The sequence below is a fragment of the Eulemur rufifrons genome, chromosome 7 (assembly GCF_041146395.1).
Source record: "Eulemur rufifrons isolate Redbay chromosome 7, OSU_ERuf_1, whole genome shotgun sequence".
Lineage (NCBI taxonomy): Eukaryota > Metazoa > Chordata > Mammalia > Primates > Lemuridae > Eulemur > Eulemur rufifrons.
In genome coordinates, this window is record NC_090989.1 from 105,452,786 (window position 1) to 105,524,874 (window position 72,089).

At 37.2% G+C, this 72,089-nt stretch overlaps 1 protein-coding gene, 1 non-coding gene and 2 pseudogenes across 2 annotated transcripts; 3 read left to right on the forward strand and 1 right to left on the reverse strand.

Moving 5' to 3' along the window:
• Positions 1 to 7,006: 7,006 nt before the first annotated feature.
• On the forward strand, positions 7,007 to 7,866 carry LOC138386568 (large ribosomal subunit protein eL6 pseudogene; annotated as a pseudogene).
• A 12,656-nt stretch (positions 7,867 to 20,522) lies between these two features.
• RAP2B (RAP2B, member of RAS oncogene family) lies at positions 20,523 to 21,892 on the reverse strand. Its single transcript, XM_069473069.1, has one exon. The coding sequence runs from the start codon at positions 21,477 to 21,479 to the stop codon at positions 20,928 to 20,930; it is 552 nt and encodes a 183-aa protein (XP_069329170.1). The 5' UTR covers positions 21,480 to 21,892; the 3' UTR covers positions 20,523 to 20,927.
• Positions 21,893 to 52,588: 30,696 nt separating this feature from the next.
• Positions 52,589 to 53,197, forward strand: LOC138386571 (homologous-pairing protein 2 homolog pseudogene; annotated as a pseudogene).
• A 13,971-nt stretch (positions 53,198 to 67,168) lies between these two features.
• LOC138388755 (U6 spliceosomal RNA) lies at positions 67,169 to 67,275 on the forward strand. Its single transcript, XR_011234245.1, has one exon. It is a non-coding gene; the product is annotated as a U6 spliceosomal RNA (small nuclear RNA).
• The last annotated feature ends 4,814 nt before the right edge of the window (positions 67,276 to 72,089 follow it).

The window sequence follows — 72,089 nt, forward strand, 5'->3', positions numbered from 1 at the left end:
AGTGGTATGCTGTACCCTTGGGCACTTACTGCATCTCTCTGAGTATTTGAGAAACAATAGAAGAAAGAGAAGCTAATAAAGACTTTAGTAAAACAGCTCAAGATAATTCTCTCAACTTCCTAAATTAGCCTGGAATTACATTTCTTTTCTCACAAAAGAAGGCAACAGGTAATGTCACTATTCTGTTATAACCTCCTCCCACAACATTTCACTTTCCAGAAATGTAATTCAGAAGCTGTACATTGCAAAAGTACTTGTGGGTGTATGGACACATACCTTCATAGGCACACAATTAAAAGGCCCGTTTGTTTTTTGTTCCAAATAATTGTTTTCTATTTCTGTAAATATAATTCTCCCCAAGTTTTAAAATATTAATATATTTGAAAGGAAGGAATTCAAAACTAAGGATAACATTGTCTTTTATCTTTTAGCAGCATGCTTAAAGTACTTTTTAAAATAAGCTTCATCCTCCTGGGATTTTGTTGATTTTCACCTAAGAAATATATATAAATTTAAGGTTTTTCTTTTATTCAAGTTTCATTCTTTATTCATCTGAAGCTTAAATGGGGACGATTCAAGTCTATTTCTGATAACTAAAATAAATCAAAAGGAAAAGGTAAGCACTTATTTTCTTTATATAAAACTTATCCCACTTCCCATTGTTTTCTGCACAATAGGACATTTTGATTTAAAAAGCAACTTTCTCTGTGTCCATATGTCCTATAAGAGAAGCAATCAACTTTTTTTTTTTTTTTTGCAGAACCCCTCAGGAGTGATGACACACTCACAAGCACACTCCCTAGAATGTTCACTCTAACTCCCTTCCATTTCTTTGCCTTTGCATTGGAATGCAAGTAAATGAGAATAATAATTCTCATCATAAAATGGCTAACCTTGAATGTACTCTGCTTTGTAAAGGAAATAAAGCAATGATTCTTCAAACTTCCATAATGTAATTACTATTGGTAAATAATTACTGATGACATATTACAACCCTTCAGTAGAAAATCATATTTTCAATTTTTTAAAAATAAGATTTACTTGTGTATATTCAATTTCAAAAACTAAATCACATTATTCCTATTAAATGTACCTATTTTTTCAGGCATGTAATTTGGAGCTATTAAAAACAATTTTCCCAGGGGGAGGAGGGGAAGAGCAAAAGTCTATCTAATGGGTACAATGAACACTATTTGGATGATGGGCACACTTATAGCCATGACTCAAGCATTACCAAAGCTATCCAAGTAGCCAAAAACACGTGTACCGCCTTAATATATTGAAATCTTTAAAAACTGAAAAAAGTTTTCCCATGTAAAAACTAAGAAAATACATTCAGCTGTACTTCCCAGAATTCAAGGCTGCAACATTTATCTCGTCTTTTTTCAGGTTATGTCTACCATTTGCACAGCAATCTTTTAGTATCTGACTTTGACACCAATTATTTAAAATTCTGAAATGTTTGAATGGGTTGAGTTAAGATTAATATTTTATAAGCTACTTCCTGTTACTCTTTCAAACCTAAAGCATAACTGACTGATCCTATGCTGTAAATAAAACACTACACATTATAGTTTGATTCAACAGAAGAATAAATGAAAAGTTCCCTTCAATAAAAGTCTCAGTCACATTTAGAAACATCTACCCAAAATATTTAATAAAAAATAAGACTTTTATCTTTTGACTCTAGCTAAGGAAGCACATTTACTAATGATGGTTAAGCACCCAAAATTTCATTTTTAGAAAAAGTTTGCAGCATTTACAAAAGGACACCTTGATTATACTGAAATGATTCTTGTAAACTAACAGTGACTTCATTGATTAAATGGTGGGAAAAGTTACTAAAAAAATAAAAATCCAGCTGGGTGCAGTGGTGCACACCTATAGTCCCAGATACCTGGGAGGCTGAGACAGCAGGATCTTTCAAGCCCTGGGGCTCCAGGTCAGCCTGGGCAACATAGTGAGACCCTGTCTGGGGGAAAAAAAAAAACTTTAAAAAATAAGTAAAAATTCCTGCTAATAAATGCAAAAGATGTCCTCACAGTGAAGCAACTTAAACATATGGGGCCAGAATATGGGGCGTCTTGCCTAAACAAACATGTGTCAAACGTTATTATCATTCAGTGAGGATGGTGACATCAATTGACAGTCTAACAAACAAATGGGGGAATAAAACTATACCAGATTAATGTGTCTGATGGTGAGTAAACAAATGTAGCTTGCTGAACAATGCTTACAGCATTCCATTCCACCTGCCCTCATGCACAACTACATGAAGGTATGTGATCATTTCATATTTGCAAAGCAGACATAACTTTTGGAGAAATATTCTAGGCACACCTTGAACCACAATTATTTGAATAAGAGTTTTATGAGTGTGTGGAAAATTTCCTGGAAAAAATTAGAGAAATACCTTTCTAAAAAAGTGGTTTGTCTGCTTCACAATCTGTGAGAGTTAAAATTATATAATTTATTTATAAAGTAAGTTATAAGACAATAAACCAATTCATCATTTTTCAGCTATTACAAAAATGGTAGCAGGGTTTTTACAAAAAGTTTTGCTCATTGAGATGGTGTGTGACATGTTAGGGCTAGATTTTAAATGGATATAAACAGAATATAGGAATTAACAGGAAAATATAAATAGCTTCACCAAACATAATCTGTATTTCCTTTTTCCCCATGTCACTTGTGCTCACACCTGGTTTTATAAATGAACAAGACAAAGCACTTTATCCTTAGGAAGTACTGAAGAGGCAACTGCAGAAACAAATCATTATGAAAAGGTTAGTTTTAACATAATAGTTTAATTTGAAAAATTAGACTTTAAACCTGTTTACTTATAAATTAATGTGTGAATTAATTTTACACTAAACATTTATTACTCCTATAATAAAAAACTAGGCAATAAAGTGATGAAGAAATGCCAGTAACTATAGCTAGGTCAAAGACTCAGAGACAGCTGTCATGGTTGCCTTTAATGAACTACAAACTTGGATTAGCATTTTTAAAACAATTATTATGATGGCTAACTAATTTTTTAAAAAAGAAGTTTAATTAACAAAGTAAAACAATAGAATGGTAAAATCAAAAGTATAATCTATTTGGTATCAGGATGTAACATAACCTATTTTTTTCTGCAATTTTAACAACATGAATCAGTTAAAACCATTGTAGACAAGTATCTAGTATTACTTGACATTTCAGGATAAGCAGTATAGAAGGCATATGAGAGTAAGAACGTGATGTTTGAAGACAGAGAGTGGACACATTAGAAAACCAGCTCAGTGTTCTTTTATCTAGATAATCTCAAAAATTACTTAAATTCTTTGGGCTTGAAAAAGAAAAAATGTTATCTACATCTAGGCTTATGTCAAGGATTATATGAGATTATATACATAAAGTACCTGGCACATAGGTACTAAATAAACCATTGCAACTGATCATTACAGTTGATAGATAAAGGTTTCTGTGAATCAGCCCAGAAATACAACAGAAGGCTGCCTGGATATTAGGAAGGGCAGCAAAGAGGGCCACCTAGGATTCAAATGATATACAAAAGAACTTTTCCATCAATAAAAACTGAGAATTGTACATGACAGGAGGGAACACAGAATTTACATATCTCATTTTTTTTTAAATTTATATACACTGTTTAGAGTGATTTGATTCAATTATAAACATTCAAGTAAATAGACTCTAAATATTATAACAATCAAAATCTTTATAAATTTACCTTCAAATGGAATGCAAAACTTCAGTTATACACTAATGAGGTTTTTTGTAGTACTCTATCAAAAGCAAATATTTTTATGTGGAAATATAAAAATTGTATTGCTCAGGCCACACAAGCCTAAGCTCTTATGGAAAATAGTAAACTTTCCTAATTACAAAAATATTTAAAATTTATAGGCTAAATTGTAGGGTTCTGTAAGTTATTATTGAAAACCACCATAGCTCTATTGGCTTAATTTTTTTTATGTTGGTAATCATCAAAATACTATCGTCAACTTTAAAAGAACTATAAAATTTTATTGATACTGATTACCCTATATAAATCACCATATGGATATGAATGGTATAATTTAAATGACTTAATCCTATCTGTAAGGCTTTTTGGTCTACAATTTAATTATAAATTGGATGCAGATTCAACAAAGATGGCATATTCATCCTTTCACTGGCACTCCAAATTTCCTGGGCTTCTAATAATATTTCCCCAGATGTATACTTCATTAAGAGAGAGAGAGAAAAAAATATATTAAACAATTCAACTGGCATTGAACCATAGCATATTTAGTTGATATCCAGACTCTTAACATATAATAGTCTAAAATTAAATTTAGTCTGAAAATCTCTCACGGTATTCATAAAATAGAACCTGGTTTTCGGTGACACTAAATTTCTAAGCACTGACATTCATTTTGAAATGAAAACTGAAAAATTCAAGATAGTCAAAATGAATCTTTAGGAATTAGGCACATTTTCGAACTTCATTTAAAGGAAATTCTGAATTTTCAACTTTAGTATTTTCTTTCAATTATTGAAAAAAATCTCCTTTTAAACCCAAATTCTCTATAATTTTTTAAAGCTTTTTTTATAATCACTTTTTTTCTACAATAAAATTCTTTAATTCCAGGAAAATTATTTAATCTTAACAAGTTGTCTGCATGTGGATCAAAAAAGACTGTGACAAGAACAAGATATCTAGTTATAAACTGAATTATGGACTATACTGTACACTGTACACACCTCAGGGATTCAAAGGGAGGACCATGGCCAGTGAGGCCCAGCAGCAGCGGCAGTATGGAGCAAGTTAGAATTGCAGAATCTCAAACCCATTCAAGCAGGACCTGCATTTGAGTGAGATTCCTAGGTGATTTACATGCAGATTAAAGTTGAGCTGCAATGATAAAACAATCTGATACACTAATATTAGAAACATCTGATTCTTGTATCTTAATAATGAAATTAAGTTGATTAAGTGATAGTTACTCTATATTTAAAAGCTAAGAAATTTGGGCTGACAGGCTCTTCAAAACTATAATTTCCCCTAAACTTTCACCCACAGGAGTAGATAGAAGGGAAAAATCTATTAGAGATCCATTTCATCCTTAAACTCTCTCTTCCCTCTCACTCAACTATCACTTTTTTCTTTTGAGAGCCCATGAAGCCAATTTCAGGAAACTGATTTCAATTGCATTAGACAACAGCTTTCTACCGAAGTGGGATTACTGAAGGTATAAAAACTCTGCTTTTAAAAAGAGATCACACAATTATCTGGCTTCATTTCACAGGGGGCAAAATCTTTGTGCTATTTCTAGCAACACAATATAAGTACACAAAATAAACTTTCTCATGTAAGAATGTTATATTTGGGGACAAAATAAACCAGTTGTTCTCAGAATGAAAGCAATAAATGGTCATCCAAATTACTCAAGAAAGTAATATTGAGTCTTCTGTCTTCTTTTAAAAAGTAGATGATTGCTTGAGGTTCTAGAGTATCAGAAATAGTTCAAACTGAGCTGCACAGGAAGTAGGAAATAAGGCTCATCATGTCCTACCCAAGAGAATCTGAACAGCTGCTCTTTAATTTGGGAGACTGGATGATGACTGTGACAAGTGAAAGTGCCTAAGATTTTACTGCGTTGGAGTCTGAATATTTTTTATACCCTATTTGACAAAATGGGAGAAAGGAGATATTAACTGCAAGGAAGAAGAGAGACCTGGAGACAGAGATATTTCCCCTATCCTTTATGTAATAACATGGATTTAGTGGTAGGAAATTAGCATATATATGTAGGAAATAAGTGTCCAAAACATGCTCTCAGTTCTTGATAGGCCATTAATCATTATAGGATTAAGCAAATCAACCTTCCAATATCCACCAGAATTCACCCACTGAGGCTAAGATACCATCTGGTTGCTACTCCTCTTGCTAATTTCTAGTCTTTCTTCAGCGCTAACCTTCAAGTAATAAAAGTACTTAAAAGACTTGATTTAAAATAAAGGCATTTAAAAATATTTTTTGAAATTGTCAAAGGAAGTCATCAGACAATTCAGAATATACTATTTTCATCTGGGCCCAATTTTTCCACATTACCATTTAAAATGCAATTACATGATTTATACTAAGGGGTCTGAGTTTTTCATGTAATCATTCAAGAATGCAAAGTAGATTAATTAAATTTGGGGGAAGTCTATCTTTATCGCCATTCAAAAAAGATTAATATATTTTCTCTAATTTATAGAATTAGAGAACTTAATCATGGATTTATGGATAAAGCACACATACTTTTGAAATAGAAGTTAATTATCAGCAAAGAACTCACAGCATATTATCTACATTGATATATCCCAAGTATATATTTTAATTTTTTGCTTTCAACAAACATAGTAAGTTTTTTGTTAGCTTCACAGTCATCTAATAGAATGGTACTACAGAGAAGTGTTTTGTAATAAAGGATCTTCATCTGCAGACCCCCCTATTATCAAGAAGAAAATATTAGGAAGTTTTAGAATTGCCTTTTAAAAGTGATACTGTGACTTAAAAGTTACTTTTTTATATAGATCACATCTCCAGACACAGAATGGAATGGCTGATGGTTCACAGTTGGATCGTAGATATCAGGAACATGGCTGATTTTGGAGTAAGGAATTAAAATACAATATAAACAAGAGACAGAAGAAGTACTATCAAGTCATCAATTTTTACTCTTGCAGGTGTTAGAATCGCTGTGCGATCAGGCAGGCATCCTCTTTTCAGGGCGTCACAAAGGCAGGCTACGGTGGCGGTTATGTTGAACTGGGAAACCTGTTTCATTTCCAGCTTGGTCATTACCTAACGTTGTTGGGCAAGTCCTATTTCTGGGCACTAGTACTACCACCTTTAACTTGAAGTTATTCACTACATCAGTGATTTTTACACTGTGAATTCTGGACAAGCAGCACCTAAGAATTCATTAGAAATGCTGCTTTCGAGTCAGTTCTCTTTCCCATCTTGCAGATGGCGGGTGAAAAAGTTGAGAAGCCGGATACTAAAGAGAAGAAGCCTGAAGCCAGGAAGGCTGATGCCGGTGCAAAGCGAAAAAGGCCAACCTCCAGACTAAAAAGGTTCCGAAGGGGAAGCCCCACTGCAGCCGAAATCCTGTTCTCGTCAGAGGAATCGGCAGACACTCCGATCCGCCACGTACTCTAGCAAGGCCGTGTACAAGGGGAGATGCTCAGAGGCTAAATCCAAGGCTGAAAAGGAAAAGAAGGAGAAGGTCCTCGCCACTGTCACAAAACCAGTTGGTGGTGACAAGAATGGTGGCACTCGGGTGGTTAAACTTCGCAAAATGCCTAGATAGTATCCAACCGAAGATGTGCCTCGAAAGCTGTTGAGCCAGGGCAAAAACCCTTCAGCCAACACGTGCGGAGCCTGCGAGCCAGCATCGCTCCCGGGACCATCCTCATCATCCTCACCGGACGCCACAGAGGCAAGAGGGTGGTTTTCCTGAAGCCACTGCGCAGTGGCTTGTTACTTGTGACTGGACCTCTGTCCCTCAATCGAGTTCCTCTGCGAAGGACACACCAGAAGGTTGTCATCGCCACCTCCACAAAAATTGGCATCAGCAATGTGAAAATCCCTAAGCATCTCACTGATGCTTGCTTCAGGAAGAAGCTGCGAAGCCCAGACACCAGGAGGGGGAGATCTTCGACACAGAAAAAGAGAAAAATGAGCTTACAGAACAGCGCAAAGGGGATCGGAAAGTTGTGGACTCCTAAATTTTACCAAAACTCAAGGCTATTCCTCAGCTCCAGGGCTATCTACGATCTCTGTTTGCTCCGACAAATGGAATTTATCCTCACAGATCGGTATTCTAAATTTTTACAAAGACCCTAATTAAATAACTGAAAGATTAAAAAAAAACAAAAAGAAAGAAATGCTACTTTCTAGGCCTCACCTACTTACTGAATCAGAAACGCTGTGGGTGGGGTTCAGCAATTTGTGTTTTGATAAGCCAGCCAAGTGATTCTGATGCACTCTCCAGTTTGGAGACCATCGGATTGTGTGATCGTCTATGAGGTAATCAGCAAGTAGAACCACCTATTTATGAGCTTGTTAAGTCAAGGGCTGTGTCTTAGCACCTAGAATGCCTCTGTGAATGAATAAATGATTGGGGATATCATCTTCATAGTGAAGTCACCTCGGCTCCCTTTGGAATTCCAATTACACTTAATCTATGACTATTTTATGGCAAATGTCACTCTTTTATTATTATCTCCTGTTGTTATTGTCATTTGTACATATGCTTTTATCTCTTCTTCAAAACAGGCACCATTCATATAACAAGTTTTCCTTTCCATATCCCATAAAGGAGTGGTTCTCAAACTTTACCATGAAAAAAAAAGAGAGGGCAAAAATTACTCAGCCCCACCCTCAGTGTTTCTGATTGAGTAGGTCTGAGGTAGGACCTGAGAAAACACATATTTAACCAGGTGCTGCTGACACTGCTGGTCCCAGAATCTCACTTTGAGAACCACTGCCACAGAGCATACCCCACTGGACACATAGAAAATTCCAGTGTGTTAAAACACAAATACGAATGGTTAGCTTGTAATTATTTGCATTATAAAATAACATATGCTTTCAAATGATTCAAAGTTGGGTCCTTTAAATAGTAAGTTTCTTAAGTTTATCTTTAATATCATTCATTTTTAATATACAGCCTTTTCAGAATCATTCACTGTATAAACCAAGGTATACCTTCATTTGGAAAGCCACTGCGGAGGAGGGCACAGGTTAATAAGACAATGTAGTATACTCATGTCTCCAAAATTCTAAAACCATTTCAACTTTGCTATTGACAACTTTGTAGAAATTTAAAGTCCCATCAACACTATAATAGCATTGCCATTCCAAGCTGTAAGTTTTCAGAATTGATGAATATGAGAACAGCCCAGAACTTTTCATTCTGTAATAATATTTGCCTAAAGATAATGCAGAACTTGGAAATACAGGTATTCCAATTTTTCTGGTAATTGTGATCTATTTTTAGTGTTGCAGTCAAAATTAACTCCTTTCCCATTACGACTAATTGTCCATTCATTCATTCAACCAATACTGAATGCTGACTCACACCAAGCTCTAGGCATTGGAGATAAAAGGTGAGTTAAACTCCTGGCCCTCATAGGCATACCTTCCAGTAGGAGAAATGAATAACAAAAATCATTCAACGTCTATAATGTCTAATGAGCTAAGAAACCTCATTCATACATACTATATATCATGAATTTAAATGTGCATTTTAACACAATTTTTCCTGAGTCAAAACAAAGTAAAATATTATGGTTGAAATCCCAAGTAAATACTTCTTCAATTACTTAGCAATCCTTCTGTTTTCAATGTGCAGATTCTACAAACAACCCAATGCTCCCCACCTTCTATTCCTGGAAACTACACATTTAATCTAAGGAAAGATATGTTAATTAGGGTTATATTGCATATATTCACCATGGCATGAAGCAGGGAGTTACATAAGAGAAAGAATTATGGTTGCTATGAGAACCATAATTTAGTATTTTTGACAAAAGTTTTAACTCTATTCAGGTGAACTATATTTAAAGAAAAATGCCAAAAGAAAAATATTCTGAAAGATCAATTTTCTTATAATGAATTTCTTACAGATTTCATCTTTGCTCCAAAATGCACATAAAGAATAGCAATAAAATACCTATTTCACAAACTTAAATACGGGAATGAAATTTCAATGGCACTGATATGGGCAGTGATCATAAAATTCATTCATTTTGTTTACCATATCTTATTTGATTATTCTCGATAAAATGTTCTGCTTAATGCCAGATTCTATAAAAAGTTTAAATTCTGATATTAAAATGTAAAAATCAGGTTCCTGTAATCCATGTAAGCTCTGATATATAATACTTTAAATTTTATTTGGAATTCATTGCAGACAACAAAATGTGTTTATATTCTCTGGCAAAAAAAAAAAAAAAAATACCATGCTTTTAATAGTCAAAGTGGGCCAGCCTTGGGAAATAAGAAAAAGGATAATTTAAGTGGTCTTTTTTTTTAGTATGTAAATACTGGGAATTTCTCATTTTATGGCACTATTTTACCATAACTGATAATTTTTACCACATAGTTTTTTAAACTTCATGTTAAAATGACTAAGCAAAAATACTTTCCAGAGGCCAATTTTTTGTTTATTTACTTCTGCTGTATTATCAACTATATTCATTACCCAAAATTGTTAACACCAAAATGGCACTACAGTCTCACACTGCATGCATTTTTGATGCTTCCCTGTAGGCTAGTACAAATCAATCCTATTACCTGTAATTAAGAGAGTAAATATTTTGCCAAAATCACCACCACCTTGATAAATCCAAACTACTCTATGACTCTTAGGTAATTCACATACATGCTTTTTTCCTATTCATAAAATACTACTATTCTGAGTTTAAAAGTTTAAAAAGAAAAATTGTTAGTAAATTTGCTATAAAATGTAAACTAGACAGTTCATAGTAGTACTTTAAAATTATTACATTTTAAAAATAATAATCAAATGGGAATTAATCAAAGGGTAAATTTCATTTGCACTGAAAATGTTGCATTGAAAATCATTTCCAAGCTATAAAAGGTAAATGCAAATAATGACATTGTAAAACATCCTACACAATTAATTTATTTGCTTCAATTTGTGAATACATATATTTTCGTGGCTACTGGCTACAGTGATTCATAACTGAATATTTTCCCTTGTTATACTTTTTAATTAGAAAGATTAAAAAGAAAATACAACACTCTACAAAGCCAATAAAACCTAGAGATAGCTAAAAAAATGCTACAAAACAACAGATGATTATAAAAGAGGAAAACTGAGTATAAGAAAAACAGGAGATTTATATATAACAAATCTGTTTTCTCTGTCTTAATTGTGATCACATTACCAAGTAAATCTTGGTTCTATTTTCAATTTATACAAAGATACTACAAATAAAATATTTCTACCAACACCATCCATTTCAATACAAGATTATTCCTAGATTTGAGAAGCAAGTTTCAGCTACCCAAATCACTCACTTACACAAGGTTTTTGTTTATTGTAAAGGATTATTTCATTTACTGCCTACTTTGCTTATAGACTCTTCTAGCTGATTAGAGCCTTTTAGTGGGCTTGGAGATTGTTCTTGCTCATTTACAAAATTGTGACATCCCCTACATAATAGGAATGTTTGATTTCCAAATGTGCCGCCTGTGGAAACATAGACTCATAATTGTCCCAACAGGTAGGGTGCCTAAAGCTTTTAGGGGTATACTGGATAGACTTTTAAATGGCTATTTCACTTAAAAGTTAAGGACAAAAACAACCATGTCCGATTCAGAGTAAATTAAAGATCCGTGGTCACTGCATTAATTCCGCATTAATGAACTTGCTGACAGTATACTTAATGCTATATGCCAGGGGTTGGCAGCCACAGCAGAAGTGCTAAGTAGAGGCTGCCAAAGGCTCTTCATTCCAGTGCGATTGCCACCGCCTGTGCTCCTGCTCGACAGCCTGGCTGAGGGGCCTGGGCACGGGTAGGTGTGTGTAGTTAAGCAGCAGTTAAATGACTGGACACAGTCATTTGTTCTGAAGGTAGCTAAGAAAAAAGGAAACAAGGAATGAAAGGAAGTGGGGGAGAAAGGGAGGAAGGAGCTAATAGTAAAACTGGAAATAAAGAGGGACAGGATGCATAAAGCAGATCCTTTCTGTCCCAAAATGAGGAAGTCGAGTATTGATTGAATAGGGCCTGGATTGGGCTGGAAAGAGACCGTGAGGTGCACTGGAGGAAGGTGACTAAAGGATGAAACTTTCCGGCTGTCTCCCAATGAGGACCTAAAGGAGTTGGAAACAAAACTGCAACACAGTAACCCTCAACTTCCCTTTCAGGATTCTTTCCATACTTACAGGTCTTTCTACTTAATCATGAGGCTTCTCTGAGATAATGAACTGACCAAAATGATACTGTCAGAAGCACAATATTGGTATTTTAAAAGAGAGGCATCAATTGCAATACTTTGGAATAAGGAAGGTCTTAACTGCTACTAGTTTACTCTAGATTCAACTCTCCTCTCTCCTCTCTGGTTTATGCCTCCTCCACCCCCACAAAGTCTAATTTAGAGCAGTGGTTCTAGACCAGGGGCTATTTTGCCCCCAAAGGACAATGCAGACATTTTTGTTTGTTGCAACTAGGGTGGGGAGGTTGCTACTAGCATCCAGCAGGTAGAGGCCAGGGCTGCCGCTGAACATTCTAAAATGCATAGGACAGTTCCCCACGGCAAAGAATTATTTGGCTCAAATGTTAATAGGACTGAGTTCCAATTTATTACAGCAGCATTATCACTCCATCCCTGTAGGCTTCTTCACCTTTGGCCAGGAGAAGCCCTAAGCTTCAGTCAATCCTGAGTCACAATGAATCATAACTTTGAACACAAGAAAATCATCTGGTATTAGAGGAACATAGGAGTGGAGTTGTGGGCTGAAGAACATTCCGCTGCAGCCTGCAGTTCATTCTCCTTCTCAGCTCCATCACATTCTTAAGCCTTAGCAACAAGAAAAGAGTACCAAGACCTCCTGCAGAGTGCTACCAAAATGATTAAGAAAAATATTTCATTACCCTGACCACTATTTATGCTTCCTCAATAACAAAATAAAAGCTGGCTTGTACAAAAAATCAGAAAAACAGATTTGCTTTTTAGATTAGGTTTTCCAGTTGTTACTGGCTCTGCCTTCCATGATGCAATATTCTCTTAAAGAAAGAAAACAAATTTAGGTTATTTTTCATTTTTTGAGCTCAGCACAAGATTAGTGAGGAAGAAGACATGGTCTAGAAATATTTTTTGGCGGCCCTAAGTATATTAAAATGAGTATTCCTACAATCTAATTCATGTTTTTAAAATTTCATTTATCAGTTTTAAAAATAAAGAGGTTATACCCAAACTGAAGGTAATGTCGGTTTAGTGGGCAATCTTTTCTGGTTGGATCTTTTCACTCTACACCTCAAATATAGTGAGAAAATACTTCTCTTTACACTATAACACGAAAACCACATTTATATAGCCATTAGTTAAGCAGTTCTTAGATTTTTTTTGTCAATAAATGTGGTTTATATTAATGACAGAGAAAACCATTTACCTGAATCTGATATGGATGAATGAAATGATATAAAAAGGAAAAATTACAGGTAATATGACTAAGATAACTAAACTCAGGAATCAAACTTAGAAATACACTTGTAATTTTATTACCTGCTTAAAACGTAAAATTCAAAAATTTTTAAAATATATTTTATTAAAATATATTCTTATAGAATTATACTAGTACAGATCTCTATAGAGACTCTTTTCTTGAATGAGATATAATTCAATGTTAGTCTCTAGAGAGAATATTTAGAATATTATATTAATATGTATATTAAATAACATTAAAATATTTTGAGTTTATGACTAAAAAACTTTATAAATGGCCAGATAACATATAAAATATTAAGACCTTTACTCAAGCTATAAAACTGTAAGTAATAAAGTTGCATTTCATAAATGGTTCTATAACAATCAGTTTAGAAAAAAAAATGAAATACCTTCACATCAACTATTCTGTTACCTCTATAATTCTGTAACTTTACACACTTAAAAGTATGTTGTTAAATTCATGAGACAGTCTACACAAAATGGTCATGAGAATTACAAACCGCAGGTTAATAACTCCACCCTTCAATTCATATGTTTTTACAATAATTGCTATTATTGTTACCTCAAACAGCTTTTTACCCAACATTTCTTTCTCTGAGTTGGTTTCCTTCTTCTAGTAAGCACTAAAGGCATGAGAACAAAAACTTTTGTATAAAATAACTATTAGCTTAGCTAAAAACGTCAGCTTGATTCTTTGGCACACTCATTTTTACAAGATTATCTTTTTCAAAAGAAATATCCTGCCCTGAATCTTCTTTACATGAAGAACCCCAAAAGACTGTACACCAACAATTCTTTGACAATATAACCTAAATTGTCTTTTCCTTTTTGGTTTCTTCATTAAAAAAAAATGACAGTGAATACATTTCATAAATCTTTTTTCTCCATTTTCCTTCTTCAGTTGGACATGAAAATATAAAAGCAAAATTATTTTCTATTTCTAAGTGTTCAATTTTAGCCAATCTCAAAAAGGAAGTTGGAAATGATGTGCCAACTGAAATAAAAGAAATGACAACGTCATTGCACAGTTCCACAAGCAACAAAACAATTATTAATTACTTAAAATTTATGGAATCCATTTTTATTTACAATATCCACATACCTTTCAATGGGCAAACCTACAGTATTATAACCGATGACAAACGTAGATGTACTTTTCCATATACCATTATTACTTAATATATGCTATTCTCACAGATTATGGTGAAAAAAAGCATAAAGTTGTTGCTCTTTCACTTGACTTCCTTCCATGTGTTTGTCCTTACATCACAGCTAATAGTAGTATGTGCTCAATAAATATTTGTTGAATAAGCAATGAATCAACTTTAGCTATGTTTACCAACGTCTACTACAATGAACTGAGGTCAATCTCAGGCCTTTTTGGGGCACCCGCATCAATAATCTTTCTCTTTTCTATGTTCAAAATAATTTTTTCTGCCTTTGCAATTTTTCACAATTACCACAAATAAACCAACCGCACATTTTCAAACCTCTAACAAACTTAGCCTCAGGTAGTTTTGCAAGATAATTCATTTTAAAAAGAGTAAGTATAGTCAACTGGACAATGAAGAATACAAATAGCTGTCCCCTCCAATTCATAAAACAGATCAACACTCACAGTTCCAAAAAACATTAGGCCAATTTGTTTTTCCTGTCTGTCTATAGCACTTAGCCATTTCTGCTTCTCAAGACTAACCATTCCACTAAGGCTATAAAAATTGTCATCCTGTTATTCTTTCATTCTTTTAATGTAAACTAGTTCTGTTCTAATGATTATTAACCAGTTATCAGAATGAAATATCACATAATTCTGATTGTCTTAGACATGGTAAATAACTTCACAATATAGGACGTTTTTAAAAATATATTATTCCAAAATAAATAGAAGCCTAAAGTTCAACAGCTTAACAGAACCACGTAGTAGTAATTTAAATTAACAGTAGTAGAAGTAACCATAAAATGAAAGCCAAGGTAAAAATATTACCAAAGTCACAGTTTCATTATACTATCACAAGCCCTCTAAAACTGTCATAGAGCTCAAACTCTTAGCCATAAATGTTTGTAACTTTTGCAAGTGAACCTTAGTCTCAGAACAGCATATAGGAATGTTCCTTTACCAGAACGGCAAACTAAACTTAAAAAGAAAAACCTTTTGTTTCCTTTTATGTGTAGCTGGAATGGAAGACATAGTTCCAAAGACTATCTTAATAAACCTATCATGGGTAGGAGAGAAAAAAAAAAACCTACATTATTCAGCTTCTGTTAGAATCATTTTAGCCTTATTTAATACTCCATATTCCATTCATTCAGCAAATAGTTATTAAACTACTACAGTGAGCCAGACTGTTGTGCTATGAAAATGACAATAACAGCAATAATAGGGTTGAGCAAAACAATATTTTCACCAAAATATTTATTATTATTATTGGGGTAAAAGCAAGCAAATATTTAAGTCCAGAAAACAGTAAGAATGAAAAAGGAAATTTGAGTAAGGTCCCTTCTCCCCTACCTAAACATGATCATGTTATTCTTAACATCTTAATAGTAGCTATTAATCCCTCAGCCTACAAACTGGTACTAAACTCTGAATTGTAAGAGAAATTTGAAATGAGTAACTCTACTATTTGTAATTAGATCTCTACTACTGTTCTTCAGAAGCCCCCCAAACTACCTTTAAAACCCAGATCTTTAACATAGAATTCTGGGAACTTCCATGGGAACTAAGATGTATAACAAAACAAAATGCATGGCACAGGTGTGTGATATGTACTTTCCCAGAATGGGTAACAGTATAACTGTATACATGAGACTGAATTAACTAACACATGGAAGTCTGGCTAAGAAACTGAGTGTTATGTCTATAGATATACATGTGTGCTGACCATGACCTGAAGATTTAAATTCTCTGATACATTTTTTTCTAGAATCCTTTCTAGAAAGCATGAAAGTTAAAATCTGTGCCTTTTAATCTTGAAGAGAAGACAAATTCTTTGAAGCATCCCTTTTGAAGATATTTCTTTCAAAGTTTTTTCTTTTTGCAGGGGAAGGGAATGTAGATTCTGATTACTTATTAAGCTCTGCCCCTATTCTAATCATTTTCTCATTTAAAGTCAATTTCTGGGTTAACGTGGAAAAGCACAGCCAAACTCTTCATGTAAAAATGATTTAAAAAAGCTCTACCTGTATTGAATGAGTCTACCCTCCCACTCCACATGCAAAACAGTATAAATGGTGTATGCTCTCTTCAGCTGTAGACGTCAATAAAGATTAATTCTGTGACTGTGGTAGACAGCACTCTTAAAATGTGTGACATGGATCTTAAGTCTGTGTCTCTGAGTACCTAGGTGACTCTCGGTATAGTACTCATTTGGAGTTTGGACTAGATCCTTAGTTCTCAAAGTGTGGTCCCTAGAACAGCAACATGGTAATCACCTGGAAATATGTTAGAAATGAAAATTGAGACTCTACCCAGACCCACTGAATAAGAAAGTGAAGGAGGAGTCCACCAACGTGTTTTAATACCCAGGTGATTTTGATACGTAGTCAAGTTTGAGAACCTCTGGACCAAATTCTCAAAACTTCAAAATTCTACTGTTACTAGATCAACTATCTTATTTAGAACTAGCAATACGATTAATTAATTGCATTCAATCATTCCTAGTGGTCTGAATAAAATACTATAATTGAGATACCACATTAGTAGTATTTTAAAATTTACATTTTACATAGACAAAAATGTGTATTAGCTAGCTTTTCCCTATTAAGCAGACACTGTGACAAATGTTTGATATTATTTTCACAGTGGTGATCTCCAAATTAAATCTTGATTCTCTTCATATTTATAATGTAGGAATGTATTCTGGCTGTTGTGACAAATAAATTCATGTTTTTATGACAGTTAAGGTGCAGGCATTTTGCCATCTATTTCTCAAGACTGGCCGCTACATACAGCTTTCTCTCCCATTCCCCCTGAGAGAAAGGGGGGTGCCCATTCAAAAAGGGGTGCAATAACAGAACTACCTGACTAATTCAATTAGATGAGGCATTTTAGGATTCCTAAGTCTTGTACATTTAAATAATTCTTACCTCAAATAGATCTGGTCCCAAAATGTGATTCAATGAAGTGTATTTCAACAGTTAACAACATGCAAATTGTTTTACCTTAGAACTGTAACTCCCAAAGACAAAAGTGTTAGACTTAAGATGATACCTTTAACTTTCCTGAGGCTACTACAAAAGGAGAACAAAAATAATCCTTTGACACTACATAAAACCCAAACCGGGATGCCTGTCAAGAGACCAAAAGGCAAAGCCATTAGAAAACAGCAGGGGTCAAGTTTAAAAGTCTGTTTTTGCTCCCCCAAAGAAAGACTCCTTTCCCACCCAATTACTGTGTTGCCAGGTGATTGACTTACAACAAACTCCTCCCTCCCTGACTCACTTCCTTTAACGCTTAAGTCAGCCCAACATTTTCATTGAAACAAATGCTCTTATCTCTTTTCACATCATAATATTAGAAAGCGTTCTTACTAGCCAAATAAACTGACATACTCCTAGAAACACTTTTTTCTTAAGAAAAAAAAAGGAATGTACCTAATTTCTATTAATTTTGTCAAAAAAATAGTAGATAAAGCCAAAAACCTCAGAACTATTTTCTTGCTTCCAGGCACACACAAGATTGCTTTCACTGAGAATCCAAAAAGCATTTATTTTACAGTACTCACTAAAAGCATATAAAATCTTCTGCTCTGCCATCCTAGACCCATAAAGAATTTAATCCTGTGCAAAGGTGATTAATACATCCAGCAACCTATTTCATATCCAATTTTCCACTTCCAAATATTTCCCGTCATTATATATATACATTTCTTAAATTAGTTAGATACTTGGCAGCATTTTGTCAAAAGGCTTCCAAAATTTTTTTTAAAAGACAGTCAAATGCGAAATGCCTTTTTAAAAAATCCTCCAGATAGTACTTGACACATCTTCAGAATTTTCAGCACTTTAGATCTACTAAGCAACTAAATATACTCAAATGTAAGAAAGAATTTTTACAAAGGCATAAATTTGAGCAGTTTCTCTTAATTTTTACATATAGAATATTTATACTATTGCCTCCCAATTGTGTTTGATAACATAAGTGAGAGCAGAGTGAAAAAAGTGGCAATAAGACTATCTCAGGCAAAATTCTCTACTCCCCCCCCTCCCCCCACTGGAATACTGAGATGCCTCCTGGGCAAAAAAAAAAAAAAAACAACCACCACATTTTAAGGCAAGATATGTTAATACAGCTTTAAAGAAACCTGCATCTGTAAATTTTTTTGGTTTTGTCAAGTGAATAAATCATTTTGTCAAAAGACGCTTCAGATTTCAGCTACACTTCACAGACCTAAGGTATATCAAGCACTCTTCATATATATGGACATATACTTTCTTTTATTCTGTAGAGGTTGTATTATTGACTAAAGACCTCCTTAAGAAAAAAAGCTCACACTGCCTCCTACTGTTAGAAAAAAAAACTTATAAGGTCAAATATGGTCCACAAAATAATGCAGCATGCCATGAGAGCAGGGAAATTGTCTTAGCCTGTTTTCTTTTTAAATCTATTTCCAAATCAAAACTTCAAAAGGGTTGAGATATTATCTACCACCCGTACAAATGTACTATAAAAATTATCACTAGGTGACTTCAGAATTGGAAACCATCTTCCCCAAACATATTTTTATTTTGTTGTGTGACATAAACAGGAAAAAAAAAAAGAAAGAAAATTAAAAAGTGCTACCCTACCTTGCCAGATGAATGGTTACTTGGTTACTTTTCCAGATCTAACATAAGTGGTTGGTTTCTCCCTTTCCCTACCTACAGTGAGGTAAATCTTTCCATGTCAGCAGAACAGATTCAGTATCCCTGGCTCACCTTCTAATCAGAGGGTATGGCCATACCCCGGGCTTCCTAGACCTAGATGATTTTCTACATATTTAAGAAGTTGGTTGTAATGTCACTCAACTTGTGAATGATATACCTTCTGTCTTCAAAAATTTGACAAAAAACTCTTGAGGGCATCATATACCTGCCCCTGTCCACCTCAGCCGTAATACTATCATGATACTGTATTAAATTACTAAATATGAAACACAGAAACACAAACAATAGTTTTGGGTTTGTTTCTTTAAAAATGACATTTGTATTAAAAGTCTTAAAATGAAGAGACAATGATTAAACGCATGGAATTAAAAATTACAATTAGTTAAATTTTCTTGGTACATATCACAACAGCAAAATTTTGCTCTTTGCTTCTGGAGGAACACCCTATAACAAATAATCAAAAAACATTTAAAAATAATATAAAAGGGGAGCTAAATACCTGAAAATTTGAACAAAATGAAGCAAAAAAAAAAAAAAAAAAATGAAACATTCATTGCAAGACATGGAAATTACATTTTAAAGGCTGAAAATGATAAAGAAATTCACCAAACAACAGGCCCTATTGTCCTGGCTCCTTCAGGAAGATTACTGAAAGGAAACTGGGAAGTGGTTTGGGGAATAGCAGATTCTGGGATATGGTGGGAAGTTCACAGGTTGGCACCGGCTGGAACAGCTGAGTTTTGAAGGCACTCTGCAGACACAGGGGTGCTGGGAGCCCTGAATCACATTTACAAAGTCTTTGTACTGTATTTTAAAAAGCTAGTCATTAAAATCTGTTACTGCCCAAAAAAACAAAAACAAAAAAACCCAAAAAGCTAAACTTAAAAAAAATAACCACACACACTCACACGCACAATAGTACACACAAAAATGTGCAGATCTGTAACATTTTTTTCACAGCTGATAAAAAAAAATACTACCGTTCTCCCCCAGACTCCCCTTTGATACAGTAGGTAAACAAAATAGATTTTTTTTTCCACAAATATCAGCAGACACTTTCTGGCACCCCACACTGTATTGGCATCAGTGTTAACAGTCCCAGTTCAGATGTGCAATACTTCAGATTGGATACACTGTAACAAGAATCCAACTTTGCATAGACATCCTCAGAATCGCAATCAGTCACGGGGTTGCCCTTCCAAGCTGGCAGAAAAGGAACCCGATCTTAATTTCCAGCTACTCCTGGAAAACAAGTAAAAAACAAAAGTTTCTTCCTCTCCTCCTGCTCCTTCATATGGTTCTCCTGGACTTCCTTCCATGTATTTAAAACTTGGAAGTAGAAAACGGCTGTTGACCAAAAACAAAAAAACAAAAAACCCAAAAAACCAAAAAAAAAAAAAAAAAAAAAAAACCACACACACAAAAAAACCTTTCCACTTTCTTTCTCTCCTTTTCTTCCACCCCTCCCCCCCCATTTTTTTTTTCCAGGCTGAAACTTTTGCTTGCCGGGTGTCAAGGTGCCGATACTGCGCCCTAATGGCTACTTAAACGGGAAATATGCGTCAACCAAAATCAATGAGAAACGTACATGCTGCAAAGAGCCACATTTCCACCAGGGTCTCGGATGGTCAGGACGGGACACCCCCTCGGACATGGGATGGAGGCAGGGGACGCAGGCCGCAGAGGCCAGCCGGGCTCCGGGACATCCTGGCCAATGCAAAGTCGTCTCCAATCTCAAAGTAAGAGAAATCACATTTAGAGAGTCGGGTGCGTTTGGCTTTTGTGCGAAAAACGCGGCCGGCGCGCGGCGACCGCGGGCGCCTCAGAGGATCACGCAGGCGGAGCAGCAGCCCTCGTCGCCGTTGGGCTGCGCCGCATAGTTCATCTGCCGCACGATCTCGGCAAACAGCTCGTCCACCGAGGCTTTGTTTTTGGCCGACGTCTCCATGAAGGGGCAGCTCCACTCCTCGGCCAGGGCCTTGCCCTCGCCGTATGAGACCTCGCGCTCGCCCTCCAGGTCCACCTTGTTGCCTACCAGGATCATGGGCACGCGCTCGTACCGCTTCACCCGGATGATCTGGTCCCGCATGGGCTTGATGTCCTGGAAGCTCTGCTGGTTGACGAGGCTGTAGACGAGGATGAAGCCCTGGCCATTCTTGATGTACAGGTCCCGCATGGACGCGAACTGCTCTGTTCCCGCTGTGTCCAGTATCTCCAGCACCGACGGCGACGAGTCCACTTCAATCTCCTTGCGGTAGAAGTCCTCGATGGTTGGGTCGTACTTCTCGATGAAAGAGCCGGTCACGAACTGCACGGTGAGCGCGGACTTGCCCACGCCGCCCGAGCCCAGCACCACCACTTTGTACTCTCTCATGGCTCCGTCAGCGCTCTCGCCGCGCCAGCCGCGGCCCCGTCGGGGCTGCGCGCCGGGGAAGGCTGTGTTTGGCGGCTGGACTTCTCTCCTTCCTCAGCTCCGCAGGAAAAACCCAGGAGAGGACGACGGGGAGCACAGGGCGCAGAAATCACCAAGCAGGGGCCGGACGCCGGGCCAGCCGGCGGCGGCAGCTAGTCCCTGGGGCGCGGGTCCCGGGCCCGCAGCAGTCCGCGGCGGCAACGGCAGCCCTGGCGGCGCACCGGGAGGACAATGACGGCCGCTTGTGCGAGGCGACGGCTGGAGCTTCTCACCGCGGCTGCCCGAGACGGTGGGGAGGCGGTGGTGGAGGGCTGTGGAGGAGGCTGCTAATTGCGCGTTGGGTCGGGACGCGCGTGGCATGAGTCCCCGCGGAACGTGCGCCCACCGCCGCGGCCCATCGCGCTCTCTCCTGCAGCCTCTGCTGGGCGAGGGCTTCCTACTCGCCGCGCGCAGCCCGGCCCTCCCCGCCCCGGCGAGCATGCCCAGTGTGCGGCCGGCTGCGCCCCGCCCGAGCTGCCGCTCCTGGTTTTCTGAGGGGCCGGGCGGAGGCGGGGCCGGGGGCGGGGCTCTTCGATTCGAGTCCGGGCTCGGGAGTGGCGCGAGTCCGGGAACTGAATGGGGGAGAGGAGGTGAGAGGTGTGTGTTGTGTGTACGGGGCTGGGAAAGCTCAGATGGGAGGACGGAGGCCGCTTTCTTTCACGGCTCTGGAGTCCGTGCGCAAGGGCGATGGCTCTGCGAGGAGCGCGTGGGCGCGGCGAGCCGGCTCAGGGGTGGAGTCGGCTGTGGGCTTGCCAGCTCCGGTTACCAGAGGCTGGGGGATGCCATTCAACACGCCCCGGGCGGGTGTTCCTCGGGCCGGAAACCCAGAGGGCATTTTGGTGCAGCCAAGTGAGTGAGCGATGGGCGGAGCATCCACGCCCCACAGCTCTTTCTAAACCGTTCGCAACAGAAACGCCACTCCGCCGTCGCTGGCCGGCTCTTCGCACTGCTTCCCGCGGACAAAGAAAACGGGAGGGACGGTGGGCCTGAGACACTGCCCAGATTAGGGAAGGGGTAGCCTCGTGTGTCCGAGCTCAGTCCGGGTAGGGTCCCTCCGGGTCCTACCTACCCCACCCCCCCCATTCGGCTGTGGTCAAAACCCGGAGATCGGATCACTTCCCAATCCAGAAGGCTCAGCGGCGCCCACTGTCAGTCAGGGCATGCTCAGTCGCAGAGCAGGTTTTCGGGCTTGGAAGTAGGAAGCTTTTGCACCACACACCCACACTCCTGCTCAAATTACCTCTCCCAGACTCCGCACTCATTGGTCCCGGGGTGCGAGTCTCACACCCCCAAGTGTCCTCCCATTGGCTGCCGCCAAGCTTTTATCAGTTTGGGCTGCTTCATTGGCTAAAAAGTAGTCTTCGCTCGCGATTGGTTATTTATAGAGATTGAGCTGAGAGGCGGAGGCACAGCTGTTCTTTCTCCGCTGCTCCCCCGCCCTCTTCCTCCCACTTTCCCAACCCAGTCGTTTTGAAGCTAAAGTGAAAAAACAAGAGGAATTTAGGCGGAGAGCTTAGACCTAAATATAGTTCTTTGTTAGTGTTTTCGAGAGATTCTGACTTCTCGTGCCCAGTCACGACTGTCCCTTAAAGGGAGCAGAAAGGGCTAATCACAGTTTTTGGTCCGCAAGAAACCACAGTTTCCAAGTTTTTTGCACGGAGGGGGCTGGGGCTAGGATGAGAAATGGGCCGCTTGGAATTCGTTTCACCGGGAGGGGTGGGGGAATGTCCAGGCTTGCTTCGTAGGAAACGTCTTCGCTGTCGGGCGAGCAATCGCTAGACTTGGCTCGTCTCCTACTCACGGGAGGTGAGAGGGAGATGCCTCGACTTGTTCTGAGTCTCTCTCGTTCCTCGCCGAGGAGAGATGTCAAGACCTGTCTGCAGACTTAGCTCTGGCAGCGGGAGCTCCAGGGCGAAGGGGGCGGGGGGACCACCGAGCTGCGTCAACCCTGGCTCGGTGTCCTGCCTTTCTTCGCCAATGCCACTGCCCACTGGTTTGACCGACGGCATCAGAGGGATAAGCCAGGCAGTGTGCTGACACTTGGTTTCAGTTCCTAGCCCTGCCGTGACTCACTGCCTTCTCCAAACTCCTGGTTAAGGCTCCTAAAGTGCGAGTCCGCAGCTTGACGTCCTTGGGCACCGGGCCAGACGAGACGTGGGCCGCAGCAGGTTCTTTGGGTGAGGTGGGTGGTGCTTGCCCCTGCACCGAGTCCCTCCGGTTAGTGGAGAGAGGGCTTGGATATAATTATGCTTATACAATTCTCCAAAAAAAACGTCTCTGAGGCAAATTCACCTAATACAGCTGTAGAGAACCTTGTCAACATTCATCCAATGTTTAATGTCTGCCAAATGTTTTACATGTACTATCTGTTATTCTGCGTAATAATTACACCCATTTTAAAGATGAGGCAACTGAAGCCCTGAGAGGATCAGTAACTTGCCTGAGATGTCACAGCTAGGACGTGGACAAGACTCCAACCCAGATATTTGTCTGCAGAGCCTGGTCTCATAACCACTAGGCTATACTTCCTTGTTACAAGACAGTTCTCATATTTTATTCTTTCTTAGCTTAAACCTGGAGGCAATGTGGTCAGACTGCCTCTTAAACTCAAGCAAGAGGGACCTCTACCCACAGCTACCCTTTGGCTCTCCTCTGGCAGTGCCCCTCTCCGGGTCAACATGATGGCCCATCTGGAGCCTAAATCGTCTTCTGGACTACACTCCAGATAGAACTCTGAATGCCCTGCTCGAATGGTATCAAACCTGCTTCCGGGATCTGCTTGGGCCTCTGAACTCACCCCTGTGTCCAAGAAATGGCTTTTTGTTAGGGTATGGACTGTATTTGGACGTGTGGGCTGAGGTGTGCATTCCCAGGTGCTTTGGGGCTCTCCAAGTGCAGGAAGAGGGGTCAGTGAGGGTCAGCTTTATCTTCCCTGACACTTTCCAGCCTGGCCCTTGGAGGCGTTCAAGAATTCATAATTCACACTTGGCTATCCATTTCCTTGTGAGGAGGTATTTCTCAAGGCGGGAGGACAGATCATATTTTGTTTAACAGTTTGTTATCTTGATTTATAACTTGAATACTTAGGTTAATGCTATGTGGGCCTCTATTTGTACTGTTGTCCACAAATGTTAGGTGTGGTTCTGAGGATGATATAGAAGAAAATGCTTTGTCCTTATAGGCCTGGTATCTAATCTCAAGTATTGGATATCAGTTATTATCTGGGGCCTTGGGCAGGTCCCTTAAGCTCTCCTAACCTTAGTTTCCCTATCTATAAAATGATGATAATAAAAATTGCCCTACCCAGCTAGCTACACAGGGAACCTTGGGGAGAATCTAGTCACCAAATGCCTCATTTTACAGCAGAGAGAGCTGAGCAGAATTAGAACCCTGTGTCCCAACTGCACTTACCATGGTGCCAGGCTGTCTGTGGGGATAATAATTAACAGATAATAGATGGCAACATGCTTTTAAAGCTGTAGCATCCCATACATGTGTCAAATTACTACCCAGACCCAGGCACTTAGACAGCCCCATCTGGAAGTGTACATCCTCAGGACTCCAGGTAACCTAACCATGTGGACAGGTGTTACTGAACCTCGATGGCCTCTTCAGTACCAGAAAGATGCCACAGTATGAATACTTTTTATTAGGGCTTCTTCAATAGCAATTTTTTGATGCATTCAGTCTTCCACAGAAAGATTTAGATGGGGGTTTTGGGATTCAAAATGAGGCAATGAAAATTGTTGTTGTACAATTTTTTAAGGTTGGTTACTTCCTCCTGTGAAATCTGTTGGGAGTCTTTTTCTGCTCCCACTTACAGCATGAGTCATTATCTATCCCGTACCATCATGCTTTACATGTCTAGGTCTGGTCACCCTAAGCACCATGTGATACTCCAGGGCAGGGTCCAGGGTGTATCTTTGGAGCAACCTCTGTTCCTCATAGCACCTGGTAAAGTAGAAGGTTCTCAATAAGTATATATTGATGAATATGTAAATAGTATTTTATTTCTTTTCCAAACTCTGTGGTAAATCATTTCCTAGATCCATAGAAAAATGGATACCAATGTTTTAATCTCTTTTGTGAAGTTACAAATACGCTAGAATGGTCAAAGTCTACTCTTACTTTGGGTGGAAACGCTAAATCAATGCTATCTTGAGGAAAGATACCAAAGCAGCCAGTGGATAAATCCTTTCTCTGAAGAAGACTTAACATTTCCAGATAACGTGAAAAAGGATTTCTGGAAAACAATCTAAAGTAAAAGCTACCTGGTAAAGACAGTTTAACCTTTGATACCGAAATGTTAAATAAACAGGGTATGATCTTTGCTCACACAGTGGTACTGCTCAGCTCCTTCTAAGACACTGGGGTTGGGCCTTCAAAGAATTGGAAGATTTGTTAGAAAATGAATCTTTTAAGTCCTCAAGAAAATAAGTACCTACTTGTCCTCTTCATTTGTACAACGTTTAGTAGAGGTTTATTTCATAATGTTCATAGTTTTAGCTGGTGCTACCTATATGTAAACAATTCTAAACAAATATTTCTCATTTTGAAAACACCAAAGGTAAGTTGATGGTGACCATGGATCATTATTTTAAAGAAGTGTGATATTAATTGTGCTTTACAGAATTCTCAATAAATATTCATTAAATGACTAAAAATGTTATAGTATAACCATGTATCCCCTAGTAGACTTAGGATATTTTATTTTATCAGTGGTCCTTTTTAAATAATCTCCACTAATGTTCCTAAAAATATTTTTTAAGTCAGCCAAATCATCATTATTGTTTCATGCTATTCATACTATTCAGATTACACTTGGGTAACCAACATATTACATACTAATATTATTAAATAATATTACATTTCACACTACTACATACTATTCATATTATACTTTGGGCAACCATCTTGTAAGAAAAATTATTTGTAATGAGATTTTGTATCTTTATGTCTTAATATCTTAAAATCCTAGTATGATAACTAAACAAAGATTTACCTAGTTTTATAATTTCATTGTCTTGTCTATATAACTTGTACTCTAGTTCCTTATTCCTATTTTGATTACTCTTCAATGAAGATATGTAGGAGAGTCTTAAATTTTAAATTAAATAACCTCTTAAAATCATTCAAGCTTTCTGCGAACTTTTTGATAGACTAGAAGAAAGAAATAGAATCAAAATAGTTATTGTCTCAAGAGCGTTTGTTGGTTTAATATTTAATAATGACCTCAACATATAAATTAATATAGGATGTTAATTTTTATAATGGAAACCATTCATGTCTCTGTGGAGAAATCACGCTGGGCTAAAGTGTCACCCAGGTTTACCACAAACAGTAGGTTTGAGTTCTGTCATAAACTCTCCCTAATGGTTTGGCTTATTTTCAGTCTTATACCTGATTTTAAAAAAAAAAAAAAGAAAAAGTTCCTCCTTTCTATGATAAATGATCTGACCTTTTCTTTCAGGTCTTAGATTTGCCTGACACCCTGATCTGTAGAGAAAAGAGCACAACTCGCTTATGCACAACTTTTATATGATGAATGTGCTCTCGCTCAAGGGAAATTTTAGAGAGATTTCATTGATCCTGTTTTTCTTAGTTGAAAGCTCAATTTCAAATCCCAGTCTGCCTAAGATTTGTCTCCTCAGAACCTTCTGTTCCAGAGAACCAAATATAGCAAGTATGAGAGAAATTGCTTGGCTCCATTAAAAAGAATTTTCCTCTCACTTTCTTTTTTCTCACCAAGCACCAGATTAAAGCAGCCCCCTCTTCTCCTGGAGAAACAAGGGTCCACCACTTCCCCTGATGCACAATCGAAGCCTATCGCCCCTTCTGCAGCGGTGGCTCCGGCCAGTCTTTCAGACTTTGTGGTTTTGATGGAGACAATGAGACTCTCTCTTGGGGGAAAGGAAGTTTCTTTTGTAAGTTTTTCTTTGTAAACCAGCAATAGGGTCTGGTTTAAGGAATCTGCCTAAAGGGGGTTCTGTTTTATTGGCCTCTGTTAGATAATGTAGCAATGAGAAGATAGAGGAAAGGATCTATGTGTGGTGGCTTAGGAAGATAGCACACAAAACTGTAATATTCAGTCTATTTAATAATTCAGTGATTGTTATATTCAGTTCTATCATGGATGTTTGTAACTCTTTTGAAGTTTTTTAAAAATCTGTTTTAAAACTTATGTATAAAAGGGAGATAATTGTTCTATTATTCAACTATTATAGTATGGACATATTATCACAAAATCCTTTTCATTAAGGAATTTATGTCCTTAAAAGAAAACCTTATTGCCTTTCTTGTAGACTATAATTTTTTTTTTCTTTTTTAAGTTTTTCAACATGGTTTGATAGACTATAATTTTATGGAATTAAAAAGATGTGATCTTGGAAAACTGAACAAACGTTTCTGTGTTCCACATAAGCTAGATTTTCTAAATATGTGGTCCAAACTTTTCTGTAAGAGCCAAGTAGTAAATACTGAAGGTTTTGCAGGCCATACCATCTCTGTTGCAACTATTCTGCCTTTGTACCATGAGAGCAGCCATAGACATTATGTAAATAAATGGGCATGGCTGGGTTCCAATAATACTTTTCTATGGAAACAGCTGGTAGGCTGCATTTGGCCCATAGGCCCATAGTTTGCCAATTTTTAAACCATATATTGAGAAAAAAAAATTTGTTGCTGGAGGTTCTTTTAATCAAAATGAACTACTAACCTGTCATTAGATGTAGTCATAACTCTTAGCCATAAGCTATAGTAAAATGCCCTCAAATAGGGACTATACACCAACCAATATGACTGTAATTCTGTATAATTTGTGAAATGTTCATATTGCTATTTTTATACAAAAAATGAAAAATTTCTTCCTAATAGTTAAGGTATAAGCCATTTTGTATTGGCCTTCTCATCTCTTTGTTATTGATTTGTAATTGATTGTTGATTATGGATTACAGTTATGTAATATGTAAGGGGATACTAGTCTTAAATCAGTCATATGCCTTGCAAATAATTTTATCAGTTTGCTATTAGTCTTTGATTCCTTTATGCTTTTTTATTGAGTTGTTTTTTTTTTATTCCTATTTTTAAAATATCTCTTCCTTCGTGGGTTATCTTCATGGATTTCATGGTAAAAATAGGAAGATATTTTATACAGTGTTTCTTCTAGCATTTTTATGGTTTCTTTTTTTATGGTTACATTTTGCTTTGCTTTTCAACTGAAAGGAGAACATCAGTAAAGATATGGTGAGACTGAAATCCAAGCAGTAAGATGTCTTCTGAATAGAGGTTTCTGAGGAAAGGGCAGAGGAGTTTGATAATACTGGTGGCAAGTCTGAGGGAAGCATCCTCCCTCTCAAACAAGAAAGAAGAGCCAAGAGACCTGAAAACTGAGCCAAGAGGGTGAAAAGTTGAAAGAGTTCACACTGCGAATAACCTCCTCTCTGTAAATAAAAATGGCAAGGCACCTGTTGAAAGAGGGGAGGCCAGATGTGAGTTTGGGAACCTGAGTAGAAATCAAATTGTTTCTAACAGTGACTGTCCAGCGCACCCTGTGAAGTTGTTAGGTTGCTAAATTTGGGTTACATGAGTTTGTGAAGATGCCAATTCAGGGGTTTTTATTATTATTAAGAAGGATGTTGAGCTGAGCGTGGTGACTTATGCGTATAATCCTAGTACTTTGGGAGGCAGAGGCAGGAGGATCACTTGAGGCCAGGAGTTTGAGGCCAGGAGTTTGAGACCAGCTTGGGCAACAGCAAGACCCCATCTCTACCAAAAATAGAAAAGTTAGCCAAGCTTGGTGGCAAGCACCTGTAGTCCCAGTTACTCCTATAGGCTGAAGCAAGAAGAAGATCACTTGAGCCCAGAGTTTGAGGTTGTAGTGAGCTATGATTATGCCATTGCACCCTAGCCTGGGCAACAGGGCAGGACCCTGTCTCAAAAAAAAAAAAAAAAAAAAAAGGATGTTAATAATTCCTATTAAGTTTCTCAGATCAGATTCTGTTAAAATTTCTGAAGGCTTTTTCTCAGCACATGGAAATAAATAATTGTAAAATGAACTGTGTCTCTTTCATATGCCCACACCCTTAGTAAAAATATGCACATCAACCTGTGATGTATGTAATTAAAAATTCCATTACTAATGGTAAATTAAATAGACTCAATAAAACTACCTTACCTATGTAGTCTCTTGAGTTTCTCTTTCTACTGCATGCTAAATTACAATAAAACCTTGACTATCAAAACTCATAAGAGTCATTTTGAGTAGCTAAGTATTTGTCTAGAAAATGTTGCTATTGTCTGAGATATTCTGTCACAAGAAAAACATTGATTATCTTTTAATTAGATAAGTAGTATATGTTTACTATAATAAATTTGGAATGTATAGAAAAGCTGAAAGAATAAAATAAAAATAACAAATTACTCCCAAACAAAAACTTGACATTCTGGTTAACAGTCTTCTTGTCTTTTTATGGTAGAATTAATTTACATATTCCACTAGATCTAGTTTTCTTGTGCCTATTTTAACTTATAATTCAATTTAAGCCTCAGATATTCTATAAACTACTGCTCAGGAAATAAAAGTCAAATAAGAGAGATATTTTAAATACCTATATAGCAAAGAATTTTTCCCTCCTTAGTTAATGGTTTTTGATGGGAATATTTATATCTCTTATGCTTATGCTGTTGCAATGCTATTGAGGTCAAAAGTTGCCCAAGAAGTTACTTTCTTGGCAAAGCCCCTGATGGCTGCCTAGTTTGGGGTGGTTTGTCTGTTTGTCCTGTAGGAGGGATAAAGCATGTTCAGGTTCATGACCTCTGGGGCTGCAGAACGTGGCTGCTCGTCTTCACAATTAACTATTGAATCAAGGGCTTCAGCTGCATTCTCCCAAATGGTTTTGTCACTCTTCAGAAACTATCTTCCTCTTTGTTGCACACAGTGCCCTTATGTGTCAGCACCATTCAAAGCACCAGCAGTGACTTCTGCATCACTAACATTTCTGCTTTCTTTGTCAGTTTATACCCAGGCTTCTATCTCTTTTGCTTGAAGTTTTTCCTGAGGCTTAAAAGAGACTCTTTCTAAAGTGTGTCCTAACATGTTTGGGAAATGACTTAGTCTCTCAAAGCTACAAAGTCTTTATCAGACAAAAAAAAAAAAAAAAGAAAAAATGACTTTTGCTGACATGGTTTCAGTCCAAACCTTTCTCTAAACTCTTTTTAAGTGTTTGATTTGAATAGAATACCAAGCATAAGCACTATTTAAAATTGTATATTCATTATAATAATGGAATGGGAATCCTGAATATTACATGCCTGATAAAATCTACTTTTTCATTAAACTTCATATGTAGAAAAATTTTCTATCTTGAATAATACTTTCTATAGGCTGACCCAGAGAGGGAACTATTCGGTGGGCTGGGAGATAACAATAGTGTCACAGATACCACTATATTTCCTCTGAAGGGAGCTGAATAATTGTGTAAAAACAGGATAGTTTTGTTATCCTCACATAAGCCTGTGGTTCTGAGAAGATCCTTCATTAAATGTAAATAAAAGGAGGAGGAGGTTGGATATGACAAGAGAGACTCTCTTTGACTTTCCAAGCATTATTTGTACTCTGCAAGCAACAGGTAACACTCTAGGACCATGCATTTTCCCAAATATTAAACTGTCAGCTTATTCTTTTTATGTTTAATTCAGATAAACTTTCATTGATATATAAAGCTACCAGTTAAATTAGACCAACCTTATGACTTTTATGTATCCAACTTGAGCCTAAACTTGTTTTATTCTAAGATGCAGGCAAGCCAGGGAAGGAAGGTCTAGGACCAGTACATCAAGCCAGGAAATGCACTATTCTGTAAGGGTCCAAGTTACTATTGGGAAGGTAAAGAGAAGAGATAGTTGAGGCTCATAAGTGTGATTCGAGGACAACAGAAGTTATCAAAGAGAAAAGGAGATGTCTGTCTAAAGTAGAGTTTACATCTTAGATTATCCCGTGGGATTGCCCCAATGAGTCTACCTAGGGAAAGAGCCTGCAATAGATATCTTGGCCATTGAGATCGCAAGATACGGGCAGCATTGGGACCTACAGCTCATGCAATGTTCAATGTCAGAGTCTGCAGCTTTGGTGGCTGCAGCAGCCACAGAGGGTCTGGGATAGACCTCCACAGCAGTAAGCAGTCACTTATCCTATCAGTGTAATAGTCACTTTGGGCACTGGCAGCTGCAGCAAAGAATTGAATATAATGAGCAAAGACAATGGTGTAATCCACAGAGCAGCCAAGGAGGTTGGTCAGAAAGGGCAAGCGAGGCAACTCTAAGGGGTCCAGGTGCTATTTGTGAGGAATCAAGGTGGTCTGGACTTCCAATACTGTTGTTAAAAACTAAGGCAAAATAATAATAATAAGATACATGATTGTGGTTGTCTTACCTCTCAGCTGGCATAATGTAGGAAATTAGCTTACATGAGAATTTGTTTAGAAGTAAGTTTTCTCAACAAGCCATAAAAGTTTTCTAACACTCCCTTCATCTTCACAGAACTTGCTGGTTTTGTTTTTTTTTTTTTTTTTTTTTTTCATATCTTCTAAAGTTATCTCACATTGAAAGAATTAGAAACACTCATGGCTTTACTTAGGAAACCCAACTAAGAGATGATGGAACTAAACAAATAAATGTTTATTTATCACATAACAAGAAATCTGAAATTGGCCTTCATCCAATAGCTCAGTTAAGAGAAATGCTTCCCAGAAATTAAGTCTGCTTTTGTGGCAGGAAGAAGGTGTCCTAGGAAGGTAGAACAAAGGATGCACAAGGAGAGCCTTCTGTTTTATCAAGAAAATAAAAACTCCAGGAGACTCCCAGTTATATTTATTTGGCCAGCACTGCATTGAATGCCCTTTAGCCGTAAGGGAGGCTGGGAAAGTTGGTATTTAACTAATTTTTCTGCCTTTCATAGTAGAGGGAGACAAAGGAGAAATAAATGGAGAATAGTGTTGGGTAAGGCAGCCCATAGCATCTACCCCAAGCACCAAACCATTCTTTAGAAACTCAGTATTGTTCTGTTAACTAAATTTGTACATAATATTTTCATGCCTGTTCAATAAATATTGGATGAGAGATAGATACGATCTTTTATCTTTTCATTAAAAATTACATTTAAAATGCTTTATTTGTCTTCAAGTTTGTGTACATGATAGAAAGTTGCAGTCAACCCAACTTTGGTTCACACAAAAACCTGAAAAAAATTACGTTTTTGACTATTTTTTACGTTTTTGACTCCTCATGTACAACTCATATGAAGTAGAGAGAGTACTAGATATTTACTCTGACAGAATTAATTTTAAAATTTGACTTTCTAGGTAAAATTTTGGGCAACTTAGTTTCTGTGGTAGCCAGCCTCCAAGATGGCTCTCGCCAATCTCTGCTGGCATTCACATCCTTGGAGAGCCTTCGCCCACAGTGCATCAGGGTTGGTCTGCATGACCAATAGAACATGACAGAAGGGATGATGTGTCACTTCTAAGATTACATTATAAAAGACTGCAGCTTCTGTCTTGAACTCTGTCTCTCTTAAATTTCTCTCTCAGGGGGAAGCCAGCTGCCATTTCTTTCAGACATCATGCAACCCTGTGGAGAGGACCAAGTGAGGGGGAAATGAGGTCCTTGTTCCAACTGGTGAGAGAAACTGAGGCCTGCCAACAATCAAGAAAATGAACTTGGAAGCTAATCCTGCGGCATTTAAATGACTACTGGCCCAGCTGACAGCTTGACTTCAATCTCATGAGAGACCCTGAGCCAGAACCACCCAGCTAAGCTGCCATCAGAGTCCTGGCCCTCAGAAACTATGTGAGATAAATGTTTTTTATTTTAAGCTGCTAAATTTTGGAGTAACCTGTTATACAGCAATAGATAACTAATACAGCTTTAAATTTCACTGTCCTATATCTCTAAATTGGGTATATAAATGACTGTGGTGAGGTTGATAAAACAATGTATGTGAAATTGCCTAATGCTGTTCCTGAAACATAATAAAGGCACAAAATATGTCAATTTGACAAATATTATTTGTTCATGATCATTTTTACATTTACCTTTTTCAGAACTCCTTTATTTGTTTAAGATTGGCACAATTTTAAAAAATATCTTTGCCATTCATTTTTCACTGGAACTAGTGTAGAATACGTGTCATTGTACACAGCTGGCTCTGTGACATGGCCTTGGCACTCTACTGCAGTGAAGATGGTTTTGTTATTTAAGGTCACTTGTGTTTAATAATGAATGTCTTGCCCAGAATGCTGAATGCTAATGTCTGATGTGTCTTTAGTGGGCTAAAAACTAAATAAAATATTTCTCTGTTGATGCAGATAGGTCCTGTCTTCCACTAGAAGGTCTCGGGTCATTTTAATACGCCCCACTGGGGGAATGCACATCCGTTACTGAATCACTGATATAGCGAGTACGTGGCGGAGATTACTGTCTGCCGCACACTCTGCAGAGTTGTCTGGTCTTACTTTGCTCTAGCCCTTTTCTCCTTTTCATTGCCCCATAAATTTCTTTTTTTTTTTTTTTTTTTTTTTTTTTTTTTTGAGACAGAGTCTCACTCTGTTGCCCAGGCTAGAGTGAGTGCCGTGGCGTCAGCCTAGCTCACAGCAACCTCAAACTCCTGAGCTCAAGTGATCCTCCTGTCTCAGCCTCCCGAGTAGCTGGGACTACAGGCATGCGCCACCATGCCCGGCTAATTTTTTCTCTATATATTTTTAGCTGTCCATATGATTTCTTTCTATTTTTAGTAGAGACGGGGTCTCGCTCTTGCTCAGGCTGGTCTCGAACTCCTGAGCTCAAACGATCCGCCCACCTCGGCCTCCCAGAGTGCTAGGATTACAGGCGTGAGCCACCGCGCCCGGCCTGCCCCATAAATTTCTAATCACAACTGCTGCCAGATTTACTATACAGCCTCAGATCATCTCTGTTCTTTTTGCTTTTTAAAAATTGCTTCCTTATTTCTTATCTTATGCTACTTCTACACCTCAATGCTTTCATGCCAAAAAAAGAATGTGTATATATAAATGTATACATATGCCCATGTATATAAATGTATATATACACATGTAATATACATATGTACACATACACACATATTCTATCCAATTGGAACACTTCCTTTTTTCTTGGTCAACACAGCATGCTGGGAATACTTTTGGTTCATTGAACTGTGTTCACTACCATTTGTTGCTGGGATACTCAGGACTTGCTTCTTTGCCCCAGGGCAGGCCTTTTTTGTTGTTGTTGCTATTGATTTAGATTTTTAAGTTTGTCCTACATCTGCAGTAGTTCCAAAAGTCTAAGGTTCTGAAATACTGGTTTCTAGAGAGCAGAGATTTTCCTACAGTGTTATGTATAGGTCCCAGGCTCTCACGTTGTGATTGTCAATTAGCCCAGCCTCCTCACTGGTCCCTTTGCCCCCAGTCTTGCTCTCTTCCATGTGCCAGTCAATCCTCTGTAAGGCTAATGGCTAGAGCTCATTAAAAACATAACTGAGAAAATGAATGAATCACAATATGGATGACTCTTAAAAACATAATGTTGAGTGAAGAAAGCCAGACAACAAAATACGTACTGAATGATTCTATTTCTGTAACATTGTAAAAGGCAAAATTAAATTATTTTGTTCAGATATGTGTAATTAGAGAGTAAACTATAAAGAAAATCAAAGAATTATGATTAGCTCTAGGAGGGAGAACTGCACATTTGGGTATGTTGTAGAATGAAAGGGGCAGGAAAACCTATATGATTTGTGGAGCCCAGTGCCAACTGAAAATGCAGGATTCCTCTTTCAAAAAGTATTATGAATTTCAAGATGGCAACAGCAAAGCATTATGCCAAACAGAGGACCCTTCTCAGTGCCAGGCTCTGTGCAAATGCTCAAGTTGTTCTCTTCCATGAAGCCAGCCTGATTTAAGGACTTCCAGAGTTCTGCTAATGCTTTAATTTTTTACTTGGGAGAAGGAGAATCATACTGATGTTTTTTTCAGGAACATACTGAAATCAAATATTTATGATGTATGTAACTTTCTGTAAGTTTGTTGTAATTTACACTTTTTTTGTAAATGTGAAAAACAAAAGCAAATCAGAACTGCTCAGAACACTTCCTGCTCAAAAACCTGTAAAATTGTTTTCCATAGATTAAAATGCTTCCCCTTGCATCTTCATTTGTTGCAGGCGCAGCTCAAATGCCAGCTCATCTGCGAAACAATCTAGATTTCTTCCATAAGTATTAACCATTTCTGGGGCTCACATCTATAATCCGAGCACTTTGGGAGGCCAAGAGTCAAGACTAGCCTCAGCAACATAGGGAAAACTCAATTCTACAAAAAAATAGAAAAATTAGCTGGGCATGGTGGCATGCACCTATAATCCCAGATACTCTGGAGGCTGAGGTAGGAGGATCACTTCAGCCCAGGAGTTGGAGGTTGCAGTGAGCTATAATGACACCACTGCACTGTAGCCCAGGCAACAGAGTGAGACTCTATCTCAAAAACAAAACCAAAATAAAATTAAATTAACCATTTCCTCTCCTCTCCTCCCTTAGCACTTTCTCTCTCTATTATAGCTTTTAACTTGCCTACTTAAAATCAGAGTTTTTGAGATTGCTTTTTCTGATGGACATGAAATGTAGGGGAAATTTTTAAGTCTTATTCATGTCATATTTAGGATCCTGTATGGGATTAGATATGTGATTTTTGAATTTAATTGAAGTTATATCCAAAGATTATCATAATCCATTATAAAAGCTAAGACACCCAAAATTCCTCCACATTGCAAGTCCTTAAACTATGCAATGAGGTAAGGCAACAAAGGTAAAAGTTCCTGTGCAAACTAAGATATGTGTGTTCACCTGGTGCAAATTTGAAATAGGCACCAAATATTTTATGACATCATTCAACATTTTTCTGTTTCACATCTGAGATGAATCTCATAGCTCTGTTTTTATGACTGTTTCAACATCATAAATGTAATATGCCGGGAGGCACTTTTCATGTAACAGACACCCTAGATACCATTTTCACCAGCAACACATTTTAAAACACTATTACCCACTATTTTCTTTGATTTTTTTTTCTTGGCATATTTTAGCTCTCACTAACACTTTCGGTTCTTTTGATAAACATGTGACTTGGACATTTTCTTACAACAGACAGATGGGTGTGTTCTGTGGGTATTATTTCTAAAATGAAGAAAATGTTCCCCTTAACCAGCATCTGGGTAAGATTTGGAGTTCTGTCACAGATTTAAAATATAGACAGAAATAATCATCTCTCTCCCACATAAGGTGACTGTACTCTGCAAGTAATCTTTTCAGATTTCTTTTCTTATGCCAAGCCTTGAAATCACAAATGAAGTATGGGTTCAGAAAAACCACTGTATGAAATAGTATTTGGGCATTTCTTGTCATTCATTTTGGTGGATGCTCTCCAACCATACTGCCCAGATAACCCCTTTACAATTCTGTGCAAGCATAAAAGCGTTTTATACCTAAGTAAAACACTGATGAATAGACTTCTAAATGTATATACAAATGAGAATATTTTATTCATCTTTACACATGATTTCACTGTATATCCTACCAAGTGAATTATGACATTTGGCTGGCAAACATATGGTTACATACTCAGTGGCACAGACATACAGTAAAATTATTCAATGAGCATCCACATTTCTACAGGATAATTTATTTTAATTGACATAAAGATTTTAAATGATGCTTCTTTTACTCTGCCAAGTAATCATATACAACAGAGTAAAAATCAACCTATTTTTCTTTGCCAGAGACAATTACATTAAGAGAATATAAAACTTCATTGAAGGGTTATTTATGCTCTATTTATGCCGTCTCTTTCTACAAAAGTTATCACCTGAAGACCAGAGATCAATACCCACAAAGACAATAGGACATATTTTTTAAAGGTTTTCATCTTAACTATTTCATTCCTTAATAAATCTTTATGTACAACATTAGGTTTCTGGGAGTTCCGGCTGCTTCAGGGTCTTTTCATTTGTTGCTTCTTCGGCCTGGGGCATTCTTCTTTCAGCTCTTCTCATAGCTGCTTTCCTCTCTTTCACTAAGGTGTCACCTCTTGAGAGAGGCCATGTCAACTTCTAGCTAAGGGAACATCTCTCCCTTCTCCCTGAATCATATATCGAGGAGTTAATTACTATAAAGGGCATGTCTGCAGGCCAAATCTGATCCTCTCTTTTTGTATAGCTCATGAGTTAAGAATAGTTTTAAACTTTTTTTAATGGTTAAAATAAATAATATTTAATGATGTGAAAATTATAAGAAATTCAAATTTTAAGGTCTATAAAGAAACTTTTATTAGAACACAACCATGACTATTCATATTTACAGGCTCTGTGGCTGCTTTTGGACTACAATGGTAAAATAGAGTAGTTTCAACAGAGATAGAATAGTCCACAGACCGTCTATGTGGCCTTTCACAGGAAAGTTTGTCACTCTCTGATGTAGGCCATTTCGCAAAATGTACGTTGTTTCACTCCGCTTATCAAATCTGTAATCATGTTTTTATTTATTAATTTGCCTGCTCACTTATATGCCTAACAAGGACAGGGACATTGTCTATCGCTCCAATGCCCAAATCAGTAAATATCTGGATATACTAAGAAGAGCTTAATAAATATTTGTTGAATGACTATAAAATAAATAATTGGACTATAGCCTCTGGGATGAAGCCCTTTACCTTATTTCTATATCTTTCTTTATAAGTGAGGCAGAATAGGGTAAACCTATTTCTTTTTTTTTTTTTTTTGAGACAGAGTCTCGCTCTGTTGCCCAGGCTAGAGTGAGTGCCGTGGCATCAGCCTAGCTCACAGCAACCTCAAACTCCTGAGCTCAAGCGATCCTCCTGTCTCAGCCTCCCGAGTAGCTGGGACTACAGGCATGTGCCACCATGCCCGGCTAATTTTTTCTATATATATTTTTAGCTGTCCATATAATTTCTTTCTATTTTTAGTAGAGGTGGGGTCTCGCTCTTGCTCAGGCTGGTCTCGAACTCCTGAGCTCAAACGATCCGCCCACCTCAGCCTCCCAGAGTGCTAGGATTACAGGCGTGAGCCACCGCGCCCGGCCCTATTTCTTATAATTGAGAGCAGCAATTTATAAGATTGTAAACAACACACAGCAAGGCATTTTCATACTACAGTAACAGCACTATTTAAGGACACTAATTTTTAACTTGAGCTGTCCAATGTCTGGATGGCTCTATCTAGCTTCCAGATTAGGCCCATGCAGAAGTTGCGTGATTCCACTGTGGTTTCACATCTGAATCAGATGCAAACTCCCAGGGAAGAATAGATCTCTTCAAGTTCCATGCCCAAAGTATAATCCTTTTCCCTCTAGTAATGCCTTGCATTGATTGTACACTTATGCTCACTTCAAGACCTGACTCCCACACTTTCTCTATTATTTGGAGTCAATCTGTCTCCTAGTAATGTCAGAGGTCTTGAGTTCTTACTCATTAGCAATTGAGCCCTAAAAATTAGTTATGGTCATTAATACATATACGCATCTTTGTTTGTTTTGTTTTTTTGTTTTTTTGTTTTTTTTTTTTGTAGACAGGGTCTCAACTCTGTTGCTCAGGCTAGACTTCAGTGATGTCATCAGAGCTCACTGCAACCTGAAACACCTGGGCACAAGCGATTCTCCTGCCTCAGCCTCCTGAGTAGCTAGGACTACAGGCATGCGCCACATTATGTCAGGCTAATTTTTCTATTTTTTGTAGAGGGGGTGTCTCACTATGTTGCTCAGGCTGGTCCTGAACTGGCCTCAAGCAATCCTCCCACCTCAGCCTCCCAAAGTGCTAGGATTATAGGCTTGAGCCACTGCTCCTGGCCCATATATGTGTCTTTTAACCCTGATGAAGATTTAAGAGATTTCCTACATAGACCCACGTCTCCCAGTTTCAGATGGAGATGGGCTGTTATACATGCTAATGAGAATGTGTTCAGGTACCTTTCAATGCCCCAAACTCTGAGTGCATGCTGACTTGTCCTGTATTAAGCCACATAATTCCAGAGACAAAAGAATGACCTTGATGTCAAGGGAAATTGCTATAGGTGAATCAGCATGGTGTCTAAGCATCAGAGCTGAGAGTCACTATTTTTGTGAGGCAATTCCATGAAGAAAAAAACTATATTCTCACTCAAATAATGAGATGAATATGGAGTTTTACCCTGCTATAGTGAAATCAGGCTAATAAGTTATACTCTTTAATCTAGAGCTGTGGTGGAGAACAGGTCATGCTAAAACACTGGCTAGTGTCTAATAAACCTAAGGGATTTATATAAATTCATTAAAACATTGGAATATTAGTTGGTTCTACTTGGTGCCTTTAGATGACTCATTGGCCCTGGTTTAATAAATGAATCCCTGGGGCTTCTATTGATCTTTGCTGCATGCTCATAAAACCATGTTTGTTTTCCCTGTGCATAGAAGCATCTTAATACAAAGGGCATGTCTGTCTCCAACGTTCAGTGGGGAAGGGAAGGATTGCCAATGGCCTCTCCAAGAAGGTGACTGGCTATAAATTTGAATAATCCTTATGACCCCTAAGATGAATTTCCGGTATGCATATAATAGAAACCAGACCATCCCAAGCATATTCTCCAAGTTTCATAAAAGAAATCTGGGCAGTCGTCTTTGAATAATGAGTAACTGAAAGAATCATTGATTTGTTTACATGTATTACATGGCCTTAGAGTTTTATAACCTAAAGCCCATAAAAAAGACATGTCTGTGCACTCAGGGGAAGTGTGATATCTATAACTTCACTTCACATGTTCACACTTTAGCTGAGTGTACACCTTGTGAGATGCATAGTACTGAGAACTCTGGGTTTAATTTTAGGGAAGAGGGAAGGCTGGGAACATTGCATGCTGTAACTTCCCCTTGAAGCACTGGTATGCTTTCTCCTTGCGGACAGCATGAATCATGTTTCCTCTTTTTCTTTAACCTCTAGGAGGTAAATTCAGAACACTACTTTAGTTCCAAATTTTTAAGTTGTTTAAAGCACGAAGGGCTGCCTATCTGGGTTTTAACATTTTCTATTGAGTATCCTGGACAGTGGGCAGATAGATTATTTGACCTCACTAGGCCTCAGAGTTCTCATCAATACAATGAAAACATCAGGAAACGTCAGTGATTTTGAAATTGTTTTGGACCAGGACTCCAGCAGTCTCCTCTGGAGGGAGAAACTTCAGACTGAGGGTGGGCTTCAGAGTGGACTAAGAACTGAGGGTAGACTGCAAGCTCTTTCCCTCCAATTCAAAAGCAATGACACCATTTTAGCTACTTTGTACACTAAGAAAAGACTTCCTTGGAACAAACAAGAGTGTGAAAACTCTTGTGCTCCATACGTCTGAGGCCTTTTTCAGCTTTATAAACTTTTAGACACTAAGATTAGAATCGAAAGACTGGAATTATACTACAGGTTCTTCCATTAACTTGCAACGTAATTTAGTCAAGTCACCCTTCCTCTTCAGGCCTTCATTTTTTTCCATCTGCAAATTTAGGGAATTGAGTGTATTGATATTGAAGGTTGCTTCTGTTTTAAATTTCTTTATCTTTTTCTTTCATCCTACCATCCCAAGTACCTGCTCCCGTAGAAAGTGGCCTCAGGTATAGGGGTAAATGAGACTTAAAGAGAGGAAGCCTACACAGTTTCTTCCTTTGTTTTCCTTTCTGTCACTTGATGTTATGACTAGATCCATTTCAAGAAAAGTAAATGAAAGAAAGGATAAGTAAAGGATTGGATAAGCAGAGACATAACATTTAAATATGGCATCATTGTGAAACTGTCTTATTTACTCAAGGAAAGATTCATAAAAATGACCTGTGAGGTTCTGATAAAGGACTGAGTCAGACTAGGATTACCTCACAGCACTGCAATCTTACTTGTTTATGGCCAAACTGACTGCTGACCTGACAGAACACGTCGGGGATTTTCCTTCCTACCAGCCTCTGCCTTGGTAATGCCGAGTCATGCTTTCCTTAACCATTGGTTTCTGGAATACACTGGGCTTTGTGTCATAGAGAATGGGCAGGGCAGTTTCACCAGAGTTCTTCACAATAGTTTCCTTTAATGAGTCTCATACACTGTATCCTTGGGAAACGTTCTCATAGATTATAACATGGTATCAAAATGTTATCCCAAACTGTGTGCACTGGCAACTCCATGGATTCTAGTCCCATCACCAGGAGGAAGGGAATATTTTCGCCCCAGGTAAAGTGTCGGGCTTACAAACGGAAAGCTGTTGACTCAAGGTTCTCATGAGAGCTCTAGAGGCACTCAGTAAGTATATAGTGGCCCAGGAAAGGGGTCATGCTTTAGAAGGGGGGGCCTGTAATGATTGCTCGTATTGGTTATTACCTAGTCCACTCACATTCCACACTTACTGGCATTTGGAGTTAGATTTCAGGGCTCTGAGGTTCTTTCCAAAGGTATTTAGTCCCTACCTTCTCCAATCACTTTCTGTTTGCACTGGGATCTGTCCCTAGAAGATTTTTCTTTTAAGAAGAATTCCTTATCTACGGTTCCTCTCTCCTGAAACTTCTGCCTATTCTCTTCTGCATAAGACTTTTACCTCCACTTCCTTGTCACCTGGAATAGAAAGTGAACATCTGTTTCATCATATCAAATCTCACCACTCTTCTGTTAGTTCCTCAATCATACAACAGAATCCTTTGACAATATTGGCAAAAGATAGACTATTATAGTCAAATTGATCCCATCACAAATGGGAAGGGGATCTTTTTCATAGAAATTAGGTATTAGGGAACTAATTACAGAAGTGGCCACTGGGAGAGAAGTAGTTTAATGGAGCTTGTAAATATTAATCAGCAAAGAAATAGGATAATTTCTTCCTCCTATATACACACACAGATTTCGGATGGTAAACTTTTGTGACATTTTCTCCCCTTCAAGATTGTTCTTAAAGATTTTCATTTAGCCTAGTTGTTCAACCAAGTTCAGCTTAGTTTTTTAACCAAGGGGTTCATTGAATCTAGTTTTAATTTTAAAAGAAGACATTATCAGGTTGATTTACCTGCAAACTCTTACTTTCTTAAAATTGTTGTGGGACACTTGTGACTTACTAAAACGTACAGTTGTAGATATTATACCTACTCTATAGCATCAACTTGACCTGTAGTATTTCTAGAACATTACAAGAATAAACTCTGAAGTTAGGGAGTTCTGTGTAAAACAGAAGAAAAAATAAAGGTAGCTTTAATTTTGTTTTAATTTAGGGATAAGTTTTCCATGAAAAAGTACAACTCAAGAGAAATATTAATACTATAAAGAAGAAACAACAAAAGGGGAAAATGGAACAAAAATATATTTTGTGCACTTATTTATAAAATATTTTCCCCTTAACTACTTACACCAAGATATTAATAGTCTGCTGGAGTACTGTACCTCATGGGTATTCAATATGAAAATCATTTAAATCACTAATTTAAGTGCTCGCTATCATATTTATTTATTTGTTTGTTTAGAAGAAAAAGGCTCAATTTTTTTCTTGTTAGGTGACATTTGTCCATGGGACTTCTCAATGGTTTCTGGCATCAACTGATCCTGGCAACCGATTTTCCGGGTAACAAATTGGCCAGAAAACAGTTTCTAGTAGTACTTCCAAATAGCATGTTCTAAATTGAAAGACAAATCTTGATTAGACAAAAGATATAAAAAGACAGTTTGGAGAACACAGGATGCTAAATAGTTCCTCACATCAATGCATTCTATAGCATTTAGCAGCGGTGCTGGTCCTGAATGGTACTTAATAATTGCTCATTAAATAGATGTTGACCAATGAATGAATTGGCTTATGGGACTGGTGAGCTCCACAGACTCTTGAATTACTAAATTTTGCCCACAATGCTTCTTCTTTCTACTAATTTATACCGCTAATGTAGCTTCAATCCCTCTGCCTCCTTAACCCATGTTATCCGCTGTTACTTTCCTAAGCATGCTTCTCCCCTTGCATTTCTTTCAACTATTCTCAATTTTCATCCCTCTCTAGATTTGTCATCTGCTACAAAGCCCAGTTATTCTCCCCTGAGATTTTATTATAGCACCAGCAGAGATAGATAATAGCTATAAGATAAGGGAGGAGACAGGAACATGGGCATTAAAATCAAGGAGAAAGATAGCAAGAAAAAGTTAGAAATGCAATTTTAATGCATAACATTTTTCTATTAATAGTTTAGGTAGAATCGACATACTATGGTCAAGGTTATTTTTTACAGAAAAATTTCCCAGAACTAATGTCTTCTACAATGAGACTGGGACCCAAGTATGATTAAGACACTTTCTTAGTTGAGATCAGAATGATCCAGTTAAAATATGACTACCTTATTCAGGAAATAGAGTTCAGAATAGAGAAGTTCATCTGGGGCAATGGGATTGCTTGGGATAAGCATGAGGAAAACTTCTGTGTGCTGGGCATGTTCTATATCTTGATTCAAAATTTGTGAATATTACAGTGAAGGGTTATAAGCAATATCATTTCTTTCCATCTTGCAAGGGGGAAAGAAGACAAAACTAAATTGGTGTTAAAAATTCAACTCTCTAAATTCACATTTTGGCCTTCGTGAAGTAATGTTGTTACAGATGCTAAATATGTTTCAAAACACTTACTATACAACATTTGGTAGGTTGGTGTTGCCCAGTGAAAGGAATATAAAGTAAAGCATCAGGAAATGTGTGAAGATGGACTTCATTTTAGTATGTTTAAAATGTAATGGTTACCAGATGTCAGTTTTAAGGGATTTTTGAAAACAGTATCTTTTAAAGGACTGTGAGTTTACTCAATATTTCTTTTTCTAGAATCTCCTCTAATTTTCTGTAACTATTTTGTCTATGGATGAATGAAGAAATACATTTTAAGCATATATCTAATACCAAAAATAAGACAAGATCTCCTAGGAAATAAAAACAAAACAAAACAAAACAAAATGAGAAGCCACAAATAGGAGATCTCAGAAAATAAAGTTTAGATTTAAATTTACTTCAACTTCCAATAGAATCAGAACCAAGCAGAAAGGAAACTGAAAATACCCAAGACACTTTCGTTAAAACATCTCTATGTGGAAAAAAAAAAAAAAAAAAATCTTCCCTGAAGTGGCAGGTAAAAAAAAAAAAAAAAAAAAAATCTCTCTATGATAGTCTACTGAATGTGGTAAGATCAATGCAAAATTGAATTCTCTTCTGCTGACATGTTTTGTTTATAACCAGACCTGCAGATACATGTCTTTTATTAGCAGGGACAATATTTTAGATCTCTTTTTTCTGTGCCTCATGAAATTGCCCCAATTTAATTCATTTTGTTGTTCAGTACAAACATCTAACATTTTTTTAGAAAATGTCAAGAGAAAAGTGTTCTAGACATTTACTTAGTAGGAAATGGTGTGTGTGTATATATATAATATATATATATATATATATATAAAATACATACAGGTATAGGCACCCAATACATATTTGCTTTCGGAAATTCATTTCCAAATGACATTTCGACATGCCCAATAGATGGAAAACACTCTGCCATATGTAGTATGTAGCTTAGGCAGTCATTTATGTGTAAGGAGGTGATAGAGATTTGAGAGAATAATTGTTCCAATTTTACAGCCTCCACAGAAGCATGTATGCCAAAATTTTGAAAATCAGATACTTGTCATTTATAATCCTCCTTGCTATTTTGGGAAAATCTTTCAGAAAAATATATAAGAAGCTAATAAAAAGAAAAAATTATTTTTATAACTTGCATCTCAAATGTAAAATAGAAATGAAAGTCATCAGTAAATTTTTTTTCTAGCACATTTCAATAACTTTGCTAAGCTGTAATAATGCAGACATCTTTGTATCATACAATAGCAGAGAATATAGGAAACAGAAAAATACTGAGAACTCTTCAGTGCTGCCCTCAATCACAAGAAAGCTGGAGCTGAAGTAAAACTAAAATAAAAGGGTCGTATCATTCTAAGTATGTTGAGCTTTATCTTTCCTAAAATCCATCAGTGATGTCACAGGTAAGTAGAGGCTAGTCCTGAGCTGAGGTTTCCTCTATTTCTGAAGTGTGATTTGAGCATAGCCTTCTCTCTCATCTTCCTCTCTCTTCAGTCTAGTGAACTGACTTAATTTCACAAGCATGATTGCAATTTTGTGACCCCTAAGACCATACAATAGGACTACTTAAAAAGAAGCAAAACCAATGTGAGCCATAGCCTCAGTATGCTTACAAATGAGTTAGAAAACCCAAGTGGGAAATTGAAAGCTTGCTTGTTGTAACTCCTTAGTTATTAAGATTTAGTGAAAGCCTTCGAAATGTTTGAGGGGTATTCATTTTGAAGTGCCTGGGTATTCCTTATTGAATATAATGTAGCTTTTATTTATGGAGTACTCCCACTGAAGTCCCTAATAGAGACGTATGTGTAGGAAGGTTGTAAATCATGGACTAATATTCAACATGAGAGCAAATCGTGCCATTCACAGTGCTTTTTCAACAACATTTTTACATATATCTAATCAGTACGGATTTTTCTTCAAAAAAATTTCTAGGCATCTTAAAAATGAATTTACTATGCTTCAGTTGGGCCTAAGAAAGTTGATTTTTTTTTTTAAGACTTCAAGAATGTGTTAAAGTTGTTTTCTCCCACACCTCCTAGTGGGATAATAAAATACAGCTTTGTACAAATACTTAGAATTTTAACTCTATATAAGTGGTATACAAAGACATTTACTACCTAAAATAAATTTTTAAACAAGACACTTTAATAACAATTTTTTAAAAAATTTCCCATCCCTCAAGATTTCTTTTCTTGACACAGAATTCTTGAAAAAAATCCTATGTTGCTGGTATTATTTTCATATATATATATATGAGAAATATATGTGTATGTATATATATAAAATATCTATAACATATTTATAATTTTTACAAATTTATAGCTCTAGAGTTCCACAAAGAAGTATAACTTCTTTTAAAAGATTTCTTGAAGCAAAAGAAAATGAAAATACAACATATCAAAATCTATGGGATATAGTAAAAACATTACTAAGAGGGAAGTTTATGCAATAAACATCTACATCAAAAAAAGTAGAAAGGGCCGGGCTCCGTGGCTCACGCCTATAATCCTAGCACTCTGGGAGGCCGAGGCGGGAGGATCGCTCGAGGTCAGGAGTTTGAGACCAGCCTGAGCAAGAGCGAGACCCCCATCTCTACTAAAAAATAGAAAGAAATTATATGGACAACTAAAAAATATATAGAAAAAATTAGTCAGGCATGGTGGCACATGCCTGTAGTCCCAGCTACTCGGGAGGCTGAGGCAGGAGGATTGCTTGAGCCCAGAAGTTTGAGGTTGCTGTGAGCTAGGCTGATGCCACGGCACACTAGTCCAGGCAAAAAGAGCGAGACTCTGTCTCCAAAAAAAAAAAAAAAAAAAAGGTAGAAAGACTTCAAATAAACAACCTAATGATGCACCTGCAGGAACTAAAAAAGCAAGAACCAACTAAACTCAAAATTAGTAGAAGGAAAAACATAAGGAAGATTAGAGCAGAAATAAATAAAATTGAGACTAAAAAAATCAATACAGAAGATTAAGGAAATGAAAAGTTGTTTTTTTTAAAGATAAACAAAATCGACAAACCTTTAGCTAGACTAAGAAAAGAAGAGAGAAGACTCAAATAAATAAAATCAGAAACAAAAAAGGAGACATAACTACGGATACCACAAAAATACAAAGAATCATTAGAGACTATAACATACAACTAAATGCCAACAAATTGGAAAACCTAGAAGAAATGGATAAATTCCTGGACACATACTACCTACCAAGGTTAAACAATGAAAACCTCAACAAACCAGTAACAAGTAGAGAGACTGAAGCTCTAATCAAAAAGTCTCCCATCAAAGAAAAAGACATAATGGCTTCTCTGCTGAATTCTATCAAATATTTAAAGAAGAACAAATATCAATTCTATTCAAATCCTCAAAACAAATTGAAGAGGAAGGAACACTTCCAAACTCATTCTATGAGGCCAGCATTACTCCGATAGCAAAACCAGAAAAGGACACAATTAAAAAAAAGAAAACTGCAGGCCAATATTACTGATGAACATACATGCAAAAATCCTCAACAAAATACTGGCAAACCAAATTCAGTAATATATTAAAAAACATCATTAACCTAAACAAACAAACAAAAATGATCATTTCAATACATCCTAGAAAAGTATTCAATAACATTTAACATCCTTTTATGATAAAAACACTCTGCAAAAAGGGTATAGAAGGAACATATCTTAAAATAACAAAGGCCATATATGACAAATCCACAGCCAACATCATATTGATCACAGAAAACCTGAAAGCCTTTCTTCTAAAATCTCAAACAAGACAAGGATGCCCGCTTTCACCACATTTAGTCAACAAAATACTGCAAGTCTTAGCTAGATCAATTAAGCAAGAGAAAGAAATAAATGGCATCCAAATTAGCAAGGAAGAAGTCAAATTACCCTAGTACAACGTGATCTTATATTTAGAAAAACCTAAAGACACCATGAAAAAACTGTTAGAACTGATAAACAAATTCAGTAAAGTTGCAAGATATAAAATCAACATACAAAAATCAGTAGCATTCATGCCAACAGTGAACAATCTGAAAAAGAAATCAAGGAAGCAATCCCATTCACAGTAGCTACAAAGAACATAAAATACCTAGGAATCAACTTAAAGATGTGAAAGATCTATATAAGGAAAACTATAAAACATTGATGAAAGAAGTTGAAAAGGACACACAAAAAAATGGAAAGATACTCCATGCTCATGGATTGGGACAGTCAATATTGTTAAAAATTTCTTTTTTTTTTTTAGACAGAGTCTCACTCTGTTGCCCAGGCTAGAGTGTCCTGGCATCAGCTTAGCTCACAGCAACCTCAAACTCCTGGGCTCAAGCGATCCTTCTGCCTCAGCCTCCCAAGTAGCTGGGACTATAGGCATGCACCACCACACCCAGCTAATTTTTTCTATATATTTTTAGTTGTCCAGATAATTTCTTTCTGTTTTTTTAGCAGAGACAGAGTCTTGCTCTTGCTCAGGCTGGTCTCGAACTCCTGAGCTCAAACGATCCACTCGCCTCGGCCTCCCAGAGTGTTAGGATTACAGGCGTGAGCCACTGCACCCGGCCAAATATTTCTATACTACCCAAAGGAATCTACAGATTCAATGCAATCCCCACCAAAATACCAATGGCTTTCTGCACAGAATTTGAAAAAACAATCTTAACATTTATACAGAATCACAAAAAACCTCGAATAGCCAAGCAATCCTCAGCATAAAAGAACAAAGCTGGAGGAATCATACTACCTGACTTCAAAATATGTTATAAAGCTATAGTATCTGAATGAGTATGGTACTGCCATAAAAACAGACACATAAACCAATGGGACAGAATAGAGAACCCAAATATAAATCCATACATTTACAGCCAACTCATTTTTGACAAAGGTGGCAAGTACATAAAATGAGGAAAAGATAGTCTCTTCAATAAATGGTTCTGAGAAAATTGGATAACTGTATGCAGAAAAATGAAACTAGACCTCTGTTTCTCACCATATACAAAAATAAAATCAAATTGGATTAAAGAGGTAAATATAAAACCTGAAACTATGAAACTACTAGAAGAAAACACTGGGAAAATGCTCCAGGACATTGGTCTGGTTGTGTAAGTCCTCAAAAGCACAGGCAACAAAAGCAAAAATAGACAACGCACAAACAAACAAAAAACAAAAACAGAAAAAATCTTCTGCACAGCAAAAGAAACACTCAACACAGTAGAGTCAGCCCACAGAATGGCAGAAAATATTTACAAACTATCCTTCTGACAAGAGAAACAAGGGATTAATAACCAGAATATATAAGGAGCTCAAACAACTCAATAGCAAAAAAATCCAAATAATTTGATTAAAAATGAGCAGAAGATCTGAATAGACATTTCACAAAAGAAGACATACGAATGTCCAAGTACATGAAAAAATGCTCAACATCACTAATATCCAGAGGAATGCAAATCAAAACCACAAGGAGATGTCATCTCACCCCAGTTAGAATGGCTTTTATCAAAAAGATAGGAAATAAAAGATGCTGGTGAGGATCTGGAGAATGGGGGAACCCTCACACACACACACTGTTGGTGGGGATGTAAATTAGTACAGCCACTATGGAGAACGGTATGGAAGTTTCTCAAAAAACTAAAAATAGAACTATCATATGATCCAGCAATTCCACTACTGTGTACATATCCAAAAGAAAGGAAATTAGTATATTCCTTATTGTAGCACTATTCACAATAGCCAAAACATAGAATCAGCCTAAGTGCCCATCAGCAGATGAATGGATAAAGAGAATGTGGTATACATGCACAATGGAATATTATTCAGCCATAAAACAAATGAAATCCTTTCAACTGTGGCAACATGAATGGAACTGGAGGGTATTATGTTAAGTGAAATAAGCCAAGCACAGAAAGACAAATCTTGAATGTTCTTACTCATATGAGGGAGCTAAAAAAGTGAAGATACAGTATGGTGGTTGTCAGAAAATGGGAAGGGTAGGAGGGAGGGGATGAGGATAGGTTGATTAATGGATACAGATATACAGTTAGATGGAAGAAGTAAGACCCAGTGTTCAATAGATCATCAGTGTTCAACAGATCATCAGTGTGACTATAATTAACATTAATCTATTGTATATTTCAAAATAGCAAGGAAAGAACAATTTGCATGTTGCTAGCATAAAGAAAAGTATTTAAGGTGATGGATATCCCAATTATCCTGACATGATTACATAAATGTGTCAAATTATTACATGTACACTGAAAATTTGTACATCTATTGTGTATCAATTTAAAAAAAATAGAAGAAACAAGATAAAAATGAGCCAGGCATGGTGGCTAGTGACTACAGTGCCAGCTACTTGGGAGTCTGAGGTGGGAGGATCACTTGAGCCCAGGAGTTGGAGGCTGCAGTGAGCTATGATGATGTCACTGCACTCCAGCCTGGGTGACAAAGACCCCATCTCTCAAAAGAAAAAAAGAAAGAAATATTTTTTTAAAGTGTAATTTTTAAGACTAAGCTGAAAATGCAGAAAGCTAAAGTGACTTGGTAAATCATAATTAAAGCATTTTTAGATTGTCATTCAGAATTGAGCATACTATCTTTTACCTAGCAGGATATTTCAGCTGAAATGTTCTTTACCATATTTCTAAGATTAGAAGGAAAGCTGTCTCATCATCTACTGGAATTCAACAATTGAAAACCATGCCAAATAAATACTCTGAAAACAGGCATGACAATCTTGTTTGGGAACTAAAAAGATAATAAATACCTTGACTAAACAAATAGTAACTGGGCTTGTGCCAGTTGCTTCAGCATATCTTTGTTACTCTGAACCAGGGTGTGGCCAGATATTCTTGGCAATGAAAAGTCAATATTTGACCAATGATTTGGCTCAGTGCCCCTAATGGAGAGTGAGTCCCACATGAGGGAAGCAGCGTGGCAGAAGGTCTCCTGAAAACATTTCCTCCAGTTCCTTTATCTACTGCAGGCTCCACCCTGTTACACGCCTCAATTATCAATCTAGGCTCACCAACTATTTGCCCTTTATTTCCCCTGGCCATGTTTTCTAGTCATTGATTTCTGAACAGGTCTGCTGATTAAAATAGTAAAGAAGTTAATCACTCTAATATAAAAACCTTGGCCGAAACTGGAAACAATCAACAGCAAAGGAAGAAAACTGAGGAAGTGAGTAATCACTCACATCCTGTTGTTAAAAAGTCACACATAGCTCATGGAAATGACAGCACTGTATCAATACGTATTTACGACATCACAGTGTGTCATGAGGGAGTCAAGGTGCATCGTAAAACTGACCTTTTCAGATAGGTGTGGACAAATGAGATAAAATACACATCCTGTCTCCTGTTGGTTTTTATCAAAATTTCCCGTGTTATTTATAATCAATTTCATTATTCTTCCTGGGCACTTTTTTCTACCTTTCGTGTTTTCTGGGTGAAGCAAAGCAGGTTAAACACTATGCTAGGTCATGTTGCCTAGGGGAAGGGAGCTCGGGTGATACTCCTAAGAGCCAGGTTCCTCTAGTTTTGATGTCGCAACCAACTGACTTGGGCAAGTTACAACCGCTCAGTATCTCATTTTCCTCATCACTCAAATGAGGATAATATTGCCTACCTTGCACACTTGCCTCACAGAGTGATGATGAGAATCAAGAGAGATAATAGATGTGAAAGGATTTTGAAATTAAAAGTACTGTGCAAATGTAAGTGATTATTACGAAAAAAGACGCTGCTTTTCCTCAGCTGAGAACCTATAGGTTGATAGAGCTGCAAGGAACCTGAGAAATCAAGTCCAACCCCTAATTTTGTAGACGGGAAAACTTTGACCCAAAGTGTAGTGAAATGCACAGATAATTCCCATAATTTTAGATATGACACTAATTAGAGTACTTTGAGCAAGACAGTGTGCTAAGTGCGTTACATATATTATCTTTTTTAATCTTTTCAATGTCTTCATTAGGCACATACGAGGCTCAGGAAACTGACCTGCCCAGGGTCACATACTAGTATCTGGTAAGGCCATGATTCTCAGTGAAGAGTTTTTGGTGCCAAAGCCCATGCTCTTAACCACCTTGCTATACTGTCTAATAGTTGTGAACCATTTTTTCAGGGTGGCTAATAAGCATTAAAAATAAACTTCTTTCTTTTCTCTTTGACTATGATGTGCAAGAAAGTACTCCACCAACACATAGAAGCCAACGAGAACTCCGTTTACAATAAACTACACCTATGGGACAAGGAAGATATCCTATTTCTTAAGAACCAACTGCACAGGGGCATCACCTGGAGCTAGTGTAACGACCTTCTGAGTTTGGTGACGGGAAAAGCCATGAGTAAAGGCCGGGCAGTAGCTGCAGGGAGCCACCGAGATCCTCCTGATGTACCTGCAGGAGCAGAACTGGCCCTGCAGCACCCAGGACGTGTTTAGGAACCTGCAGCAGGAACACGGACTGAGCAAGGCAGTGGTGGTGAAGGCGCTGAACAGCTGTCCCAACAAGACAAGATCAAAGAGAAGACATACGGCAAGCAGAAGATCTATTTTTCTGATCAGAACCAGTTTGATATGGTGAGTGATACTGACCTCCAAGGCCTGAATGCCAAAATTGTGTCCCTCATTGTTAAGGTGCAGAGCTTGCAGCAGACCTGCCGCCACATGAGGCTGAGCTGAAGGAGTTAACTAGTGCCCTGACCACACCAGAGATGCAGAAAGACATTCAAGAGTTACAAAAGTGTGCTATATACAGAGAGAGATCGAAGAACATTTAAAGCCGCTACCAACCATGTGATCCCAGAAGAGAAAGGGCAGGTATGCTCTCTCTAGAGGCAGAAGTAGTGTAAGGAATGGAGGAAGAGGAAGAGATGGCAGCAGAGCTGTCTGATGCAATCCTTGAAGGATATCCCAAGAGCAAAAGGCAGTTCTTTGAGGAAATTGGGATAGAGACAGATGAAGATTACATTGTCAAGCTCCCAGACCCCCGAGGCCCTCCGTTGGGAATGGGGATGGAAACAAAGATGTTGTAGACTGGCTACCTTGTTTAGGTTGGCTTTGTTATGGTTGTTATTGCTGTGCCTGCTCTTTCCACCTTTGAACAGAGCATTTGGGTAAACTGAAGTATTGGGTGGAAGGAGTGAGGGCTGGTGGCCAAGAGTGGGTGACCATGCCTATTTCATTGTCCACATTGCAATGGCTTGCACTTAACACTTAGACTTAGAACAATGCCAAAGGAAAGCATTTGGCAATGTTTATTGTAATATAACTGATATAAAAATATTTAATTTCCTCTAGATAGTCAAACTTCTCAGATATCAAACCTCAGGCAGGCAAAAGAGAGCCACAGGGACAGGGTAGAGAGAAGCTACTATACACCAGCATTTTGAGGAGCCCAGGGCTCACCCAGGACTCTCTTGGGTTGTGTATGCCAGGAGACCTTTTGAGTATTTTCCATACCCCAAGTCCTGGGAGAAATGCAGGCAACACTCAAAGATGATAGAGGCTTGGATACACTTGACAGAAAGGCTGGGGGTGGTTTTGAGGCCCAGTTAATTTTCCAAAATGGTAGATTTAACAAAGTTGCAAAATAAAAAATTTCAAATATGTAAAAAGAATCAACTGCACATCTTGGATATCCTTCTCTTTAGTATTCTAAAACCACTATCTACATATTTTTAAACAGATGCTGTGATACATAAGCAACAATGGTTTACTTATTTGCAATCTATAAGTCCTTTAACATAAAATATATGCAATTGAAAATGGGAAGCTTTTATAACATAAGAGATTCCCATGTTTTGCCATTTTCAGATGTAGTAGCCACCATCACACACAAACTAGCTCTAACCTCTATAACCAGTAGCATATTGTGGAAATAATGGAGTGTGACTTCATTTCAAATTCAGTGTATATGGGAATTTCCAGTTCTAATATTTGTTTGGATGATTGATTTTCAGAGCCACTATGGACCAGTGACTCCTTTTGTATCTCCAGTTTCCCCCCTTGTAAAGGGGAGTATATACAGCAGTTATCCTGTGCCTGTTCTACCTTTGTATGATAGGTGTGGTGGTGGGAGGGGGGATGTAGATAGCCTGTCTCTAGGCCTTCAGATCACAGGCAGGAACTGTACTCAAGGGAGCTGTACCTAAGGAACTATACCTATGGGGCTTCATCAGCATCTGCACCTGACTTCAATAACAAGATTTTGGATGTTGAACTAGTAACCAGTTCCATACTAGGATGAGACTTTTGGGGTCCTTGGGAAGGAGAAAATGTATTTTTGCTTGTAGGAGGGATATGAGTCATTGGGGATTAGGGAACACTGTGGTAGCCAGCCTCCAAGTTGATTCCCCCAACAATTCTCACTTCCTATTACCCATGCCCTTGTGTAGTACACTTCTACATTGAACAACACTGACCACTGATCTCTAAACTCAATAGGACATTGTGCAAATGGCAGACTGTAACTTTCAAGACTAGATCATAAAAGTCATTGCAGTTTCCACGTGGCTTTCTATTGAATCACTTGCTCTGGGGGAAACCAGCCACCATGCCATGAGAACACTCAAGCAACCATGTGGCGAGGAACTAAGGCTTCCCAACAACAACCAGCATTAATTTGCCAGCCATGTAAGTGATTCATCTTTGAAAGAGATACTTCAGCTCCAGTCAAGTGTTCAGATGACCACAGCCAGATCCAATATCTTATTGCAACTTTAAGAGACACTCAGGGAGAACCATCCAGCTAAGCCATTTCTGAATTCCTTTCTCTGTTCAGGAATTCATTTTTATTATTGTTTTAAGCTGCTAAATTTTGAGAGTAACTTGTTACAGAGAAATAGATGTAGAAGAACATTGAAAAATGCTTATCTCAACCTTTTAAATGACTTCAGAGATTATTTTTCAACCATAATTTTAGAATTAAGGAAGCTAAAATGGTAGGAGCATTCATTTTAAATGCAGTATCTGTGTGTGTGTGTGTGTGTGTGTGCGCGCGCGCGTGTGTACCTGAACTATTAAAAATCATTATGTATCTAGAGGTCCTTCAGCTCACCTTCATTTTTTCCCCACCACTTTCTCCCTGAGGTGGCCATGAGAATGACCCATTACTCAACTGCTAAAAACTCTCCAAGCAATGGGATTGTAAGAAATAGAAACATACCTCTGAAGAGGAGATCAAAAGTAACTGCTCTGCCCAAATTCCTGGGGTTTCTGAGCAAAAATTATGGTTTTTAACTTTATTGTTCTTTAGGGAGGTGATAATTGAAGAAATCCCATCCTTCCTCTCAGAGTTTTTATAGGCAAAATTAAATGTAGCCAGTAACTACAAACTAGCCTGGGCTTTTTCCCAGGGCTTGCTTCTCTCTGTTTCTCCAGTTTGTGAAAGTTTGGAGCATTATCTACTCCCTAGCATGATAAATTTTAAGAACTCATGTTTTTGTTTTATTTTGTTTTTCTTTTTAAAGGGCCTTATTTCCTCCCAGGTCAAGATTCTAAGTTCCTTTGGGGAAGATTACTGACATTAGTATGGCAGGATTCATATTGTTTTGGGGTAAGAAATTATTAAATTAATAAAATATGCTCAACACATTTCAGAGACTATGAGGTCCCCAAATACATGCAGAAAAAAAGAAGAAGATCAGTAAAGCAAGACAGGAGGTTATGAGAATTTTTTAAACAACCAGAAATAATTAAAGGGGTTTTATGATGATTTCTTTTCCCAAACATTTTCAAAAATCGCTTATACATGATCATTTTTCTTTTTTCAAAGTTGATGGCTAGTTTATTTCCTGCACTGAAAACAAAACAAAACAAAAACCTCTATGGGGATTTTTCTGAGCCTTAAACACTTTAATTTACAATACTGAAAAAATACATGTAACCTAGATTGTCCTAATAATACTCCTAACTCAAAAAAGAACACAAGTAGAGTCATAGAGGATTTGCACTATGGTTCAACTCCAGCTTTGTCCTTTTTAAAAAATGGACAAATGGCTGACCCCACTTTGAAAACAGAGTAGCTTTTCTGTTGCCAAAGAGTGAGTGTGGAGAAAGAAAGGTTTGAAGGAAATAAGAAGTATAGGATATGAGATTGTACAGAGTAATTGTCTATTTTTCCCCCAAATGAGAACAGAATAATAAATAAAATAAATTTAGCTTTAACAGGTACTACTTTATTATTTGTTAATAAATTTCTATCCAAATATAACATAGACTTTCTGTCAAATATTACTTATTGGTATTAAATGAGAATTGACTATTGAATCAGAATAATATGTCTCTATGATTCAACTGCCCCTGATTCTCATCAAAAAACCTAACATTTTTAGTTAAATTTGACCATCATGCATCATATGCATCATATGCATATATATATATATACACACAATATGTATGCACACACATATATACACACATATATGCACACATACACATATACACACATTCCATATCCCCATACATACAAACTTAGGCATACAAACATGCATACATATATAATTCTTGTGAATTATATAACATATATAGATTAAAGGGCACTAACCTTAGGTGTACAACTAGATGAATTGTATGTATAGTTCCACCGATGAAACTACCACTCAAAACGTGATAATAAAAATCTCCCTCAGTTTCCTTCTCAGTCAGTAACTAGCCACCTTTACCCCAATAATAACTGTATTCTTACTTCTATCACCAAGGAGGAGTTTTTCATGGCCACTTTTAAAGACAAAATCTCGGAATCTCATAAATAATAACCTATATTTGTTGCTTCATGGTTTATATGAATTGGAAGTGATTACATCATAAAGCTTGTGGGATATCATTTACTAAAAATAATCCTTCCTTTGCAAAATGCTGCTTCTTTGTCAGGCTGAGGATATAAGGAGAGCAATGGAGACTATTAAAAGTCCATACCTGTCTATAAGGAGAAATGAAAATGCACATGTTCTTTAAATGCACATCTTGTATACTTTAAAAGAAATTTTAGTCTGTCACATGGATGATATTTAAACCAAGTAGGTTTTATTCATCATGTTCAACATCATGATGAATAAAAGTAAAAATAGAACTGCCCTGCACAATATCAACTGGCCATGCATTTCTTTTTAATAACAACAAATCCAAAACCCAGACATGAACACCTACCAGAGAGAGACATTAATAATAATCATAAAACAATTTAAACACTGTTAAGAATTTTTTGTTGTTGTTTTGAAATGACTTCACTTTGCTTAACATTCATACATTAACGTTGATTAACCCTGTTCATTTTATGTCCAGAATGCATTTTATTGCCACTTGTTTGGTTAAGAGAGCACACCAGTGTCATTGCTGATGCAGGACAGGAAATCTATTTTTGAATATTGCAGAAGAAAAATTCAACAGATATATCCTTATCACATTTTTGAAAGAGATCCATTTTATGTTATTCCTGGGGAAGAGAAAAGTTAAAAATAAAATACTCAGTAAAACTTAGTGTTTCACCTAAGCCTTTGTAAATAGCCTGCAACTTAGAGACAGTGAACTAAGAATTCCATGTTGAATTAGAAATTAAAAATAGATGCAGTAGTGTGAAATGTATTTAAGGTCCTGCCTACACTGCAGTAAAAATCATGTTCACAAAAATTAGAGATGATTCTTTCTAGCATGCTGTTAACACAATTTCTCTGGCCAGGAAAGATAAAAATATAGGAGATTTTATTTGGTTTATTATTTTGAAAAATTATTAATTTTCTTACTGTTATAGATGCTGATGTGATTTGGATATATGTACCATTTGTCCATCTTATAATGAATTAGGTTGGAAAACATGAAGTAGTAACATTTAAAATATGTTAAACTTTAATATAGCCTATAACCTTATATCAATGTGTTTGGGATTAATTTTCATGATCAGGATCAGTTTTGCATATAGAGTACTTAAATAAAATTTTAGTAAAATCATGAATAGGAGTTGGTTTGAATTTTAATACATTGTCCAGAAAAAATATGTCATATCCTCTTCTATACTTATATACACAGGCACACACAAATAAAAACAGGTATAAACTTTAGAATATATTAAATAGTAAAGAAAACTGCTTCCGTGAGAACACATAACCAACAATTATATTTCCTCCAATATTCTAAGATTAAAAATTGTTCACAAATTAAAGTATGATAATGTATTGCCAATAGATATCAGAAAACCATCTTTCTCTAGAATATATGCAATTTATATCTCAATATATTCTGGAATAGAGCATACATTGACACCACTGGAATAAAGTTTAAGTGGGTGTGTTTATAATTTCGATTCCCTAAACTCTCAGAAAGGATCTTTATACCCTTTTCTTAACTCTAAGTCAGTAAGGGCAATATCTTGACAGCCAATTAATTTGTAGTATCGGGTTTGCCTAAATTAACAAACCCTGACTTATAAAATTGTCATTTATACATTCCATTGTATGGTTCCCCAGCTGTCATCTCCAAAGCTGTTAAGTATTCACCACCCAATCACTAAACTTTTTTCTTTATTACACTGTTTCTTTCTTCTCATTAAGGTGTACCATGCAAAAGTTGTGGTCTTCCATGCTTTCCATTTTCCTGTCATTCATCTTTCACAACTCAGTTAATTCCTCTTTAGCTGGTGCTTACTATGTACACGGTAGCCTCTTTAATTCCATTCCTCCCTCAGTTTTATTCCAACTCTTCTTTCTTTTTTTTTTTTTTTTTTCCTTTTTTGAGATAGGGTCTCACTTTGTCACCCAGGCTAGAGTGCAGTGGTGTCATTGTAGCTCATTGCAGCCTCAAAATCCTGGGCTCCAGCGATCTTCCTGCCTCAGCCTCCTGAGTAGCTGGGACTACAGGTGCATGCCACCATGCCCAGGTAATTTTTCTATTTTTTGTGGAGATGGGGTTCTCAATCTTGCTCAGGCTCATCTTGAACTCCTGGGCTCAAGAGATCCTTGTGCCTCAGCCTCCTGAAGTGCTAGGATTACAGGCGTGAGCCATGGCACCTGGTCTCTTTCTTTTTTACCTCAGGAAAAATCTCTTATATTTTCTCTCCCTTTTCTCTTTGTAATCTAAAAAAGAATGTGAATCATGGGTGATAAGCCCTATAATCCTAGTCATGAGTTTTAAAGTGAGATTAAATATAATATAGAACTATTTCATTTGATTTCTGAAGCTTTTGAAGGTGTCCAGAAGTTCCCATCATTTTGCAAATCTCCACCTAACACTAAATCTTCTTTTAATAAAACCAGCTTTTCTTCAAATATCAGCATTAAGACTGAGGATCAATAAACAGTCATGTTAAATGGTACTACTTTTCTGTTTTATTTAATTATTATAGAAATAGTACTACTTTTCATTGTATGTTAAACAATTTCAGTCATGTTATGGTTTAAATAGACATTTGCAGACTAGCCTTGACTCTTCCTATTCATTCATTCCTACTCTTTTGCCTTGAAATACACCATAGCCTCCAACCTAGCTGTTCTTCCTACTTCTGTCTTTGCTTTTCCTGCTATTTTTCACCCAGCATTTAGAGTGATTATCTAAAATTTGTCATTTCCAAAAGTACCAAAGTTAAAATAAGATCCAGAGACTTAGGGCCTCATATTCCTGCTTTTATTTTATGTCCTTTTATTCTCCTCTCTTCTTACCACATTTCAGACAAACTGAACTGTTTGTTGTTCTTCCAAAACATTGTTTGTTCCCTCTCTCTACAGGTGCCTGCCAGATTTGGTCAGATCTGGACTCATGTCACTTCAGACTGGTTAAAATTTTAGATAATACTAGGTGGGGAGGGTCTGAATTATGTGATAGGGATCTGATTCTAGGAAAGAGAAATTTGCAAATCATAAACATGCAGATAACATCAAGTGCCTATCTAAGAGAAAGTAGAAAGAGAAATGGAGGACCTGCCCTGGGAATAGGCCCATGATAAGGGACCTGGAAAAGGAGGCAGCAGAGGGAAGAGGAAAGCAATAAACAAAGAATCCAAAAGGGCAATGTCATGGAATATCTGCAATGTGAGAATTACAAACAAGTATGTGAATAATGGGGTTGTATGTGACATAAGTTAGGAAGTACGTGGATCAAGAAAAATCCATTACTTTTGCTGATTTATTGCATTGTTTCAAGGTGGAAAATGTCTTTTGTGCATCAAATATCTGTCTTAACTAATGAATTTTTGGACAACTTTTGGAAGTACCCTGTATATTTATGGAGCAAGCTTTCTATGTCCCCAACACTAACCCCATTCTGATAATTCTTATGTGTTCTTGAATATATGTATGTAGTAAGAAAGTCTAGCCATGATTTCATTGTCCCTTGGATGTTTCCATGAAATTGTTGCTTGTAAAAGACAGAAACTAGGATATGCAAGGAATTTTGGTTTACCAGGAGGCATTCACAGAATAAGATCTGAATCAGAAAGAAAAAGTATTTGTTTATTTTAAGTTAAAAAATATTTTATTAGTCTTTGTATGCTTTGCTTGACTAGGTTAATGTCATCTAAAACATTACCACAAAACCCCTCCTGGGATGTCATCAACTAAATCAGCTTAGTAAAAGAACTGCTTTTTTTTTCCCCCTACTGTCAGTATTATGAAAGTCCTATACTCAAGCAAAGTTATAATTAGATGTAATTAAGTTTTCCATCTTCAACTAATTAAATTAAAAGAAGACCTGAAAACCCATCATCTCTGTATAACAGTATACTGAAGCTTAAAAGTTTGAACATTTGATCAAAAAAGGCATATCTATTCTGGGTTCCTCTTATCCCTCTTGTTAGCAAAAATAGTCCACTGGCTCCAGAATAGAAACACCAAACTTTAAAATTATGTGGTGTTAGGTTGAGTATAAATTTGCTGTCATATTTTTAACATACGTTTTTAAATGTAGATCTCAAAAGATCTAAAGCAGTGCAGTTTGTAAAGTGAAAACAACATAATGAATACAAAATGATTTAAAGGATCAAAGCAAAACAGAAGACAAATCCTCTGAATAACACCTAAACAAAGACATGTGAGAAGATATCATATTCTTACTGACTGACAAAACTTACTCTTGTGTATATGTGTGTGTGTGTGTGTGTGTGTGTGTATCTGTTGACCCTTGAACAATGCAGGGGGTAGGCATGTGGACCCCCATAAGTAGTCAAAAATCCACACATAACTTTTGACTCCCCAAAAACTTAACTACTAATAGTCTATTATAGTTTATCAGAAGCCTTATAACATAAATAGTTGATTAATACATATTTTGTATGCTATATGTTTTATATACTGTATTCTTACAATAAAGTAAACTAGAGAGAAGAAAATGTTATTAAGGAAATCATAAGGAAGAGAGAACATATTTACTGTTCATTAAGTAGAAGTGGATCATCATACAGGTCTTTATCCTCATCATCTTCATGTTGAGGAGGCTCCTCAAAGATGGTGACTTTCCCAAGTTCACTGCTAGCTTTGTGTAAGTATGTTAGGCAACATCAAAGTTAACGAGGACCCATGTAGACTTTAGTTTCTTCTAAGGAAAGAAATAGGTCAAAGTGCAGCCCTATTAAACCATAAACTCCTTGAGGCTTCGTTTATGTATATTTGAGAATGTACCATGGTGCCTTGTACAAAGTACATGCTTGATAAACATTAATTGTTTCAAAGAGAACTTGGTAATGAATAAGTTGTCAATATGTTGTCTCAAAGGCCTTGCCAGTCTCTGTGAGAAGCAGGAATAAGTTTTGAGTCCTGAGGCACACCTCCAAGCAGAACTCCATGGCAGGCCTTGGCTTAAAAATATCCCTGCCTCAGCACCCTGTGTGAGTTTTTTGAGTTTTTATGTTTATATAACATCCTAAATTCCTGCAACTGGAGACTCCATTTAGCTAAGGCATGCCCTTACAAAAAAAAAAAAAAATCAGACTACATTTTCAGGGCTAATGTGACCTTAGTCACATGCACAAAAATGAAGCAATTTAAATTAGGTAGTTTTTGTCATGAACACTAGCCAAAATCAGCTTTATGGTGGAGATGGGAGATCTTGTCATTAGTTTGGGAGTAAGAAACATTGTAAGGGGAGGGATGGCAGGTTGTCATAATAAGTTTAGAAAACAGTCACCAAAGGGGAACCTGGGCAGAGGAACTGTAAATATGGAAGTTCTACGACCAGTTGAGGTAATCTAAGATCTTGACACTCAAAATGTGGTATGAGGACCAGCAACATGCCATCACCTGGGAGCTTGTTAGAAGGGCAGAATCCCAGGCTCACCTTGGGCGTAATGAACCAGAATCTGCATTTTAACAAAACCTTTTGATGAGATTTTTATGCTCATTAAAGTTTGAGAAACCTGGCTTTTATAACTTATCTTTTATTTCCAAATAACATCTAATGAAGATCCTATGACTAGGAAAATTAGAAAATGTTTCTATCCTTCCCTCTTCTGTTCCAAAAGACTTCCTGCTTCCAGGAGCCAGGATTTAAGGCTGTGTGGTTATTAATGTATTTTAATTATTTCATGGGTTAAGTAAGCTTTCAAGCTGGCCTAAGAGCCAAACTAATGCATGCAATATAGCATACACAGGAAAATGTGTTCTGGTTTAGACAGCTAACCTACAAATAAGCTATAAAACATTAATTCCTTTATAAATTTGAATTGCCTTTAGTCATTTACAGAAGACCATTCTCAGTCCTGAAAATGAAAGTGAATTTTGGTTTACCAATAAAATATAAATAGCAGAGTTAATAATATTAGAATATTCATATTCAAATGTCTGTGACTGTGAAAAAATAAAATATCTAAACAAAAACAAAATCACCCTTCAGTATCATAAATTTAAATATGACAAATCATGCTTCAAAAAAATACTTTAATTTTCCATTAACTGAAGAAATCCAAAAGGAGCCAATGAATGGGGAAAAAAAGATTTCTTTCAAAATTGCTTGTAGCTTAAAGTCAGCCAAATCTTATCCATCTATCTCTAGTATTCAAAAGTGTGCCTGGAACAAAGAAAAATCTCATTAGGTTATGAATACATTAATGAATGAGTAAATCAATACCCAGTATAATGCCATGTTTAAAGTAAGTCCTAAAAAAATTTTGTTAAATCAACAAAAATGTACAAGAAGATACTAAATTAAAAGAATGATTTAATTAATAGAAGAGGATGATTCAGGGTGACTAATAAATACATGCTAAATTAAAATGGCATGTTTTATATTACTGAGGATGGAAAATTTTAAAAATGACCTTTAATAACTGTACATTTTGTTTAGATATAATGAAACAGTCTTTATCAACAAAGTAGGTAAAATTTGTAGAAGACTGCTGAAATGAATTGATTTTCATTGCAAGCCTTTCGCGTTATAGTGACTCATTTGTGGAGTACAGCCTTCCATGTTCATTGTCAATTTTTAACCTCTAAAAATAAAAGAGAATGAAAACCAACTTACTGATTAATATGTATTTTGACTATTTTATTCTACATATGGCGTATTCTCCCATGGCAAATCAATTAAATACCTGAAATCTGAAAAGTTTCATAAACATTGTTTTAATCCAATGCAGCTTACCTCAGAAAACTATCAAGCTAGTGAGTTTTATGCGTTTGGGGAAACTTAACATACTTCAATTGTAATCAGTTCCTAAGAACAAAAGGGACTTTTCAGATGAACTTTTCTTAAAATTGAATTCAGGATTGGAGTTTATCTTTCCCTTATCTGCACATGATAAGCATTTATTTGTAAAACACAATCCAGCACTTAAATCATTCCAGTATTTACTTCAGTGGCAATTCAGGTCATCACAAGGTCTACATTTCCAAGAAACTAAACACTTTGGATCTATGTGTTCAGATTGCTTTCTGAGTAAAAGTAGTCATTATTTTTTATTAGTTGTTTTTTTATTTGTATTAAAACTATTTTTAAAAGTGCATCTCTTAAGCTTAATACACTGCAATCGTGTGAACAGAGTTCAGAGTTCACACTCACACTAAGAACACTTTAAATAGCCAAATACTTTATATCCCATTTCTGTGTTTACCTTGCCAGAGTAGACCGTACTGATATTTTTCAATCATTTGCACGCCTTTGTAACTCTACCTATGCTGCACTCTATATTAATATACTAATTAAAACATAGTTATTGAGTGCCCACTGTGGGGGAGGCACTTGGGATGCTGGGATAGAGCAGGGAACAAGATAGGCAAGCTCTCGCAGAACTTACCTTCTAGGGGGCTGGGGGCGGGCAGACAAGAAACACATAAGGAAATACCAGTTAATGAGAATGCTATGATAAAAGTGAAATCATCTGATACACGGCACTTCATGAATAACCTTACATTGCATGCTCAGAAGAGGTCTCTCTAAGGAGATTGTATTTAAGCTGAAATGCAAAGAAGGTGCAGACATGTAAGCACCTGGGGTAAGGGCGTTCCAGGCAAAGAGAGAACACCTATTGTGAAAACCCTAAAATGGGGGAAAGCTGAGCGTGCTCACAAAATAGAAAGAAGTGGGCAAGAAGGTAGTGATTGGAAAGAGATAAGAGGGCAGGTAGGAGCTAGATCACATAAGACCTTACAGGCAAAGGCGAAGGACCTTGAAATCTTTTCTAATTGAAACAGGAAACCTTTGAATGTTTTAAATAACATGACCAGATTTAAAACTTATAAATATCACCTCAGCTGCTCTGTGAAGGATGGACTGTACAGGGACAAGGTTGGAAACCAACAGCTACTGCAGTCTAAGGGGGAGATAATGATATGGGCTTGAACGGTGTGGTGGGAGAGGACAATGAGTGAACTGGATGTGTTCTAAAAGTAATTTGAAGGTAGATGCAATAGAAGTACTTGCAAAATGCAAAGATTTTATAGCTCTTTACATGGGTATGTTTTCCTATTTTATTTCTAAAGCCACAATTAATATTATTAGAATTCTATTGCCCTTTATGGACCAAACTAGTTCACAAGATCAATGTCTTCATAGAAAGCCTATGTAGACTCCTCAGGTTCCTCCCCTTTATCCCTCTGGGAAATGAGAAAACTCATAACTCACCTCATTGAGCAGCTTGGAATGTTTTTGCAAAGATGTATGATTTATTATTTGTCTCTGAACCCTTTAAGGGCAGGATAGTGTCAAATTTATTTTTCTTTCACCTGGGCTTAGCACAGGAAGCACAATAGATTCCTGATAAATACATACACAATAAATGAATAAATGCTACCCATGCTAAATTTCACTTGCCCCTCTGTTTCTACTTATATAAACTAATTTTCCCTTCCTTCCTTCCTTCCTTCCTTCCTTCCTTCCTTCCTTCCTTCCTTCCTTCCTTCCTTCCTTCCTTCCTGTTGCTCTATCACCTGGGCTAGAGTACCATGGCATCAGCTTAGCTCACAGCAACCTCAAACTCCTGGGCTCAAGTGATCCTCCTGCCTCAGAGCCTCCCCAGTAGCTGGGACTACAGGCATGCTCCACCACGCCAGGCTAATTTTTTCTATTTTTAGTTGCTCAGCTAATTTGTTCTATTTTTAATAGAGATGTGGCCTCGCTTTTGCTCAGGCTGATCTCAAACTCCTGACCTAAAGCAATCCTCCTGCCTCAGCCTCCCAGAGTCCTAGGATTACGAGTGTGAGCCACCATGCCCAGCCTACTTATATAAACTTTATAAGAGCTCCTTAAAATCTATCCCATTTGCTATGCTACCACTTGGAAAAGATTCTTTTTTTTTTTTTTTTTTGTCCCAGCATAATTCATGTTAATTTCTATATTGGGACTGTTTAATAATGGAACATTTTATTTTAAAAATATTTCATTAAATTTGATGGCAGTACCGATACTAACATGTTAATTATGTTTATATTTTGTATTTGTTTTCCAGGGCTGCTATAGCAAATACCACAGACTGGGTGGCTTAAACAACAGAAATTTATTTTCTCACAGTTCTGGAGGCTAGAAGTCCAAGATCAAGGTGTTGGCAGGTTTGGTTTCTCCTGAGGCTATTACTAAAAGTTTGGTATTTGTCCGGAGGCCACACCAGAAGAACATGCACAGGTGGTTTGAGAAGAAGGAAAGAATTTATTAATTTGCTGGCAAATGAGAAGGTTGTCCAACTCCCGTCTCAAAGTCCAACTTCCTGCTTCTGAGCAGAAGTGCAGAGCTTTTAAAGGTTCTCATCAATCCCTCCTTCAACTAAAACAATCTCATGATCTCCACCCAGATTAATCCCATCTCCTGTGGCACAAAGAACAAAGGACACTACTCTGCCCCTCCTGACTACTGGCCTGGGGCAGGGATGCAGGTCTAAATCTCCAAAAGGAGTGGGGGATGTTTTAAAGAGACACAAAACATTTTTGTCATTTTTCCAACCCATTTCTCCTGTTATAAGATCACATGGTCTTTTCTCCATGTGTCTCTCTGTGTTTCTAAATTCCTCTTCTTACAAAGACTTCACATTGGATGAGGCCCACCCTAACAGCCTCATTTTAACTTTATCACCCCTTTAAAGGCCCTATGTCCAAATATAGTCACATTCTGAGGTACTGGGTGTTAGTGTATCAACATAAATTTGGGGAGACACAATTCAGCTTATATTTCTTTGTTAGCAATGGTAATTCATTAACAATAAGAAAACAGACACTATTTTTTAGTGTTACTATATGCCAGTATGACATAATAAGAAATATATTTGGTTTCTCCTCCCAGTTCCTGGCACAATAGCTTTTGTGCTTTGTTTTGTTTTTTTAAAGTTAACATTTATTGACAGCTTGTGCTAGATACTGTTCCAATACATTTTTTTTTTTTTAAGAGACAATGTCTCCCTATGCTGCCCATGCTAGTCTTGAACTCCTGTGCTCTAAACTCCTGTGCTCTAGTCCTGCCCCAGCCTCCCAAGTAGCTGGTATTATAGGCCTGGCACAATTGGTTTCTAAAACTGTTGGAGTGCTCACTTCGGCAGCACATATACTAAAATTGGAACGATACAGAGAAGATTAGCATGGCCCCTGCGCAAGGATGACACGCAAATTCGTGAAGCGTTCCATAAAAAAAAATAAAAATAAAAAAAAAATAAAACTTGGAATTTTGTGAGTGTTTAACGTGAGAGGAGCGAGCATCTTCTGTTATTCCTAATAAGCCCTTTTCAACCATCCCTGAGTTTATGCTGATGAGGTATCTCTTAGAGGATGGGGGCTGGTTGCCAGAGGAATCAAACAGGTAATTAGAGGATCATAACTTTGAGCCTCACCCCCAGAACCTCTGGGAAGGAAAGAGGGGCTGGGGATCAAGTCAATCACCAATGGCTGATGATATAATCAGTTATACTACTATAAATAACTGTTTGGATAGTGAGCACATGGAGGTGCTGGGAAGGTGGTGCACTCAGAGAGGGCATGGAAGTGTCCTGTCCCTTCCCCCAAACCTCGTCCTATGCATTTCTTCCATTTGGCTGTTCCTGAGTTATATCCTTTATATTAAACTGGTAATAGTAAGTAAAGTGTTTCCCTGAGTTCTGTGAGTCATTATATCAAATTATTGAACGTGAGGAGGCAGTTGAGGCAACCCTAATTTGTAGTCAAGTCAGACAGAAGGGTGGGTAACCTGGGGAATCACGACTTACAAGTAGCATCTGAAGTGAGGAGCAGTCTTTTATTGTTGTTGTTGTTTGTTTGTTTGTTTTACCTTTCTGTTTCAGCCCAAAATGCCAGTGAGGGTCAGTCTTGTGGGACTCCAGGCTAAACTGTAGGACTCCCAGTTTGTGTCCACAAAGAACTGGAGAATTACTTGGTGTGGGAAAGCCACACATGTGTGTTAGAAGTGTTGTGGGTATGGAAAAAACAGTTTTTCCTTTTAGCTAGACATTAAAATACACACACACACACACACACACACACACACGCCTGCCACATAAGGTAAATAGTATTTACTGATAAGGAAACTAAGGCTGAGAGAAGTAAAATAATTTAGCCATGATTCCAGAGATAGTATAGTAGGGCTAAGATTGGAACCCAGGTCTTCATGATTTGTTCTTTCAACAACTGTATCCAATTGCCATCCCTAATAGGATTATTGTGAATATATGTAATAAAATAGTGCATGTAAAGTATTTGGCACAGTGCCTGACACATAATGACTCAACAAATGTCGGTTTACTTCCCCTAACACTGTAGGCTTAAAGGATAATAGCATTTAAATCATCCCTTTCTCGCTCTCCTAGTTTTTCTGGAATGCCAGTTTGGAATATACTTAGAAATTTGGCCATAATGGTTATTTCTCTGGACTCAGTGTCAAATTCTGTCACTGTTTCAGTTGATGCACCTGTGTACATATGAATTCATAAAGGGAAGATAATGAAAGTGCTCTTAAATTTAAAAATAGTTTTCACAATTCTAATGCTTAGCAACTAGCATCAAAAAGGGAAAGAAAAGCACAGTAACATTCCTCTTCCTTTAAAGACCATCTTGTTTATAGAACCATCTGTATCTGTGAGTGCTTTAAATCAGCAGGAATTAAGGGAAATATAATGAACTCCAAGTTTAATATAGCAGCAAATTAACTATTTAAGATCTCTACCATGAACAGTATTTACCAATTCATACTGGTAAAAGTTGATGGTAAAATGACACATAGATGGTGTAACTTCCCAAACTAAGAAAACATCCAATAGCTTTAGAAATGCAATCAGAGAGGATTCTAAATGCAATTTTCTTTTGTTAGTTCATGGGTTACTTCTATAAATGCTATTTCAAAATGTCTAATAATAATAATAATGAAGACCTGGTTATGATGTTTGTAATCTATTTTTACCATTTATGGTCCCATATAGACAGTATAATATCACAACTGTGTCCTTTAGTTTCAGCTTTAAGTCAAGGGGCAGTCTGTGGTTTTTTTTTTTTTTTTTTGAGACAGAGTCTGGCTCTGTTGCCTGGGCTAGAGTGCCATGGTGTCAGCGTAGCTCACAGCAACCTCCATCTCCTGGGCTCAAGCAATCCTTCTGCCTCAGCCTCCTGAGTAGATGGGACTACAGGGATGTGCCACCATGCCTGGCTAATTTTTTTTTTATATATATATTTTTAGTTGTCCAGATCATTTATTTCTATTTTTAGTAGAGACGGGGTCTCGCTCTTGCTCAGGCTGGTCTCGAACTCCTGACCTCGAGCGAACCTCCAGCCTTGGCCTCCCAGAGTGCTAGGATTACAGGCGTGAGCTACCGCGCCTGGCCACAGTCAGTGGTGTTAATGGAGATTCCAGAGATGGTCAGCAAGCAATTTATCAGAAAATGCCACTTTGGGGAGGTAACCAGTGATTCAGCTATCTGCATTTCAATACCTGAGCCTTGGCTAATTAGCATACTAAATGTTAAGAAGTGGTTTTTACCAGGGGAAATTCATGGTTTATTTATAGGCTTCATGAATGTTAGAAATGGGCATCTTTGGTAACTTTAAAGATATTCATGGATGCTAAGTTATTTTAGGAACACTTTCTACCCTTACACAAATTGATGAAGCCTAAAATTTGTATGGTAGGGAGGTAACCTGAGGCTGGACTTCTAGATGATTTTGTGTCCATTTGTTGGTTCTGAGGTTTATTGACTGTCCAAGGCAGACCATGAAGCACAGGATCCTGGCTGTGGGTTGTTGTTTTATCTATCTCCAGTAAACTTCCATGCACAATACCCAAAGAACAGAGAGGTGGCATGTCTTCAAGTTTATAGAACAGGTTGTAAGAACTGTTTTTCAACCTGCTTGTTAATCAGTGTTTGTTAAATAAGTGTCTGTTTGTATGGCAAAATTGGATCTGAGGTTTGCTTTTCATTATAAGGGTAGCCAGTTTGCTGGAGAGGAGCCAACCTTTTCCCATCCAAGATGTTTCGAGGTCAGGTAGAATTCAAGAGCTGTGTCTAATCAAAATGACTTAGGTCAGTCACAGCGGCATTTCAGGGGATTCTTTTTCTTTAATTTTAATCTTTAATTTTCTACGGAAATGTTCAGATGACTCCTGGAAAAAATAAAATATATTAATATTAATATTAATTATCAGGCAGTTCCCAATAGACCCTTAACAATAATAAACATGAGATCATTTAAATGAATATTTTCCTTATTTCTTAGTTTTCAGTTATTATTCTTTTCCAGCTTCCTAGGAAATGGGGGACAGGAGGGCTGCAGAAAGTGTCCTTGAGAATCTGAATATTACAAATTAAGAAAAGCTTTGTCTTCAAGGAGAATAAAGAATTCATAGAGAGAAGAGCAGGAACCAGTACTTTTAGCCTTAGTTAAATTTCATAAACCATTTTGCCCAGGATAATGGATTTGGCAGAACACAAAATGCTTTTGCCAAATTCTTTTTTCCTCATTATGTAAAGCCACATGTTCTATGAAAGGGATTTAATGCAAATGTTGCAAATGTTTTTTAAAATATATTTTACTAGTAGAGACTACTGAGCTAAGGTAACCAAGCCCGTTATAACACAAGCCATGGGATTGTTTTAATTAATCAGTCACTTTCCTAAGGTATGATGAAATGGAATTTACCTACAGAGGAAATGGATTTTAGTTAAACCAGGAGGAATTGAGGTTGAATATATTTATCACCAGTGAGATTTATTAAACCTTGTAATATATGGAGGGCTTAGGAATGTAGCATAGGTTGACTAGACAAATAAAAATTCAGAGTTGGAAGGGGATTTTGGCAAGTTGCAACCTCATTTGGCCTCAGTTTCTGCTTCCGTAAAATTTAAAGGTTGGTGTATGTTGTCAAATCCCAATCTATTCATATGAAGGAGCAATTTTATGATTCACTCACTCACCATGGGCCCTATATTCCAAAACTTTTGCTAACCAAACTGCATCTAATGACTAATAAATCCTTTCTCAGATTTTTATTAATGAAACACATTAATCACTGCCTCTGATCAGTGTAAGACACCGGGTGAATATACTGTTGGCCAAAGCCAAAGAAATTTGATATTTTAGTTAACCTGTGCAGGTTGACTGTGGTTAAATTTATTATTTCCATCAGGCATTTTAAAACATAAGCAGTGCCAATTATATGAGGATAATTGTTTCCAGAAAAGGGTCATTTAAAGTGAGCTCATGTAAAATAGTGGTCACCACTTGAAAGCTTAAATTTTAAATTATGAGAATAATTTTATTTTCCATTATACTTACAGCTAAGGGTATATCTGTATCTAAAGGTGCCATAGAACAATAGTGAGAATAACAACAATGTTGTCTTGTTTTATTCTGGTGTGATTTTTTTCCACAAATCTTCACCTCACATTTAACTTTCTCAGCAAGCTCACAGAGGAGAGTCACTTGGGCTTTTGGGATAGGGCTTGAAATAGTCAAGCCTCAAAGATCTCCTTAATCCTTTGATACTCAAATCTTTCTTTTATGTAGGACCATCAGCCTTGCCCAGGATCTTTGACTGCAATTTGCAGTTGTTTTTTGTGCTGTGTCTTCATTATGTGGCTGAAAGATTACAAGCATCAGATGATTGTCAGAACAAAGATGTTGAAGCCAAAGGCAAGGCTGGATCTAGTGCTAACCTGGAAACAGAGTGGGGCTTTTTTTGGTAAGTGACCAGTTTATGAGTGATTTTTTTTTTTTCATATTACAATTGCTGTTTTTCCTCAGCAGCATTGTAATCTGGTATCCTTGGTGGGGGGGTTATTGGAGAAACTCCTTTAAGGAAAATAGTTCCTTGTCTGTTATCCACTGAAAAAGCATTATTAACCTGGCTGGCCCAGGAACTCCAGGTTGGGAACCAATAGGTCTTTTTTAGAGTCCTTCTGTCTCTAATATTCTTCCATTTGGTCACACATTCTTTTTTTTCTGATGTGGATATTGACAGCCTGAAG

Bases quoted from the DNA above. Each gene is read 5' to 3' on its own strand.
- RAP2B (XM_069473069.1), bottom strand. From the start codon at position 21,479: ATGAGAGAGTACAAAGTGGTGGTGCTGGGCTCGGGCGGCGTGGGCAAG.